Source organism: Larimichthys crocea, unplaced genomic scaffold, assembly GCF_000972845.2.
Source record: "Larimichthys crocea isolate SSNF unplaced genomic scaffold, L_crocea_2.0 scaffold288, whole genome shotgun sequence".
Taxonomy (NCBI): Eukaryota; Metazoa; Chordata; class Actinopteri; family Sciaenidae; genus Larimichthys; species Larimichthys crocea.
In genome coordinates this window covers 206,234-275,754 of record NW_020853787.1, presented here as the reverse complement: position 1 = coordinate 275,754, position 69,521 = coordinate 206,234, and the positions used below count along the sequence as shown (strand labels likewise).

The 69,521-nt window shown below is 42.0% G+C and overlaps 7 protein-coding genes and 1 long non-coding RNA gene across 11 annotated transcripts; 2 read left to right on the top strand and 6 right to left on the bottom strand.

The window, feature by feature from the left end:
* Positions 1-57: 57 nt before the first annotated feature.
* Positions 58-4,648, bottom strand: LOC104938624 (OX-2 membrane glycoprotein-like). 2 transcript variants are annotated; one of them, XM_027276091.1, is made up of 6 exons: positions 4,498-4,648; positions 3,469-3,558; positions 2,641-2,892; positions 2,226-2,555; positions 1,002-1,095; positions 58-916 (listed from the first exon to the last, which is right to left on the bottom strand). In XM_027276091.1, the coding sequence occupies exons 1-6, from the start codon at positions 4,520-4,522 to the stop codon at positions 883-885; spliced, it is 825 nt and encodes a 274-aa protein (XP_027131892.1). In that variant the 5' UTR covers positions 4,523-4,648; the 3' UTR covers positions 58-882. The 2 variants fall into 2 exon arrangements, with proteins under 2 accessions (XP_027131892.1, XP_010753340.3); XM_010755038.3 differs by lacking the exon at positions 4,498-4,648 and adding an exon at positions 3,869-4,255.
* Positions 4,649-9,225: 4,577 nt separating this feature from the next.
* Positions 9,226-20,741, bottom strand: LOC104938623 (uncharacterized). 3 transcript variants are annotated; one of them, XM_027276097.1, is made up of 6 exons: positions 20,481-20,741; positions 19,331-20,006; positions 12,729-13,040; positions 10,216-10,342; positions 9,858-9,894; positions 9,226-9,764 (listed from the first exon to the last, which is right to left on the bottom strand). In XM_027276097.1, the coding sequence occupies exons 2-6, from the start codon at positions 19,392-19,394 to the stop codon at positions 9,618-9,620; spliced, it is 687 nt and encodes a 228-aa protein (XP_027131898.1). In that variant the 5' UTR covers positions 19,395-20,006; positions 20,481-20,741; the 3' UTR covers positions 9,226-9,617. The 3 variants fall into 3 exon arrangements, with proteins under 3 accessions (XP_027131898.1, XP_027131897.1, XP_019118136.2); XM_027276096.1 differs by having other exon boundaries at positions 19,331-20,741; XM_019262591.2 differs by lacking the exons at positions 12,729-13,040; positions 19,331-20,006; positions 20,481-20,741 and adding exons at positions 10,444-10,743; positions 10,866-11,294.
* LOC104938622 (uncharacterized) lies at positions 13,395-17,961 on the bottom strand. Its single transcript, XM_019262581.2, has 5 exons — positions 16,273-17,961; positions 15,774-16,082; positions 15,538-15,631; positions 15,387-15,438; positions 13,395-14,516 (listed from the first exon to the last, which is right to left on the bottom strand). Exons 1-5 carry the CDS (start codon positions 16,334-16,336, stop codon positions 14,325-14,327), a joined length of 711 nt encoding a protein of 236 aa, XP_019118126.1. The 5' UTR covers positions 16,337-17,961; the 3' UTR covers positions 13,395-14,324.
* Positions 20,742-25,946: 5,205 nt separating the features above from the next.
* Positions 25,947-28,215, top strand: gemin8 (gem (nuclear organelle) associated protein 8). Its single transcript, XM_019262588.2, has 4 exons — positions 25,947-26,075; positions 26,284-26,345; positions 27,064-27,370; positions 27,448-28,215. The coding sequence occupies exons 2-4, from the start codon at positions 26,343-26,345 to the stop codon at positions 27,711-27,713; spliced, it is 576 nt and encodes a 191-aa protein (XP_019118133.2). The 5' UTR covers positions 25,947-26,075; positions 26,284-26,342; the 3' UTR covers positions 27,714-28,215.
* A 1,504-nt stretch (positions 28,216-29,719) lies between these two features.
* LOC113744915 (uncharacterized) lies at positions 29,720-31,441 on the bottom strand. Its single transcript, XR_003461895.1, has 2 exons — positions 30,786-31,441; positions 29,720-30,426 (listed from the first exon to the last, which is right to left on the bottom strand). It is a non-coding gene; the product is annotated as an uncharacterized LOC113744915 (long non-coding RNA).
* A 7,434-nt stretch (positions 31,442-38,875) lies between these two features.
* Positions 38,876-57,624, top strand: LOC104935061 (neuronal membrane glycoprotein M6-b). Its single transcript, XM_010750850.3, has 7 exons — positions 38,876-39,049; positions 52,393-52,579; positions 53,038-53,197; positions 53,631-53,799; positions 54,999-55,072; positions 55,172-55,237; positions 56,303-57,624. Exons 1-7 carry the CDS (start codon positions 38,980-38,982, stop codon positions 56,453-56,455), a joined length of 879 nt encoding a protein of 292 aa, XP_010749152.1. The 5' UTR covers positions 38,876-38,979; the 3' UTR covers positions 56,456-57,624.
* A 3,606-nt stretch (positions 57,625-61,230) lies between these two features.
* LOC104935060 (ras-related protein Rab-9A) lies at positions 61,231-65,891 on the bottom strand. Its single transcript, XM_010750849.3, has 2 exons — positions 65,743-65,891; positions 61,231-62,238 (listed from the first exon to the last, which is right to left on the bottom strand). The coding sequence occupies exon 2, from the start codon at positions 62,179-62,181 to the stop codon at positions 61,576-61,578; it is 606 nt and encodes a 201-aa protein (XP_010749151.3). The 5' UTR covers positions 62,182-62,238; positions 65,743-65,891; the 3' UTR covers positions 61,231-61,575.
* A 1,670-nt stretch (positions 65,892-67,561) lies between these two features.
* On the bottom strand, positions 67,562-69,284 carry tceanc (transcription elongation factor A N-terminal and central domain containing). Its single transcript, XM_010750856.3, has 2 exons — positions 69,188-69,284; positions 67,562-69,104 (listed from the first exon to the last, which is right to left on the bottom strand). Exon 2 carries the CDS (start codon positions 69,097-69,099, stop codon positions 68,176-68,178), a length of 924 nt encoding a protein of 307 aa, XP_010749158.2. The 5' UTR covers positions 69,100-69,104; positions 69,188-69,284; the 3' UTR covers positions 67,562-68,175.
* Between the last annotated feature and the right edge of the window lie 237 nt (positions 69,285-69,521).

The following is a 69,521-nucleotide window of genomic DNA, read 5'->3' as shown; positions in this document are numbered from 1 at the left end:
TACACGCGGACCAATCAGACGAAGTGTTTCGTCATCAGTTCATGAATGAAAGCGACATTTTAAAATATTCATTTTAATTTAGAGTGTCACATTTTACTGGAGTGAACAGACATCAATAAATTAATACAGGAAAATGAACAAAGAACAAAATCAACCTGAAGAGTCGATAATCAGAAACACTGAAAAACTCCACAAACATGAAACTAAACAATCAATTAATCAATCAATCAATGTGCATTTTAGTCACGTGTCCGGCTCCATGAAACAACACAAACATTAAAGTGTCACGTGGAAAGAAAAGTGCAAAAATAAAAAATAAAAATACTTTTTACTTATACATTCAGAGATCGGTATAGACTTTATACTTTACATACACAAATATATATTCTATATCTTGACGTGCAAAAAACAAACTAACCACTAGATGGCGCTGCCGGTCCATCTTAGTGCCTGCCACGGGGTATTTCCTTATTTTCATCTCCTATTACCAAAACACAGGAGCTTAAAATAAACTGCTGGAGCTGTCTGAAGCAAACCATGGTTATTGCACCGCGCTGCAGTCACTGTGACTCTGTCATTAAATAGCTACACATGTAAACCGTACACCTTTTACTTGCTTTGCCTCACATTGTTTGGAGTAATCCTAAGAAGCTCTCACGTCTTTGCATTCATACACAAAAGCTTGAAGCTCCATAAACAAAGTGCTGAGTTCTGAAAATGTTAAAAGAAATGTAAATTAGACAGGTAGTTCACATTTTGGATGTGAAAGCTGCACCTGTGTTGAATGGATGTTGAGCTTAATTCACTGATGCGTTGCTAAAGTTCATATAGATGCAAAATATATAAATATATTTCTTTATAACCAGAGGCGCCAGATGCTCTTCACACAGGGTCACTTCTGGTGTTGGTCTTAAACCTGCCAGGACAAGAGAAAAGTAAAGTTTGGTACGTTGCACCCAGATAAGAGAAGTTAATTACAAAGCTGGATTTAAAAAACTCACCTTTTTATCTTCACTGCAGCAACGACAGCAATGCAGAAAATAAACAACGCAGCACAAATCATGACGGCAAGCCCTGCTGCAGACCGTGATTCCCCTAGAGAAGGAACAGCACCGGGTCAGTGTGAACAGGAATAAGGTAAATGACATGCACCTGAAAGAGGAAGCAGGACATTTTTACTGTAACATTCTTACAATCTGATCTCCTTGGAGAGTTATGTAACCCACTCTGCTGTGCCACGGGGCTTTACTTCAACATGAAACCTAGTGAGAAGTGAAACTGAAACCACTTTCGAATGAGTCACTGCTGACGCAAACACACGGACAGTCTGGTTGCACTTTGGTCGCCCTGGGGAATACGTGTTCATCCTTCATTCATATTATTGACTACACTTCCCAGACTGCCTCACTTACTGGATTTCAGGGACTTTTTTGAGTTCCTGGTTTTGCAAACAATGTGACCCTCAGGTGTAATCGAGCTCATCACAGTGTTTCTTTGGAGTTTTGTGGCCTACAAAAGAGATTTCCTTTGAGACTTGTAAGTGTGACACAAATAAACCTCCGACGTGTGCTACGTGTGTGAAATAACAGCTTTAGTCTGGACTTTCTCTGGTGTGTATTTGTGAGAGCCGCTTCATTCAGAGGCACTGAAACTTTCTCATGAGGTGTTTTAGGTCTTGTAGTGGTGTGTCGGTCATGAACGTTTCGCCCAATGACTCTGGAGTCTCAGTGACTGTTCGTTTTCATGCAGTATGTTCCCTCACGACACGGCTGCAGCTGCATAAACTCAGTCAGGACTGGAAACATGACAGGCAGCTCAGCCACAGGACTGTGTGACCAGCAGTAAGCACAGTGGTTTGTTCATTTGTCTCGTCCAAGACTCGAACTTCCCAACACTAGTAACTAGCACGCCCAATGTACACAACCTGTTTTGACTCTGCTATTACTCTGGGGAAAAGTCATGGTGACACTCATTCCAGTCAGTCAGGATAAACTCCAAAGAGCTTCATTGTTGGCAATGCCCAGCAATGAACTTGTTGCATAATCATTACTAGGAACTTCCTTTGAAATCCGCCCACTCAATCATTAAACATCAATGAATGAATGCCTCATTTTGCTACTGTAACTTCTTTGAAAGGTCATTCTGTGTACAGTAGCTCTACACATCATTACACATACTAGTAGGTGTTACAGTAAATACGTCTCTCAGAAATGACTCATACATACCGGCCTCCTCATCTTGTTCTGTATTTTCAGCTTTTAAGGTGTAAGATATTCTTTCCACCCTTTCTCCCGTCATTCCACGGTTGAGCAGGCAGTCCACGTGTCCGCTCCAGCCTCGAGGTACTCGCAGGGTAACGTTGCGACTGCTGGTAAATGTGTGGTCGCTGTTTGTTATTGTAGTAGTATGTGGTTGGTTTAAGGCGGAGGCGTCAGGAGGGTAGGACCAGTGGATGGTTGGAGCTGGTTTACCTATCGCAGAGCAGCTAAACACGACCTCCTTCGGGTCTTCTTGACTGCTGGGTGGATGCACACTTGTATTCACCTCAGATATTCCTGGATAGAGAACAAAAACACGTCACTTTATTATATTCTGATCATTTCAATGCTTTAGTTGCAGAATTATCTACCTTATATTTACCTTGTACTGTGAGGCAGGTCTGTTTCCTTTTGGACCCATCAGGATAGACGTTGAAAGAGCAGATATAACAGCTGTCATCCTCCCACTTTACATTCTTCAGGATGATGGACGTCGAGTTGAGAGTCGCTTCTTCGAAGATGACTTTCCCTTTGTAAGGCTCGTTTACTTGGACACCAAACCTCTTGCTGTAGGTTGCCAAATTCTCAATCGATTCATCTTTGAAAAGCCTCTGCCATGTCACCTGGAGCACACCTGTTGGGCAAACATGATCCTTTAGTCAATATTTACAGTAAAGATTAATATTATTCAGATCTGTACCCGAAACTTTGAGTCATTTTCTACTTTCACCCACCTCAGAGGGAAATATTACTGCACTGCATTTATCTGACAGCTTCAGTTACTTCATACATTTATGCACACAAAACTAGAATAGGATGTTTTAATATAAACTCAATGACAAATTTAAATACAAGTACAGCTGAATATTAATTAACTCAATTAGTTGACTGACAGAACATTTATATCATCATTTCATTGAATTATTTTCAATTTTGCACTGCTGGTTGGACAAATTAAGCATTTTGATGATGCCACTATGAGCTTTTAATTAATTTTATACAAAATAAAGAAATAATAATAATCATATCAGTCATAATAATATAATATATAATAGTTATATTACCTTTTATTATACTTTTATTATATTCATGGTGATACTTGCATAGTTTTGCTTACTTTCAATGCAGTACAGTGCATTTATACAGTGCTTTATTAGTATTTTTAGTTAATTAAAGGATCTAGTAAACAAAAATAAAAACACTTCCACACCTGCCGGGTTGGCTACAGTACACCTGTAGTGTGCATCTCTGCCATATGCTGCTGTGACATTTCCATAACCGGTGATCTGAGATGTCGAGCCTGAAAGATAAACACAGCTGATTTTCAGGAAGTGCATGTGAAGTGTTTACTGTTCTGTTCAGCACGACTACATGATGAATACTTTATATAATGACACATAATAATGCAGCTTAAATTAGATTTCAGACACAGGATAGATTCTTATTTAACCTCAGAGGAGAAATTCAGTTGTTGTTGTTGCAGCATAACAACAGAAACAGTAGCAGATAAAGTATAAATAACTACAATAATTCTAAAAATATATATATAGATATATATAAGAAGTATATAAACAACATAAACACGCCTCTCTCCTGTCAGTCTCACTTACCTTTAAAGAGCAGAGAAGCTAATACGAGTATCTGCAACATCATTTTCACTGCTGTACAAGGAACACTTTCAGTTCTGTCACAGAGGGAGTGTTTATATACGAGGCTAAAGAGAAACTGAACTCTGAAGGTGGAGGAGGTGGAGGAGGGGATTGTCCAGAGGTACTCAGTTACATTGATGATCACATATTGATCTGGGAACTCGCAGCATCACTGATTTTTAAGGAAATTGCTGAATTCAAAAGGAAATGTTCTTGTGAATATACTGCAGAGATATGAAAACAAGTGCATCAATGATCCTGGACCAAGGTAAAATAAATTCAAAATGATAAAATGACTCATATTTATTATTGAGATCAATAAGCTTGTAAAGTCAGCGTACTTATTTAAACACTCGCTGACTCATTTTGCTTTTCTTGAACTGTCAGTGTTGTCACTACCAATATTACTTATATAAAGTCCAGTAAATTGTCCTGAGTGGTCAACACCAAAAAAAAAAAAAAAAAAAATCCCAGAAGCAGAAGTTCCCGTCACTGCTGACTCCTTGGTTACGGTTTTTAACATGACATATTTGTCATGTTAACTGTGTCACATTCTCACATACAGTAAGTGTGGCTGCATATAACTTTACCTGAGTGGTTTGGGAAAGTCCACATACTTCTTTTGTAACAAGGTGTCCAGGATCTCGAGTGAAGTCGCGCGTGTGTTAAAATAACACGCCACAAATACAATATTGTGTTATATCTTATATCCTCATTTCAGATTCTTATTCCGGTCAACAACGCTATTACCGTTTCCTCTGTGTCGTCACTTCAACCACTTTGGTTCCACATATTAAAAATTAGGAAACAGGAAGCAATTGTGGCTTGATAGTAACCTTTATGTAGGTGTATCTGCGGACGTACTGTACTACATGACACAACCTCAGAGCGGTTGTGACTGGTTCAGACCAGGAGGTTTCAGTCTTTCTTGTAATCAGGAATCTTGGAATTGTTGTAGTTTCCGCACTACATAATCTCAAACAAATGCAGAATCTGTAGGCAAGGGACCAAGATTTTGGCACCCATATCCAAGTAGAATGGACCAGTCGTGTTTGAGCAGGCTTTGGTTGCCAGTTCACATGAACGGGAATGCCTTGGCAGAAATTCGATCCGGTAGACTGACCTGGATATCTGCACGCTTCACCATAAGCCGGGAAACACTGATAGCTGTTTCAAGACTTCGCACGACATGACTGATAAGCCACACGTTGGTGTAACGGGTGTGAGGTTGGACCCAAGACGAGCACAGACTGAGACCAGTGTTGGAACAGTTTACTGGCCAAACAGGGTCGCAAAAATCTACAGCAGATACTCAGGAAAGAGTCTCCAACAGAACCAGCCAAAATACTCCAACTCTCCAGCAGAAACCTCCGGGGAGGGAATCCAAGAAAACAGGAGACAGACAAGGGGTGAGCAGGCAGAGGACTCAGGGATGATAAGGACTGGTCAGGGACAGGCAGGGTCGAAACCGGGGAAGCAATCCGAAGACAAACAAGAGCTTAGCATGCTGCTGAAGACAATCTGGCAGAGATACAGTGGAAGGAGTGGGTATAATTAAGGTGAGGGAGCACAGGTGAAGGTGGTTGCACTGATGAGGTGGGAGTGGCCGGAGGACTGAAAAACCAGGAGCGAATCACGACAGTTGGTCAACACGACCAGATGTTTAACCTGCTTGATATCTCGTGGGCGTCCGAGAAGCGTTAGCGAGTTCTCGGGTCGCGTCTTTGAACAGTTCACACACATCGTGATCGAGCCCTGAGCAAACACAGATTTGCCTGATCTCTGAGATTTGGTCTGCGAGCTCCAAAAAGGGTCAGGGGTTGGAATTACAAAAACCTTATTTGGATTTAGGAAAAGACTGTAAAGACTGTGCCTGTTCACTTGTATGCAATACTGTCCAGTCATATCCGGAGCATGAGTTATGTAAAACTAAAACTTCTCAGGAAACTGAGTCACATTGTTGATCACACACCAATAGAGGCCTCAGGTCGGGTTTGAACCCAAGATATTGTGGCACATGCCTCAACGATGCCTCTAATTGTTTTTTTACTGACTGTCATATGATGTCTTGTTTACAAACAAAAAAAGGGGGAAGTTACTGTTCCTCTTAAGACTCCAGGAAAGAACCTAAATTCAGTTTACGTGACTGCCAGGATACTTGAGCAGCAAGTCACAGTATCAGGAAAATTTCAAAAAAATATACAACATACAAAACTAGTTAAACTTGCACTGATAACACTGTATACAAATATAGGCGGGGGCGACAGTAGCTCAGTCCATTGGGGCTTGGCTTGTGTACCGGAGGGTGGCTGGTTCAAGTCCCGGATGGACCAAATATGGAAGGTGGACTGGTAGCTGGAGAGGTGCCAGTTCACCTCCTGGGCACTGAGCAAGGCACCGATCCCACCCATCACTCCACCATCTCTCTCTAAAAAATTGCATGTCTAGGCCTTGTACTGCATGTGTGTGTATCTGGGTTAAAATGCACGTAAATAAAAATAGAGTGTAAAAAGAATCCCCCGTTCGTGGGATTAATAAAGTATATCTTCTTCTTCTATAGAGTCAAGTTTATTTTCACTATTACATTTCCTCAGATAAATGACTCTGATTGTACACGTCTTCTAAGGAAGGGCTTGGTCCAAGGTCTGTTTGCATGAATACACAAACAACAAGTCACAACAACATGTTTTTTTTTGCTTCTGCAGCAAGCAGATAAGTCAGTGCACCAAACTATTCATTACATGCAGGAAGTACCAGTGCTACCTGGCAGCTGACACCTGTAATTTTAAACCTGAACGCGACGCTAAAAGCAGAGATACAGGCTTGTGGTTTAGCATCAATAATATTTGCCAAATTCAAACGCACGCCATGTATCTAATTTGGTCAAAATGTTTCACTTCTCTGATTTTTAAAATTATCTCTGTGCACCAGCTGCAGACTGGCACAGCCTGGCAATCATTTACAAAACTACTTATTGGTTTTATAGTTCAGTTTTGCTGATGTTAGTCTTGTTCTATCTGAAAGAAAGAACACAGGGTTTCTGTTTCCACTGTTTGATCTGTCATTAATTAAGTAAAATATACAGAATGATGGGTGAGCATTCCTTGGATCTATGTTAAATGATCTCTTGGCCTATCATGTACAGTGGCCACACTGTGAAACTGTGCATTTCTATTACAAATATAAACACGCAGGGTTGTGACCTATTTCCAGAGTTCATAACCACACAAACACACCGGACCGCCCAAAAAGTGAGTTTATGTGACAGGCAGCATGATTCTCTAATGTGTTTGCGTCAGCAGTCTCCTGTTACAAGGAACATTCTTTACCCACGCAGTAGTACAGAAGAAACTCCACCCTTAAAGTCTGTAAAATCCTAATCTGATAAGTATAAATGTAGTGGAGTAGTGAAATGAAGCGTACACAAAGTACAAAGTAGCAGAAAATAAGGAAATACCCGAGTAAAGTACAAGCACCCACAAAACTCAGAAGCAAGAACAGGGTGACGCCTTGCACCACACACAAGTCACGCACCGCCAACTATTTCACTGACTTTGCTGAAACTGGGTCACATTTCATGGAGGAAATGCAGCCAACTGTAGCTGCTGTTAGCTCAGTTTGTTAGCCAGGCCAAGCAAGTGGGCAAGAGAAAAAGTCGTATAAGTGAACATCAATGCAAATTATTGGCCCTTAATCTGTGAATAATTTGTCCCTGACATTGCTTGAAATGACCAATGAAGAGTGATACTCTAGTTATTAGACGTGTGTAGTAAACTGGAAACTGAAAATTCCAAAAGGAGAAGTCAGCTTGGCTGATTGAATCCCGGATTTCAAAATGAAGCTACGGTAAATGCCTGAGAACACGCTTGACTTCATTGTTGAACGTTGTTTTATTGCTCCTTTAGTTTAAAGCTCTTTCAGGTGACTTCTTGTTTTGACTGGCAACAGTTCTGTAGACCGTGCAGTTATTTACATTTTATTTAAATCAGTCTTTCTGTGAATTCGCTTGAAAGACATGTGACTTGCAGAACAGGTGCTGAATTTGCTTTTCCAGTCACGATCGCTGACTAATTTCCCTTAAATCTCTCTTAAAGGTGCTGAGGAAATCTGTTCTCTTGACCCTTAATAACATCCACTGCAAAGGGCCTGCCCTGAACTCGGATCTGTGACGTGTGAAGTGAAGTGAAGTGAAGTGAGGAAGAAGAGGAATTCAGTGTGCACTTAAGAGATACGACATGCCATCTAGTCAAACTTCCTCTGTAGATAAAAAGTAGAGCGGGGAACACCAGAAAAACACAATAACAAACAATAACGATTTAAAGAATGACGCGGGGAAATGAAAGGACGTTCTGTTTTTTTGTAACAAAGAAATACCTTTGTTTGAAGTCATCAAGACGGACACTGATCATAATCCAACAATGTAATGATTCATATAGAAACCACATGTTTACACTCACCGGCCACTTTCACATTGGTTTGTATAGGTGAACACAACAACTCAAATCGGACGTTTTAGTTTGAGGTATTAATTCTACTTTATGTCTATTATTGTGTATGTAAATGAAGTGGCCAAAATATTAGAAAGTAGCTGCATGACAGGACATGGACACTGTTCACAGGAAAGCGCAGATCTGTCTGTACTTCCTGGGAAGATTATACATCAATTAACTTGACAGACTGCTGAGGAAGTCTGGCTCAGTGGCGGGCTGACTCACGTCCACCAGAAGAGTGTGTTTGGTGGCAGTCCCTACAATGCTTCACCAACAGAACAAAGAACTGTTTCGTCCCCCCTGACATCAGACTGTACAACAGCTCTTAGTCATGGCAGGAGGGACAGTCGACAATGGACGGTGCCTGTCTGTCTGTCGCAAACCTCTTGCAGCCAAGTTAGATTACCTTTCTTACAGTGTCAGGTAAAACTGAACATCTTTGTACTAACAGAATTTATGGTATTGGATCACATTATGAAGTGGTCATTTAGTGCATACGTATATAATTGACCATTATTCTTTATCTATTTTTTATTTTCAAAGGATAACCCCTTGAGATGTACCATCTCATTTTCGAGGGGGTCCTTATTGTCCTTAACAGAGATATACAATGTTTACAAAGATGATACAAAGACGCAGACACCCTCCCCTATACATATACATGGACAAAATAAGAATGATACGAAACACAACTGCAGAAAAACAAAAGCAAAACTAGGGCTATTTGTATACGTATGCACACATGCACACAGAGCACTTATTATTAAGGCAGGCACTTATTCTTAAAGAGTATACTCTGAATAAGAATGCACCTTTTATTGTCGAGTTATTGTACATTTTATTTTTATTTTTTTTGGCACAGATAGCGCTTCATGTTCTTCTTTCCCTTAGACATTCCCTTATTTACCTCAGGCCTGTTCTGTGTTTGTCATACTTGTAGCTGTAACACTCAAATTTCCCTTTAGGGATCAGTAAAGTACTTTCCTGATACAACTGATGACTCAATTCTGCATGACCATTCAGGAGCTATGTCATTTGTATTAAATAATGGTCCGATTTGATGAAGTGAATATCTGACATCAAGACAAGAAGCGGCCAATGAACCGTTTATTCTCAGATAATTAATCGATACAGTCAGAGGATTACAGAAGTTGACACAAAGCATAACAGTGCCACCTTGTGGATATCAGGTGCTGCTTCATGACAGTATAACTGAAGCTCTACAAAGACTTCCCTGCATGTGTGTCCTCTCTGGTAAACATCTTTGAGTTATTGGTATTAGTGTTCGAGCAGTTAACTCTGACGGTTGAATAAAGTCCGCTCTCTCTCCGTATGAAGGTGCTGTACGGCTCGATGTCTCCCGGATCCTGCACAAAGACATGTACTCTATAAAATAAAACGTAAAGGACGTGTATATATAAAGATAGATGTGGTGAGGTATAACATTTCTCTGTACGTACCATGTTTGGAGGACTGCTCTGTGGTTGTGGTTGCTTGCTGTTGAGTCAGACAACAACGCATTAGTAATGAATCTTCCTGCTCATACACTCTGCATTGCCTACTTTCATATACAAGACAGGAAATGAAAGACCATGTCAGTGCCTCATGTGAAACTAGAAGTCAAGATTCACATAAACCATAGAGCACTTAACCAGATATATGTTTATATATTATAAGTGATATCAATAAAATAACTGCATGAAACTGATTTGATTAAACAAGAAAACAACTGTGTTCACCACATTGTTTAAGAGCTTCCAATGCTATCGAGTTATAAAGCATGCAGAAAAGTAATAATGGATCCAAAAAGTCTCTCACCTGTGACGTATTTGTCTGTAGAATAACCCCAAAATAACTCCAGCGATCATGACGACGATAGCTGCACCGATCAACACGCTTAGGATTAGAGTTTGAGTTTGTGTCGAGTTGCTGGCGTCTTCGTCCTCTAAAAAATTGTAAAGAAGAAACATCTTTGTCAGAATTAACCATGTGAAGTAGAAGTACCAGCTTCAAACAACTGAGGTGAAACGCATAAAACGTGTTTACCTTCCACAGTGATATTCAGATGGCGAACATATGTCCCACCAGAATGTGAACACTCACAGGTGTGGCTCCCACTATCCTCTGACGTTAAGTTGGTCAGGTGAAGAACAACAGTCTGATTCTGCGTCATTAGTTTGAATCTGGAGTCACAATGATCTTCAAAGCCCTTTTCAACACTATACAGCAGACTACAGTTTCTCTTTGTTCTGATCTTACAAACTATAAGCATGATTATAGAGTTTGTTGAATTGGTGCATAATGTTGTGACGTCTGGTTTGCTGCCAATGGTTTTCACAAGAGTCTCTGCAATCAAAAATCAATCATACTTTAAACTTCACGAGAATGACACAAAACCAAAAACAGGAACATTAGTGAAAAGAACATGCATGAATTTTATATTATAAGAACTAGTTTGTGTACATTACCTTCGCTGTCGAAACACAGAGTTAGTGGCAGAAGCAGAACGAAGCAGAGTTTCCATTCTGCCATGCTGGTCAAGAAGTAACTGCTGCAGTCAGTGTACGGTATCTTGTACTGAAGCGAGGACAGACAGACCCTGTCGATCTGTTCTCTGATACATAAACCTCAAACTCTCACATAGATACGAGCTGGTTTAAACTCTTATGTAAAGGAAGTGTTTCTACAGCAGCTTCTGCTTTCATATGAACACTAGACTACAAGGAAAAAGTGATCAAACATCAGGTCTACAGTTGTACAGAGTCCAACCAATGTTAAATATTGCCTGCAGTGCTTACAATTTGTATAAAAAGTGAGTTGTAAGTCATTGTGACCTGCTAAAACAGTCACATATTTAGAGGCCTGAGCTTGTGCTGTAAATAGAAAGGAGGACGGTCTTTGCAACTCATTGCAGTTTAATCAATTAGTGTCTGCTGAAGTGTCCTCTTAGGCCCCCCTGTGGCAGATACATGATAAAGTCCCCTCTTTGGTAGTTCAGTGTGTAAGAAAGTCTAATGAAAGAAAGGCTATAGCGCCCCCCACTGTGGGTGACTGTATATTACTCAAAACAAGTTACAAGTGTTAAAATGAAAATGGTCCAACAAGAGGCTTCATATATTACAAACTTTATTACATTTCTTGACTCTTCAAACTGTTTTACACAGAGCGTTAACTACCAAACACATTTCTTTCTCATATATATCGACTATAATAACAGAAATTGTACAAAACACAATCTTCCAGCTTATTTTCTGTTCACATGCAAACCTGTTTGCAATCTCAACATTTTGGACAACAAACCTTCAAAACAGTCAATGTGTTATCTTGATTCTTTGGTGTGAATGTTTTCATATATTCCACAGCTTTGATCAGCCTCTTCTCCGTGTGCGTCCTGGTTATCCAAGTGGACAGTCACTAGTTTGTTGGATCTGGGAATGCTTTGGTAGACAGCTGTCGCTGGTTGCCGAAGGCTTGTGTAGCTACAGGGGTCATCTTTGTCCTACAAAATGAATAAATGTTGATGTATTGCATCTGATTAAATATGTTGAACAAGGGTGGAAACACTGTCACACTCCACTGATCCTCAAAAATAAAGAGGATCATTGACGTTGGAAATGTATTTTAGAATATAGTTTGTCACATAAGATCATCATATATAAACATATTCATGTAAGTTTGATTACAAGTAATAATTTCGCTCCTTTCTGAGTTTAAAAGTAGAAACCTTAAGAATATATTACTCACCGGAGAGCCAGGAGTTTCACTGACAAATAATCCAGACGTTGCTGACCTCGAACAATATCTTTAAAAAAACCCAACATATATCACTTAATAGAAGACCAAATACACACAAAGCTTAAGAAAGTGAAATATACAGAACATGCACAACACCATATTTATATTCATCGATTTTATAATTCCACTCTTTTAAATTATCCAAATCCCACAAACATGAACAGTCTCTCACTCTTTAGCTTTTGTCCAGTAGATAACTCCCAGAAGAACTCCGATCACCATGATGGATACAAACACTCCAATCAAAACAATATGAAGTGGAGTTTCTGCGATCTCTTCAGACTCGCTGGCGTTTTCATCCTCTTAAATCATGTAAACAAAAAAAATACTTTGTTAGAAAAGTAGCATAAGGAGATTACACTCCCCCTTTAACTTATCACGTAATTATAAAACTCGTATGCTGTATTGTTTGTAAGTGCAGAGATACTGACGATGATATTCTTTACAATGTTACCAACCAACCCGTGCCAACAATAAGAGAAATATGATGAAGGAAATGCATAAAACACAAAGGTGAGAAAATAAATCAAGCTTACCTTCCACAGTGATATTCAGATAGAGAGTAAGAACTCCTTCAAGATGGAAACACTGACAGGTGTAGTTCCCACTATCCTCTGGTGTTAAATTGGTCAGGTGAAGAAATACAGTCTGATTCTGCGTCATTAGTTTGAATCTGGAGTCACATTTATGCTCAAAGCCCTTTACATGATCATACACCAGATGACACACTTCTCCTCCGTTTGTCTCATTTCTGATCTTACAAACTACAGATGAGATGAATGTTTCATTGGAGCAAATTGGAGTGACATCTGGTTTACTCCCAACTGTTTTGTGTAGCTGCTTAATCTCTGCAATCAAATAAAAAATAAATACAGTATGAAATAGTCGAGTTAGAACAATCTGTATTTATACACGAACATCTTTAGTTGCAGAAGAATGAGCAGAAAATATCCTGTTGCTCTCTTTACACCAAAGACAGAAAGATTAACAGTAAAGTTACAAAGTATTTCCTGTAAAGTACCTTCGCTGTCGATATAAAAAGGTATCGTCAGAAGCAGAACAGACCACAGCTTCCATCTATCCATTCTGGTCAAGACATCTGAACAATGCAACTGCTGCTGCTGTTGTTGGTGTCCGGACTATTGTAGTGAAGGGACGGCGGACTCCTTGCACTGTTCTCTTCAGCTACCTTAACCTCAAGTTCTTAGTTCTCAGAAAGTAAAAAGGAAGTGCTGCTATAGAGCTTTCAGCAACCACCCCAATGACAGGCCAGTTGGCAGTGAAATAGCTCAAGGATAAAGAAGCAAAGCAGCTTGGCTGGCAGATGTAGAACATTTGATGTATTTATGCACCTCAACCAACCAATAACGTGTTGAAATGCACAAGAACGAGTTAAAAAGTTAAAAATACAAACTATAATTGAGATGCATTGGTGCATATCTGAGTGTAGTTTTAATTCATCTTTCTGTCATAAATCAATCAACTGAAAGGGAACAAACTACACCGATTTCCCTCTGTTACCACTGATACTAATTAAGGTTCATGCTGCTGCCATAAGTGGAGGCGTCAAAATGGCTGCTGTGGAAAAGGTCTGTTGGTTACAAATGTAGGCCAGTTTGACCACAGCCAGTGAACGCTTAACAAACAGATACCATGTCACATGGTGACTACATTTAGAGTGAGTAGAAGAACATTTTTGTGGTCATACAGCAACGAAAGAAGTCTTGCATGAGTGCATTTTTGCAGAATGTATTTTATAGAATAATGATTGTACAGTTCAGTACCTGTTCCCAACAATTCAAGTATCAGGAGTCTTTAGAAAATAAGTTTATATAAGACATAATTCATAAGACACACATTGTCTCTATTTTTATTTTATTTTTTAATAATGAGGATGAAAAAAGGTCAAACATTATATGTGTTAAAGACTCCTTTTCACCCACAGAGGGCAGCAAAGTACAGCATTTCCAACTCTTTAAGTTGTTAGACTTTGTTGACCTCTGCTAGTTATTGTCATTAGTGGAACTCGTCCAAATCACAGCCACGTTGCCTCGTTTGCTCATAAAAAAGTTTCAGTTCTAACAAGCAGTGCAAAAACTGAAACTCTATTGTCTCAAAAAGCCGAAAACGTTTCAAATGTTTTCATAGATTTCCCACTCTTCATCTGTCTTTTCATCCACTTCCTGTTTTAAATCAGCTGTCTCTATATTGTCGCTGGCTGAATTTTTCTTGCCGTCATCTTCAATATGTGTTGAGAAGCTCTCGTAGACATCACTTGCAGGTTGCTCAAGACTATCATAGAGGTCATCTGGATCATCTTGGTCCTATGGAGAAGATTAAAATCTTACTGCGCGTCAAATTAAAGTCAGGGCTCTATTCATAGTTTCGTAGGCGCAGATTTTGGATTCTGGAGATGACGGTTTGATGGTTCTCAAACTGTGGTATGAGCACCACTAGTGGTACTTGGAAGAAAACATATCAAACAATATATATCAAAGACATTGCAGAAATGTTACCTAAAATAAGTTGTGCATTGCCTAAAATATCTTTTTCAGTATCAGCCTGATACAATGTCACGTTCATTCACTTACTGTGCCCATATATCCATGATGATGGAAAATGTGACATGAGATAGTCAAGTGGAGGTCAACGATTCAGACACTATACAATCGTGGCTCCAATATTAGGACGAAAAGAACAGATCAGAAGTACCACTTTTCTACCAAATGAGAGCTCTGGATTTTGATGCTCTATCAAAATATCAGTACTTGGAGAAACAAATATTTTCTAAAGTGGTACGTGGTATGAAAAGTTTGAGACGGTCTTTTTGTGATTTCAAGCTAACTGATGGCAGACAAAAGATAAATTAAAGTTTATCTGACTTTAATGTGAGTCTGAGTTAACAAGAGAAGAAAATAGACTGAACACATCGACTGTATCTGTAATGTCGACTAATGTTCACAGAGACGTTTCTCACTGAAGTCCACCTGAGAGGCGTTGTGGTTGCTTAGTGGTTTTGACACAAACTTCCCTCTCTCTCTTTATTTCCTGTTTATGACCTATTTTTTTTTCCAAACGAAATAAACAAGCCTCGAATGTAAAAATATATATATGTACTGTGCGCTTAAATACGCACATTTATACAGCTATTAACACATCTGACAAGATAGCGAGCAAAAGAATATTTGACTCACGAAAGAACCGGGGATTTCACAGGCAGAGAACTCTTCTGACCTCGTATCACCTCTGTAAATAAAAAAAAACGTTGACGAGTGTGTGAGCCTGGTGTCATTCGTTTCATTTTATATAGAAACTACATTATTTTACGAGGTTTAAAGCACTCACTTGCAGCGTTTTCTTCTCAGGATGAGTCCAAGGATAACTCCAGGCACACAGATCACAATGATGGATATCCAGGAAAGACTGCTGCTCGACTGCACTTCAGGTGATGATGGATTTGTTAACATGCAATGGAAAACAACACGAGTAAGTAAATATGAATTTACCCTCCACAGATACTGAGGTAGAATATTTGCTCACCATAAAACCTGAATATACAGGCAAAGTTAACAGACATTTACCTTCTACTGTGACACTGAGGTGGAGAACATGTCTTCCCTTAGTATGTGAACACTCACAGGTGTAGTTCCCACTATCCCCTGGTGTTAAACTGGTCAGGTGGAGAAAAACTGTCTGATTCTTGGTTGTGAGCGTGAACCTGGAGTCACATATGTTCACGACGCCCCATTCATGTTGATACCTCAGGCGACAGTTTTTCCCTCTTGTCCTCTCTGTGCTGATCTTACACAAGACTTCGAAGTTACTCAGTGCTTCTTTGGTGCATACCGGAGTGATGTCTGGTCCTCCGCCAATGGTTTTCACAAGAGTGACTGCAAACAAGAGGAAAGTGCATTCCTAACTTTGTGTTTAATTATAAATTATTAATTTCTGACAACACTAGAATAAAAAGGATAATGTCCAACAAATAGTGGGATACGTTCTTCAAAGCTCAAAGTTATTACAAGCTACATCTGACACATACTATAGTGCAACTTGTATGTAATAAAAAGCTTACAGTACCTTCAGAGTCGATGCACAAACCCAGTGGCAGAAGCAGAAGAAGCCAGAGTATCCACTGATCCATGATCGCAGAGTCTGAACAGTGCTGCCTCTCAGTACACAACTATACTTATGAGAGGAAGATCATCAGTGGTGCACGCCTTTTGCTACCTAATCCCCAAAATACACAGAATACCTTATAAGTGTATGAGCTGATCGCTACGTGTCTTAAAAAGGAAGCACAAGACATGACCTTCAAGTTAAGACTCTGTGGGTGACTTATGACTAACTCAGTCAGGGTGACATGCTTTATTTCTGCTTTATTTATTTATTTCTCTTTCAAATTAAATGAAGCATCAAATGTAACTTTGCCTGAGGAGGCTCAAAAACTAAATTTCATTTTATTTTCGACAGGACTTTTTCCCATCTCCTCCGAATTGGAAGTATCCTCAGGCAACATGGTGTTCAGTTTCACCGTTATGCTGATGACACCCAACTTTATATGTCTACCAAACCTACTGCCTTACTTCCTCCAGCTGCGATCATGACCTATCTTCATGATATCAATCTGTGGATGACAAATGACTACCTGAAAAAACTAAATAGCAAGAGGACAGAGCTCCACAAGCCACATAACACCCTTGCGGACGCATCTTTACTGGCTACCAGTTGCCCATAGAGTTCACTTTAAAATCCTGCGTATGGCATATAAGGCTCTACATGAGCATGCATGCTCCCACTACACCCCAACCTGCTCACTGTAATCCTCCTCAGCAGTATTATTATTGATTTAATTATATTATCTTAAAAATAAATGTGAATATTAATGTTTACGCATCACCTTCAGATAATTAGTTACTGGTTTCAGCGTGAGGTTTCCATAGCTGGAGAAATCTGGATATCATTTGTGCAGAGCAGCTTAGACAGATCAGAAATAACTTACCATGAGGGCTCATAAAGCCTCAATTTGGTTTGCTGGTTTAATTTTATTGTGTCATTGCGGTTTCATAAGTGTTTCAACAAGTTTTTGTTTACTGTCAATTAGTCTCGTTAAGTAAAAAAAATATCAACAGTGACAATGAGGTAATTGAGGTAACCCCAAGTAAATAGAAATAGGAGTGGATATTGAGGGTTTATTTGCTGAGGTTGGATAAATAGCTTATGCTCAGTAGTCCCTTTTCAAAAGTTTCTGTGTGCAGGACTGAGAATGAGGTGAAGAGAAGAAAAAAGCTGCACGGTCGATCTGAGTGAGGACAGGAAGTTAACGCAGGAAGTAGCCAGTCTAGATGTTAGGTGTTTTTAAATACCATAGCGGTGTAGAGTTAAGTAATGTGCGTCATGAGGATACACAGGGGAAGTCTGCTTTAAATAGAACTGACAAATGAACAAGAGAAACTTTTAAATCTGTTTTAATGACAAGAAAATAGATTCCAGTCATCACATTTATTAGACAGTATAATGCAGTGAACAAGCTCCTTTCAAATCAAACATAAAAATGATCTATAATCTATATTTACACAAAACTTATTAAATACACTTCAAGGAGCAGCAGCAAAGCGAAACAGTCACCTTAAAACAGGCCTACTTAAACTTGCTATTCAGCAGAAAAAGGTGCGTCAAAGTAGATATTGTACAATTTGATTTATGTTTACTGTGGTAAACATGTTTGAATTATCGGTATTGGTGTAACTGTGTGAATCCAGCAGGTGAATAAAGTAAAAGGTACCGGCAGCAGTAGCAGTAGTAGCAGCAGAAGCAGTAGTAGTAGTAGTACCGTGTCTGGACGACTGGCCAGTACTTCCAGTTGCCTTCTGTTGGGTAAACGGACAAATAAAAACAACAAATTATTCATGCACTCTTCCATGTGTAGTAACATAATTGAAATGTGTAGACTTGTTTTGAAGCTTCAGGAGCAGGACCACAACCTCAACCACAACTGTGCCACTTCTGGAAATATCCTCTTTAGTTCTTGTATTCTGCAACGCCCCCTGCCACCCACCACCACTTCTTTCTCTATTGTCTACCTCTTCTTCCTATTTTCTATAAACGTCTTGAAGAGGACCCATCGTGCTCGCGTGCAGATTCTGCACCAAAACTTCCCCACAATGCACCAACAAACTTTAGAAGTGCATGAATTTCTCATTTAAACGTATCTAGTTGATGGTGTGGTCTTTGCTACTGAAATTCTTTATCATATCAGTCTCTTACCGATGGTGACTTTTTCTATAGATAACTCCCAGAAGAACTCCGATCATCATGATGGATACAAACACTCCAATTAAAACAATATGAAGTGGAGTTTCTGCGACCTCTTCAGACGTGGTGGCGTATTCAGCCTCTTAAATCATGTAAACAAAAAGATACTTTGTTAGAAAAGTAGCACGAGTGTTCACTCTATACAGACACACTGGAGATTACACTCCCCCTTTAACTTCTTACATAATTATAAAACTTGTATGTTATATTGATTGTAAGTGCAGAGATACTGACAATGATATCCTTTACAATGTTACCAACCAACCTGTGCCAATAAGAGAAATATGATGATGATGATGATCACAAAGGTGAGAAAAATAAATCAAGCTTACCTTCAACAGTGATATTCAGATGAAGAGTAAATACTCCTTCAAGACGGAAACACTGACAGGTGTGGTTCCCACTATCCTCTGGTGTTAAACTGGTCAGGTGAAGAAATATAGTCTGATTCTGTGTCATTAGTTTGAATCTGGAGTCACATTTATCCTCAAAGCCCTTTACATGATCATACACCAGAACACACTCTTCTCCTCCGTTTGTCTCATTTCTGATTTTACAAACTACAGATGAGATGGCATTATGTGTTTCATTGGAGCAAATTTCCGTGACATCTGGTTTACTCCCAATTGTTTTGTGTAGCTGCTTAGCCTCTGCAATCAAATAAAAAATAAAAACAGTATGAAAGTGTCGAGTCAGCACAATCTGTATTTATACATGAACATCTTTAGTTGCAGAAGAATGAGCAGAAAATATCCTGTTGCTCTCTTTACACCAAGGACAGAAAGATTAACAGTAAAGTTACAAAGTATTTCCTGTAAAGTACCTTCGCTGTCGATATAAAAAGGTATTGTCAGAAGCAGAACAGACCACAGCTTCCATCTATCCATTCTGGTCAAGACATCTGAACAATGCAACTGCTGCTGCTGTTTTCGGTGTCCAGACTATTGTACTGAAGGGACGGCGGACTCCTTGCACTGTTCTCTTCAGCTACCTTAACCTCAAATTCTCTGTTCTCACAGAGGTGGTGGGAAGAAGGAAGTGCAGCTCTAGAGCTTCTGCTTTTGTCTTAAGACACTAAGACTGACAGACAGCAACCACCAATGACAACAGACAGCAAACACGCCAATCACAGGCCCCTAAATGATCCAGTGACATAACTCAAGGATAATGCAAAGCATAGCAGCTTTCACTATCTAAGAAAGCATTTTCTTTTTTCTGCTACTTTGCTCCACCTCTGTGACGTACACAAGTACTTTACTTTTGGTACTTTATGTATATTCTAACAATATATTTGCCAGTATTTTGGACAGTAAGACAATGATTGACAATTTGGTTTATAGGATTTCATAGATTTAATCCGTCTCTTGTCCACGTGTTTCTTGTTCTACAAGTTGAATTGCTACATTCTAGTTGCTCCGGTGATGATGCAGTTTGGACATAGGTACGTATAGATCACTTGCTGGCATGCTTGCGTCCGGTTTATCTGGATCATCATTGTCCTATAAAAACAAAATGTGCAATGAAGACATTTATAAACACAGTGGCTTTACTGCTAAACACTGGCTGCAGATTTGTCCTTTCACATATTTTTTTGCAACATTAAAAAGTGATGAAACACTACAGGAAACCTACGTCATGCTAAAACCTCAACTTTCATCTCATCTCACTGCTGAGTCAAAAACTCAGGCTCAGAAACAGACCACCTTCCTGCAATTTTAACACCATCACACATGCGGTGTGACAGTCAAAACACAAGGCGAAGACAACTTCTCAAAAGGTGTCCGAAGACAACGATGGGGAAACGAGTCTTTACGGGTAACGAGCAGGTGTAATGAGTGAAGAAGCCTGTTGTCTTTGCAAATCTCGTGCATACATTCCTTTGATGGTCCTAATGAGCTAATTTCTGAAACATGAATGCATACAGTAAATGAGCAAACTGCTAAAGGTGGAAAACAAAAGAATACAGTGCTCACCAAAGAACAGGGGGGTTCACATATAGCTAATCCTGATGTTCCTGACTCTGCATAGTCTCTGAAAATAAGTGATTCATATCAACATTATCACACACACAATTTTATTTTACCCCAAGTTTTGACTAACTTTACTTAACAGTACTTTTTAATCAACCTCAAAAGCTTTTACAAAATAATACAGCTGTTCAGTTTATGACTGAACTTGCATGAGTTTTGTAAATTAGTTATTTTGTCAACTTGAAAGAAATTGAACTTTAAGAGTTTTTCACCTGCAGTTTTTCAGAATAAAGCCAAGGACGACGACAGTTACGATGATGAGTGCAGTAACACAACCAATCACAACGATACAAATGAGCTTTTTCAGAGAACTACATTGCTCTTCATCTCCTAAAGAATTGAGAAAACAATCAATAAGTAATAAATACAGTAAGAGTACCGGCGCTATCATTTGTCTGTTAACAACACTGTGGGAGACAAAGCCGAGGAAATGAAACACTTACCTTTCACAGTGATAATCAGTTGAAGAATATCTGTTCCACCAACATGTGAACACTCACAGGTGTAGCTGCCGCTATCCTCTGGTGTTAAACTGGTCAGGTTAAGAAGTACACTCTGATTGACCGCCGTGAGTCTGAACCTGGAGTCGCATTCGTGGACAAAGTCGTGTTCGTAGTTATAAAGCAGACGACACTCTCCTCTCGTCTCTGTTCTGATCTTACAAACTATGAGCGTGATGACGGGCAGCGTAGCGGCGGGGCATATTGGAGTAACGTCTGGTTCACTCCCGATGGTTTTCACAATACCCTCTGCAATTATAGAAAGAAGTACTAAGACTAAGATTTGTAATTCAACTCAACAAAACTGCAAAAGTCACAATACCTTCGGTGTGAAAACACAATCGCAGAGGTAGAAGCAGGACAAAGCAAAGTTTCCATTTGTCCATGATGGTAGAGAGGCTGGAACAACAATGCTGTTGTCCAGTAACTGTACAAAAAGAGACACATCCAAAAAGGAAGTGCAACACATGACTACGTCTACTTCACGAAATCAGAGACACTGTGGGGATTTCTGAGGCTGGTTTCACCAAAAAACATCAATTCTCGCTTAAATTTTTTTCCCTGACACTTTGGGTGACATCATGGATACTACGTCCATGTTTTATACCGTCTGTAGTTAAAATAGATATATTACACAAGTTATTCAAGGAATTAATTGAAAATCCATTATGAACGTTAAAGATAGATTTTATTGTTTCCTCCATGTGTGTGTGCATTAAGCCGTTGTAGGCCACACTGAAAAGAAATGTGTTCAAACACAACATGACATTTTGAAATCAAAACTCTGAGCGCCAATGCCTCAGTGTTTAGTTATATAGTAGACGAACAGAATGGAGACCCACAAAGCCGTCAAGCACATTACCAGACCAACAGAAACCTTCTGGGCCCGAAGGCAACGATCCAACTTCTGCTCCAATCGACTGCTGCTGGCCGTCACCTGCCGGAGCTGAGGGCAGCAGATAAAACGTGGATCAGAAAGTTTTCAGATTAGTCTGAGTGACGTGTTTTCAAAAATGTGTCCACATGGCTAACCGTTGCACGAAGGTTAAAGCTCGTTGGTGTGTTGTAGTTGTTGGTTGTCAGTCTGAGGGCCTGACTCTTCAGCCTGAAAAGAAAATTTGTGTTTGAGCTTTGTTTGGCGGGACTAAACACACAACAAAATCACGGAAATGAAGTAAAGTGTGCCAGTTGTCATCAGTCTGACCTTTGGGGGATCTCCTTCCAGAACTGGACCAGGTCCTGGTTTCCATGAGTGGTAGTGGGTTCCATTTCCTCATGTTTTCGTATCAAAGCAGCAACAATAGGTCAATCCGTGAATTTAACGTCAGCATGGTGTCAACGGTACGTGCCTACAGTACAGACCTACCCTCAGCTGCTGTTTCCGGACCACACGCACAAATACAAGAGGCAGCTGAGACAAACAAAGGGCGAAAGAGACTTTGTAACTGGAATACAGAGAAATCAGATAAGTCTGTGTTAAGTAATTTAATCAACTGATACCACAACCATTACCCACCATACCACAACAAGTGTTTTCAGAAGCGTGTTTTCCATTTATTATAGGATTGGCATCACTACTGCATTAAAACTAAAGTGTTTTTTATCCTTATACCAGTAAACTGCAGCTGGGTTCGAGCAGAACACCTAAAAAGATAATGTAAGCGAGTTTACAGTCACATTATGGAGGGTTTGTTCCTCTGCTGGACAGGAAAGCCACGGACACGAACTGAAACAGAGACGGCCGCGCAGACAGATTGTAAATAGACGTTAGTTTACAGGATCTGGAACCAGGCAACAGCTCACTGAAGACGCAAACCGACACTGAGCTGTCACTGATGGAGATGAGGGTGGTCGCAGCTGTAGGTGTCGGCACTGTGGTCAAAACGCTGCAGTATATTCATATACAGTGAAACTAGGTCAGGCGTTGCTACACCGCAGTCACACGACAAGCAGCATAATTCATCTTTCACAGTACTTTCATAGTTTTTTACTTGTGTGGTCGGCTGGCACTGATAAATATAACTCTTTACGGGGTTATATTGATTTATTCACGACTCCACTGTGGTGTACAGTATGAAGCATTGCGTGGTGACAAGCAGAGCTAAAGATTCACAGTTTTCAGTGACTCCGTCTATCGTCTACATAAAGAATAGAAAATAAATCGTGCTAGTGTGATTTCACCGAGAAATCCACGACTCTGACTGCAGCTTCAATAAGCAGCTCTTATTTTGATCTTCGGTCTGGACTGCTGCGGTTGTCACTCGAGATTTCAATAAAAGTGTCAGATAATAAAGAGACAAATCAGATTTAATACCCACAAAATGAACCCGTGCTTCATGCTGTGACATTTAACTCTTAAAAGACGTCAAATATTTAAATATTGATCAAAGATTAGCACACATCAGACTTAACTTCTGAGTTCTTTGATGACACAGCCATCGCTGGACGTGTATCGACTTCCAGAGGAAGGTGTTCAGACTCGAACACCAACATGACTTCTTGACTTTCTTCTATAGATTTCATATCGATGAGTAATTTCTCATCCACCTTGTGCATACGAGCTGCAATTTCCCCAGTGTGGGATCATTAAAGTCTCATCTTATCTTATTAATATTGATTCATTTGCACAGCATCAGTATGATTAAAGAAATTAAAAACATAAATGCAGATGAGTGAGAGTATTTCATGCACCTGTAGCTGTAAATGAAAGGCATATTCATACAACATGAGTCAGTGTATGCCTGTAAAAATATAACATCTATAATTAAATACAACATGCTTTATCCACAATACACCACACATAATTTATTAAGTAATTTATACATGAAAAGCACAATTTTACTCTGCAACCTGGGGTTGTATTCAAGGATCTAATTAATGATATAGTTCAGATAATGCTTTAATTTTATTTTTAGACTTCTTCTATTGTGTTGGCACGTCCATTCAAACAACGCGCCGCAGGAGGCGTCGTGTTTTTGAAAAGGCACATCTGTCTTTTTGCATTTCCTCGCGAAGCTTTGAAGCCTCGAGCCGAAGCATGACCCACATATACAGTCGAACACGCCTGACGGCGCTCAGACACTAACTGTTCTGCTCTATACACTTAAAATATCACAACCCCAGCCTTCGCTCACACGACTGTGAAGTCAAAAACTAGAGACGGGCGTGCAAATATCTGTGTTTGCAGGCCTCAGGAGTGTTTGCGTTACCACAACCCAAACACACTCACTGAAGATCAGTCTTAAGGTTTTAACCCACACCTGTGAGCCGCTGATTACAGACGATTAATTGGCCGGAGCCTTTCTGTCCATGCACACACAGGAAACAATAATTCTGCAGCAGCAGCAGCAGCAACAGGCCTTTCATGTGCAGGGTGGGCGACAAAGGTTCTTTATGTTTACTTGCATGAAAACACCAAAGGTGTAAAACTGAAACAGACTGACGGAGCACAGATAAACACGAGATCTCCTACCCAGTTAGAGTCAGACATGTTGAAGACGACAGCGAGGAGCTTCAGCCAGAGACCCCACATCTGTCTTCATCCTGAACTAGACAGATAAAAACCAAGTTAAAAACTATAAAATGATCTTCATTAGAAGATACTGTGAAATTTTAAGATATTTAAAGCCTGTAACAGAAGCCAACTATGGAAATGTTTAAATGTATTAAAACTCAAAATATACAAAGTCACACACTATAATTTATAATTATACTTTATATTGACCTAACAGATTAATTTAGTCAAGTCAGAGAAACAGCAATATACATGAAATATAAAATATGAAAAAATACTAGACAAGTTTAAAAAAAGACATCTAAGAACAATAACAGTTAAACACAGTGACATCTATCAAAAATAAGATGGTTACAGTGTAAACAGTACTGTAAACAGATGGACCTTTGTAAGAGTAGTTTTTAAATTTGAATTTGTTTTAAATTTAATGGATTAATATCAAATTAAATTCCTTTTTTTTAAATATTTTGTGAGCTAACCTCACAATATAGTTTTAAAGAAATTTAAACTGGAAATACGACCGTTAATGTCAGTTTGTCACTAACTTTTACCTTTCTAACCGATTTTAACATTAAATATTTAACAGCACAAACCCTCAATGTAGCGGACACGACGCTATATTCACATTTTAGTAATAAAAACTAATTAAAAACACTAGTTTGTACAAATCTGAACGTTAATTACCGTCTGAAAATGAACGCCAAACTTCATGAATTCAAATTTCAACCGTTAAACGGTTCCCCGGAAATGAGTTAATTTAATTTCACAATAAAATACTGGTTTTTTTTAAATGATTTTAACGTTTGTATTATAGCTCATAGTAGTTTTTAACGTTAATGTATCTCTAACGATACTGAACACATTTTATTGAGGCCAAATTTGACAAAACTATAACGTTATTTAACAAAGATTTTGGCGCTTAACGGAACAATTTTACAATAAAATACTGTTTTTATGATTTTAACGTTCGTATTATAGCTCATAGTAGTTTTTAACGTTAATGTATCTCTAACGATAGTGAACACACTTTATTGAGGCCAAATTTTACAATAAAATACTGTTTTTTTAATGATTTTAACGTTTGTATTATAGCTCATAGTAGTTTTTAACGTTTATGTACCTCTAACGATAGTGAACACACTTTATTGAGGCCAAATTTTACAAAACTATAACGTTAATTAAAGATTTCGGCGGTTAACGGAACAATTTCACAATAAAATAACAATGGGAGTGAGTTTTTAAAAAAAATTCTAAATAAAGTAAAGTAAATGAAGCGTTGACGAGTTATATCGCAATTATAAAACTGTAAAATATAAATAAATCATGTACGTCGCTCATAAATACGATTCGATATAAAAACTACAACTCCCAGCTGTTTCTGTTTGGAAAAGAACTACAACAGGTGTCAGGTTACAGCTTGTCCACTGGGTGGCGCCAGAGCAGTTGCATTTATACCTGCCTCAAAGGATGCTGGGTAACTTCCTCTCAGGATCAGGCCGCTGTAACGGGTGTGACATCACGCAGGTAAACATCGTCTAATCAGGTGTAAACTCACCTTTTACGTCACTTTTTGTGCGTGTAGCGGCGTTTTGTTGTTTATTTGTGACGTCGGGACGTTTGTGCGCGCGTCTGTTTTCAGCCCTCGTGACGGAGTTAGCCTCGCTGCTAGTTTAAAGTAGCATTGGATGTAAACAGAAGCACGTGCTCATTTAGTTTTGTGTTTTTCTTCCAGGATTGACACGTGGTCAGGTGGTCGGTGGAGTTATCAGGTGGATCCGTGATCTGCGAGGCATGGTGAGCCTGTCTAACACACTGAAATGACATGATAGCACAATTATGACTCTACATGAGCTCATTGGCCACTATGTGTACCACCTGGGCAAACAGGTGTATGTAATTGTTACACTTCAGTCAGGAAGAAGGCAATAAAAGAGCACAGGTGAGCATATTTTAGTAAATATATCAGCTGTGCATGTGCTGCACTGACTTGTTTGGGTAAAAAAGTGTGTGTGCACCTAATTGAATCAATTAGGGTGAGGAGCTCAGAGTAGAACCGCTGCTCCTCGGCATCTCGTGAGGATGCCTCCTGGACGAGGTGAGATGTCCTAGGCACGTCCCCTCCGGGAGGCGGCCCCGGGGAAGATCCAGGACACACCGGAGGGGCTATGTCTCTCGGCTGGTCTGGGAACGCCTTGGGGTCCCCCTGGGAGAGCTGGACCGAGTGGCCGGGGAGAGCGAAGTCTGGGCTTCCCCTGCTGAAGCTGCTGCCCCGCGACCCGATAACGGATAAAGCGGAAGAAGACGAGACGAGTGAACAATCAGAAGTATTCAGTTTGAACTGTGTCAGTGTTATGGCAAAGCGTACTAAAGATGAGAGTGCTTGTCATTATGCCCAACAGTGTGTGGTAGTGTAAGGCCTCCAAGAAGCAGTATGGAACGGAGCCCTCAGCCATAGAGTGCAAAGTGATGTCATATGATGGATAATTGACTAACTGATCTCTGTCGTTGGCAGGAGGACGTACGCGCCGTGATGTCCTGCTTTTCCAGCCCCGTGTACACCCGCTACTGGCAGCACTACCAGCAGGCGATGGCCTGGCACCAGAGACACCGGCGTGCCTATCGAAAGGCCTGGGAGGCGGCATACGGCCCCGCGTACTGCCGGGAGCAGCAACCCAGCAGCCGGAGGCGATATGAGGACTGGCATGCTGACGAGGAGAGCAGCTCGGACAGCGAGATCGAGTGCGACGTGAGCAACATGGAGATCAGCGAGGAGCTCCGGCAGTACTTCGCCCAGACGGAGAAACACAGAGAGGAGCTGAGTATGTGAAGCAAACTATCAGGTGAAGAGTTGTCCTGCCGTGTGTCTGTAAATAATGTTTTCCGTCCTCGCTCGCAGAGAAGCAGCAGCAGATCGAGGCCGAGCAGCACGACAGCTACGTGCCGGCCGACCGGGACCTTCGCGGCGGCGGCGCCTCCTGGCGAGGCAGCGCGGCTCCTCCCTTAGAGCGACCCGGAGAGAGACGCGGTGCCGAGATGAAGAAGCTGTACGGCAAGGACGCGGCGAAAATCCTCGCCATGGAGACGGCGATGCAGCTCAATTTCGACAGGAACTGTGACCTCAAACAGCCCAAGTACTGGCCCGTTATCCCGCTGAAACTGTAACAGCTGTGGGCACTGGGCAGGAAATCCCTGTGGGAAGACGGCAGCTTTGTCACGTAACGGATGGAGGCTGTCGACAGCGTCGGCGGTTAATTTAAGCACGAAAAGTTGCAGAAAATTAGCCGAGCTTCTGTCGCCGACCTTCGTTCTTTGATTTCGATGCTGCACGTAGTGTTGAATCTTTTACATACATTATTTTTAACTCGGACATGAACGCGGGAGGCGGCAGTGTCAGCTGAGGGTCAGAGGTGGAGCAGAGCGGCCCTCGTACGCGGAGGTGATGTGAATATATATGAACAACGTGCCTGCGTGTTTCTGTTTGTTCACCCTGCAGCTCCTCTCATACCCGTCAGCTTCAGTTAAACACAGGAACACTGCCGCTCCTCGTATTCCACTTCTCATCCACAAAGACGACGCTGAACCTCGGCCTTCATGTCGTTTCTATCATTTGTTTTTTAGACTGAGATGTGTTTTGATATCAGTGTTTGTTTATAATAAAATCTTTTTATGTCTCCATAAAAGCCTTTGTCCTCTCTGTGTGTCTACATCTTAACACATTCACAATTAAAGAAACATTTCTGCACGTAATCACAAGAAAGTTTCAGTTTTAATACGGGGATTTGATGGTGTTTTGGCTTTTATCGCATGTTTTCTGCAAGTCGGTGAGGCAGGAAGGGGGCCTGGTTCTGGAGAGCTTTGAACTGGATGTGGTTAAAAATATATTGTGATCTTATTCTTTGTGATATTAACTGCTTATTTACAGTCGGCTCAGTCGGTTTTCTAACCGAGTGGTCAGGCCAGATGATTAATGACAGAGGAAGGAACAGAAATTATATTTATTTGTAAGAATTTTCTCTCAAGACTTTATTTTATTGTTTAAATGAAACCTTTTAAAGGGGGAGTAATAACTCAGACATCCTGAAACACGAGCAGCGCCAACCAGACACAGAGGTCACAAACTGAAACCGATGGAAGCTGTTCGGCTTTGTGTTTTATGAGGTCATGACACATAAAACTGACTCCCGCAGTGTCACGTTTGTGATGTTTCCATGCAGAATACGAGCTCGTCCTCCTCACGTCACCTCCTCACGTGAGAGTTGATGTTGATTGGATTAAGAGGGAGTGATCGGCTCCTTCGCTGTGGATTAAACAGGACGGACGAGGCCGAAAACTCTGGAGACGATCACTGTGTGTGTGTGAGCACACTTTAACATTGTTCAGAAGATTTATTCAATCAGGTAATCTCATTGGGATCAGCATCAGGTTGTTTTAAGGTGGAATGAACAGGATGAGAGTACAGGATGTCTCTATAATTTATGTTTACAAATGTTTTCTGGTTTAAATCTTCCGTTTTTTTGTATTTATTCAAATGATTTAAACCCCAAAAAGCTGTAAATTTAACTATATTTGAGTTTAATTTGGCTTCAGAGCAATGACATTTGAACCTTGGTGGCACCGGATAATTTGGCTTCAGAGCAATGACATTTGAACCTTGGTGGCACCGGATTAAAACTGAAAAACCCGGACTTTGATAAAAACATCTTTGAAACCAGGACAGGACAGGACATAAAAGATCATGCTCAGACATTTCTGCGTGTTTATGTGCATCACAGACAGATGTTGACATCGATAACACGAGTTTCTCATGCATGAAAAGACGAGCAGACAGATTCATCTAAAAATCAGCAAAGATGTGGATCATCGACGGACCGAACGGCACCTGGTTGCACAAACAAGCCACCTGTAACGACACCCACCTGTCAATCAAAGCGTCCACGCTCTTAATCCTGCATAACTTTAAGCCTTAATATAATGTGAACAGGTGAGTTGTATATAAATTCACCCTCAGTACAGTTGTCATGAACGGGGAAATTAGCTACAGAGACCAAAACTGTTTTTTGTACCAGGCTGTAAACATGTTTATTTCTGCTGTGAAACATGGGGACTTATGGAGACTGACTCACTTCTGGAGCCAGCCTCAAGTGGACGTTTGAGGAACTGCAATTGGGTTTTTTTTGGCACTTCTTCAAACCAAACCACAGTCTGGACTCATGCTGATCATCTTCTTGGTGAATCTTCTGGTTGAGATGATAGAAAACGTTCGTTTGGCGGGAATTTAGCGTCGGCTCTGCTTCTGTTTCACTGGAGGCTGAACTGAAACCAGTAGCAACTTTTTTTTTCCAAGCATATTACATTCGTCCCTTCCCTCTCTCTCTCTCTCTCTCTCTCTCATTCATAACATCTGTTTCCAATATCGCAGCAGGGCTGTTTATCGCCTTCAGGCCGGTGAGAAGCTGAGAACAGACAGGATGTAGCCAAGTGACATGATTTACTGCGATGGGGGGAACTGGAGCAGTTTTTTCTGCAGGAAGCCGTCGTAAACTCGTCTTTCGGCTCTTCTGCTCGCTCGCAAGATACTACTTTCCTCCCATCATCGTCAGCATCATCATCCCCTCTTTCATCTGCTCCTCTCATCATCTCCTCGCTCATTGTCTTCATCGTTATTCTTTCCATTTCACCCTCCCCGTCTTCCTCCTCCTCCTCCTCCTCCTCCTCCGTGAATTCGCTCTTTGTGCTCGCTGCAGTTCATCTCCTCTCTCTCTCTCTCTGCTCTGAATGTGGAAACTCGTATCCTCCTCTTGCATCCTCTCCTGTGGATTTGCCCGGCGCTGATCTGCAGAATGGATACTGAGCGCAGCAGACAGACTTCAAAGGGCTGCAGATTTTAAAAAGGATTGTTTAATTCTGACAGAATAAATGATCACTCAGAGAGAAAGTGGAACGATCCACTGACCTGATTAGAGTCGCAACATACCAGCACTTAAATTACAGCAATAGTGCCGTAATAATAGTCTGGGGACGGCTGAATATAAACCATAATTACTGTTTTAAATGTGTTGAGTTTGCAAGAAACAGTACTTCTGTTTCTTATAATTTACTTCTAATTGTTAGGAAAGCACACAAAAGAAACACTTAACACATCCAGGCTGTGTGTTGTTATGTAATGTTATGAAATACATGGAACCAGCCTCAAACAGCTCGTGGGGCGTCTAAATATCTGGTGCACATACTCACTGATGATTCTGATATTTACAGCAAAAGATTCAAATCCAGGCTCAGATATGAAAAAATTAAAAGTTAAAGTGTCTTCAACGGTGGCTGCGTTGCTCGTGGTGTCGTGCGTGTTCACAGGGACAAACAGGAAGTGAGGAAAAGGGGCGGGTTTATACACTGAGTGTTTGACGAGGGGATTGGCAGCAGGTGTGGAGCTCAGGTGAGGAACCCTGCAGGATGTGGAGGGAAGCGCAGAGAGTTATGAACTCACTGCTGAGCTGATTCATCAGTCTGTTCCTGCTGGCAGGTTCAGAGCGTCGTTAAAGGATATTTCCAACGTTCAATTTAAGGAATGTGATCCTCACTTTTGTGTCCCTGGCATCTGTTCTTCATTTTCCCGTAGCAGGCTTCAAACTATATCACAGAAAAACCTCCAACCTGACGTCCAAGACTCAGTTATTATGCGTTCAGCGTCCCCACGTCCCGACCTTTAGACTCCAGTCTGCTGCTCCGTCTCTCCGGCATCTTAAGACTCTCAGCGGCTCTTAACGGGGCACTGTGTGATGATGTGTCAGAGTCAGTCGTCGTTGTCATCGAGAAGGACCTGTTGCCATGGCGACGCCGCGATGCACAAAGCTTCATTCTTCGATTGCGCACACACATCCCAATCACACGAGCCCACGCAGACAAAAAAAAGAAGCCACACAACATAAATATATACGTACATACATACATGACCCACAGACAGCAGGGGATTGCCTTTCTCCCACTGGAGTCATGGTGATGATGATGAAGATGATGATGAAGATGATGATGAGCCCATCCTGCTTTGCATTCCCCCCACACGGTGACTCACGGTGCGCTCGAGTGCTGCGGCTCTTAAGCTGCTGGTGTGTGCCTGCAGTTTAATACAGTAGGTCACAGGTGCAACATCTTCCCGAGTCACGTGACTCTTGAGGAGGTCACATGACAGACAGACAGGGTGTGTGTGTGTGTGTTTGGGATTTGGGCGTGTGTGTGTGTGTGTGTGTGTGTGCAGTTGTTGGGATGACAACATAACATCATGTGGAGCAGACTGTGGACCAAATCTGGGCCAGCGGGATTAGCGGCTCGTCGGATAAATTGGATGGAGGGGGTGGTGGTGGTGGGGGGATGGGTGTGTAGACGTGTGTGTGTGTGTGTTTATGTGTGGAGGTGTGTGTGTGTGTGTGTGTGTGGAGGTTAAGCCATCCACACACAGTCCATGATCTTCAGATGACACATGGCCGTCATGAAAACATGAGAGTGAAACTTTGCAACCGCACCGGCATGCAAATCCGGCGGACACAGGTCAGGCGCAGGTGCTTCTGAGGATGACGAAGCATGATGGGATTAGTTTGCATGAATTTGCATCAAAGTGTGCCGACGTCCTGTCTCATCTCACAGAAAGAAAACTTGAAATCACGATAAAACACATTTACATGCTGATAGCTCGAGTGTGTGAATGTGTGTGTGTGTTCGAGGTGGAGTAACCTTTGTCAGCATCTGACGCTTCTGTTCAAGGATGAGAGGGAAGCGTCTCCTTGGCGACCGACGGCTGAGGGGCGGGGTGGGAGGCGAGAGCGGAGGGGGTGAAACTGGGTCATCATCAGCACCATAGATTAAGGGCCCGGATCTCGACACACACACACACACACACAAACACAGACACACTTTTGCTGTACATAAAGTGAGATTAGAGAAACTTCCCAACGACACAAGGTGCAGCGCCTCGATCTCGAACTCTGCCAAAGGTTTCCCTTTTAGAGGAAGCCAGGAGCCCATTAAAAAGGCAAGGATTAGACTGAAGTCACAGCGGGAGGCTCGCAAAGCCGTCGCTGAGACGCTCGTTTGTTTCTGTGTTTGCTCGTGTGACAGCCTGTGTGCAGCATGACCGATAAAACGCTATCAGAGGCAGATAAATCAATAACCAAACAGATAAGCAAGTCGGGGAGACTGAAAGTTTGACTCGAGGATGAGACAAACACAGCGTGCACGAAGGATAAGCTTCAGCGTGTGTTGGAGAAAATACAAAAAATGTAGAGCGATGGCGAGATGGCACGCCGTTTTAGCATTGGCATTTAATCATGGAAGCGAGCGACAGCTGACAAAATCATTTCAGCCAACTAAACCCACAGAAGCTGGCTGGAAATGAGAGCGTTTGGCTACCCTGTCAGAGCTCAGGCTTCATGAATATTCGATTACAATTACAACAATCAAGGTGCAGTGCAACAAGGATATGTTCGAGTGCAAGCTGGAGGTCTTCAGGTGGTTTTTGGTCTGGTAGGAACAGGTAGGACGTGGGGAACAACAGAAAAGTTTAGATTGCCCTGACCGTACGATTGTCATTCATTGGAGGAGCTAACATATCAGAACCGGGGACTACTTTGTTGCCAGCATTAAGGATTTGAATTTATCTTGCTGAGCAGTGGGGTAACATGAGACCTTTTGGTTTTGATTGAGGAGCACACACGGCGCCACCTTCTGGGTCATCTGAAAGGGTTTCACTGTGCAGGCTGGGAGGCCCGTCAGGAGGGCGTTGAGTCAAAGTGCAAAGCAGATAACTGAGGCAAAGGTCATCAATTATGAAGTTTCTCACTACCCTGGTTGGGGCAAGAGATAAGGAGTCGATTTAGATGTTGATGTCATGGTGTATTCGGTTTTCATACAGCCTGACTGCAACTTTAATTCTTCAAGTCCCACGACTTTGAGGCATCGCATCCTCAACGACCTAGAACCCTGTATCAGACAGAGATAGACATAAATAGCTCTCAGCAGACAGCAGCGATTTCCCAAGGCTTTGAACAACAGACACTGTAGGTCACAGTGAGGTCAACCTCTGGGATCAGAGCTCAAAGCCTGATAGTCAGTGTCAGCGTGCGACACAAGAGATTCATGATAGTCTGGAGCGACGTGTCAAGTCGACAGTTAAAAGGTCAACACGATGCCTGTGGTGAGGCTGAGCATCACAAAGGAGACAAAGGAGGAGACAACAACCAGCAGATAAACAACATCGGTGCTCTGTGATGATCCTGGACGATGCAAATTTAGTGGCAATCCATCCAATAGTTATTCAGAAATTTCACTCAAACGTAAACTTCATGATCGCTACAGGAAAGTCAGCAAATGGGTTCATCCTCAGGGGATCATGAGCGTCTTAAGAAAAGCTCATGCCAATCCATCTAAGAGTTGTTGAGGTCTGTACCAAAATGATGGATTGAGAAACCAAAAACTGGTTGACCTGATACCAAACGACAACGATTATACCAATAATTCTGGTACAAAATCCTGAAAGTTGTGCCGCACTCCCGTGGTCTCGATTGTTTGGTGTAAGGTGGACCAACAATCACGTGAACGGTGTCAACAATAGGTGCTCTCTCTCTCTCTCTAGCACCGTCAGAAAGCTGGCAGGCATCTGTGGAAGTGCAATAACTCTCAGTAGAAGAAGCCTCGGTTCTGTTGTAGAAAAGCTTAGATTGCAGTTGAGTGAGAGTTTCTCTTTCCTGTGTCTTATCATTTGCATGCAGGACAGCTGTGGCCGAAAGCTGCTTTTGTTTCTGCTCAGTTCTTCCTCTAAATAACGAGATCCACAGTCTTTGCAAAATCTTAAAATTGAGACTTGGTAGCCTGATTGGGGCTAAACATGGACTTACTTCTGCACCACCAGGCTTATTTTTAACAAACTCAAAGACGTGGTCTTGTTGCTGGTTGCTCCTAGTGGACAGCTTACTCACTTATTTATACCCCACTTTAACTGTCCACAAGCTGATTCTCTTCCTGAAGCTTTCAGTCAGCAAAGCAGAAAGCTTCAAACACGTTGGCGTCGTGTCAGCCTCTCTCGCCTTCGGCTGAGCCGATCGTGGGAGTAGAAATCATTGTACTGGTACACTGATACGATTTCTCTCAGTCAGTCCCCTCTTCACGGCTATCTTATAAATTTGGTTTCTGGCTCTCGGTGGATTCAAACTGTTACGAGACCATTCTAGGAACTGATAGCATCGCTGAAAGATCAGAGGAGCCTACCGGCAGTGTCTCTATGGCAACAGCAGAGCCGGTATCACTGCAAGATCGCTCTGATGTTGACGCCGTGACCATGAGAGCCTCAGCTTGTTGTGAAACTCAAGTTTGAAATCAATTTGACTGCCTTTAGAGGTCTTTTATTCCTCCGCTCTCCCATTAACTCCACATCCGATGACATGAGCTGTGACGTCCTCATTACTTTGGGACGACCCCATTTAGGCTTCACTTTTTCTCCTCTCTTCTCTGTCTCGCTGTAATGAGGAAAGACAGGCATTGGACGGGCGCTCACAGGCTTTCCTTTTTAATGGACGCCAAGAGTTATGGAGGCAGGGAAGAAGAGTCGCTCGCTGAGCTCGTTCTGAAGCCCGGCAATTGGTCAAACTTGCTCAACATGCTGCATTATTCAGCAAAGTCAGAGGCTGCAGGGATCAACGCTGAACACAAGGCTGCAAAATGCATGCTCACACCGAACAAACACATTGTTTGAGGTTCAAACTACAGGCGGCGTTCATGGATTTATCTCTGGTGAACTCTTTGTCTGCTCTAAACCTCCCTTTTATTGTTTCTCATATGGCCAAAGGGGATTATGTGTGAATCCTGGCTCACAGCATACGTGCTTTTGATATGATGAGCTGCACAAACCATTTTCTCCCTATCTGCTCACATATCAAACAGGAAACCACGTAGAGATGTGAGCCTGCAGCGACTGTGGGGACCTCCACGACGTTGACGTTTATAGGATCGATAGAACCGCTTCAGCTCCATCAGCTTCCTCTGTGACCATTTTCACAATGCCGATGGTCCCTCTCCTTCCGCTATGTAGCCAGAATGATGACGTAAAGCGTTTCCACCAATGCATCTTCCGGGTACTCACTCTTTATGTTCTCAAAGTAGCAAGTTCAAGTATGGAAGTACGCAAGTTGGGCTGGGGTTAACGAGAAGACAAGCCGAGGAGAAGACGGGCCGCAAATAAACAAGACAGACATGTAGATTAAGTCCATGTGTCTTTTCTCCTGAACTCCATCCAAAGCGTCGCTGCTTTAGAGATAATTTGTGGCAACCACTGTGATGTCTTCGCACACACACACATAATGTCAGTTTGCTGTGATGTGAGGCGACTGAATCCCGGGGAAACTTGGGTCGAGGAATCCTACTTAAAATCACGACTCAAAGAGACGTTTCGTTGCATTTTTCCAGGTGGGATCTAAAAGATTTCCAACTTTTTAAACGCCACATTTGTTAAAAACATTATGCGTGATGGTGGAGAGTGCCAGCGAGCACTGTATCTCATCTTCTGGACAAGTCTTTAATCTGTGTGACCCAGCGAGGGATTATGGGGGCTCTGGGAGACAAATGGGACTTGAAACTCACCCTTCAGGCTCATGACTGACAGTTCTGAGTGATTCAGTCTTGTAGTAGCAGCGGCCCAATGTCACATAAAGAAGAAGAGCATCCTCTGTATTAAATTATGTTATCATAATAAGAATAAAAACTGCCACCTAAGCTCGCAGACTCAGAACAGACTGACTGGAACTGGCAAAGTCTTTCACCACATGTTGCGGTTTCCAAATATATTTCCTGCATCTGTTTCTGTTCTTGCTTTTATATTTATCTCTCCACTGAATCTTAAACGGGAAATTTTTTTGGCTTTAAATGTGACCAGATCAACAATTTTTCAATAGGAGTGCACATAAATACACATTTATAGACTTTTATAGATCAACAACTACATTAATGACGACAATTGGGCACTAAAATACATTTTTTGACATCCTGAAATGTCTATAAATATTGAACCAACTCCATTTTGTATTACATTAACTTATTACATGACAGTATGACACGAATAGAGGCTCATTTTCCAACCAGGAATCAACTATTTTGATAGTAGATGGCGGCGGCGGCTCTTGGTGACGTCACGGATACGGCATCTATTCTTTATACTGTCTATGGTTCCAGCTTGTTTTTCTTTGTCTCATGTGATAATAAACTTAATATCTTTAGTCTTTAAGGACAAACTGATACCATAATCTTGAACTTTAGGACATTTTATTTACATTTTATGGAAAGAACATGTAGTTGGAGCCCTAATTCATATGATAACATGATAAAACTGTATCTTTTCAGATGGTAGCTGCTCCCCCGGAGCTGCATTCAACATGTTTTTAGTGTTTCGTGGAAACAGACTTTAAACCTGGTCATTCATTTATGCAGTGGGTCGGGTTTCCTCGTGGCTCAATATCAGAGAACCATTCAAACGTCAAAAAGTCAGTGTGATGGGTGACCCTCTTTGATTCTCCGGCATATGGTGGAGAGTCGGTGTTAATTTCAGCCCTCGGGGGAAAATGGATCCACGCTAAATGTCGTATATCATGTTAGCTGCTCTGCTGTCTGACGCTTTGTCGGAGGAAAACATCAGGCGCTGGTGGGGTCACCTCTGTCTGCACTAAAGGGGGGGGGGGGTCCTCCACTGCTGTCTGGGCTGAGCTTTGTCTGAAACGGGGCCACGTGGGCCCGAATTAAAACCTTACTTAAGAGGATTCAGGACAGATGGTGCTCCATTGTTTCAGGATGTGTTTATTATTAGTAAATGGGGTGAATAATGAAAACAGCACCTCCTTCTCCGGATAAACACACCCACTTTAATTTGAACCATTTCCCCGGTACACCAGGACTCACCTTGCTTGATCTCTCATTGGACTGGGGGACGTTGCGCTCAGCCAATCAGCACCCCGGGAGGCAAACAAAGAGTCCCCGTCTTAAACGAAGCCTGGCACATGGCTCTTTAGCAGTTAAGGAGCTCTGATTGGAGAGTAACAACAACAAACAGGAAGATTATGCAACACACAAGGAAACTGAGCATCCTTCAGTGTGTGTGTGTTGGCCTTGACATTGGAAATAAGCGTGTTATGACTTAAACATCATCATACAACAACCATGTTTGTCCACCGAGTGGGCCACACTTCACAGCAACATGTTTCCCCTTGTTCCTCTGCAGGTTTAATATGTACAGATGTGTTAAAATGAAAGGTTTGTGTTTAAAAAGATTCAGTTTCCTTATAAATTGGCACCAAATGTTCCTGTTTTGGGATCTAATATCCAGATAGTGTTACAATATGTTATTATGTTGGGAGGAAATATCCAGATTTTTTATTCCAACATTGTAATTTAAAGGTTTTTTGTCTGATTTTCTGATTTTGTGGCTGCACAACCTCCCTGCTAAGACACATTCTCCTTAAAATAAACATTTGTAACTCCTGCAGCACTTCATTCTCCTTAAAATAAACATTTGTAACTCCTGCAGCACTTCTCGGGCGCTGCCACAGTCAAATATATTCAGATTTGTAGCTTTAGTATTGCAAAATGTGGATATTTTGGCCGATTTTTCTCATTCTATGGCTTTAAGACCTACATTTGTAGTTCCTGCAGCACTTCTTGGAAGCCGCCGCTGTAAAATATTGTTGGGTCACGGCCTTTCTATCTGTGTGTGTGTTTGCCTTGACAGTGCTGCAACATGCCATGACTCAAACATCATCGTACACGACCACGTTTGTCCGCCAAGTTCTGATTGGAGGCTTAAAAATATCTGAAAGTGTTAAATTAACCATGTCAGGCGCCGTGTTCTTATTGCACAGCAGATCTTTTTTCTCTTATTTCCGACCCGTCCTCCCTTCCCTGACTCTCAGCTCACCAGATGGAGAGGGGGCGGTGAGTGTGTGTGTGTGTGTGTGGATGCATGTGTGTTAGTGTGTATTCATGCATGCATGGTTACCCGTGAGTTTGCATATTTACATCTCCTGCACATTTTGTCCTTACATCTTCCTCTCTCTGCTTCACAGAGAACAGAGGAAATGGAAGCAATGGCAACCAAAATGACATGTAGGTGAGGAAATAAAGTTAATTGACTCCATGAAGACGATCATGTATCATCAGGAGGTGTCTAAGGAGTGTTTTCTCCACAGTGCAGAAGACTAAAAAAAAAAAAAGGCGTTTTGTGGCATCTTTTTTGGTTTTTGGTTTTGCATCTTGAAGCTGGATTGTTAACATACATATGAGAGAGGGAGAGAGAGAGAGAGAGAGAGAGAGAGAGAGAGAGCATCAAGTCACCAGGACTGCCTCCACCATCCACAGACTGTAAGGTACAAGTGCCACAAGGAGACTATATTCCGCCAAAATAATGGATGGGACAAAGCCGGCCATGGAGTCCAACGCGGAGGAGACTCAAGACGAAGGACAGGAGAGCAAAGGTACGCTCAATGAGCCGCTGACATTTGCGCGTTTCTCTGTGTTTTTTTCCCTCCTCCTCTTTGGAGACGCTCGCGTCTGCGCCAGCCTGAGCGGTTTAACCTACTTGCAATGGCTTCTCGACACAATAGCGGTGCCTTTTTTTCCCCTCCCTCCTCTCCTCTTTGTGGCCTATTTGAGGGAGATTTTTTCATATAAAATAATAATAATAATAATAACAGATATCTCTTGTGCGGATTATCCGCACACCATGCGCAATTTGACGCCTCTCTCGGTTATTTTGCGCCTTTGAGGGGATTTGGAGGCTGATGGAGGAGAATAAGAGGGTGGGTGGGTTGATGAACGTGCACGGTGTGGTTTTATGGTGCATGTATTAATGCCAATTTGCTTCTTTCTTTCTTTCTTTATTTCTTTTTTTTTTTTTGCACATCGCTGCACCATCACGCGCTTATCTCTGCCTAATGAGCGGCGACGCTGTGCGCATTGTTCGGGTTCAGGTGTGGAGCAGCCGCTTCATGAGCCTCCACCTCCTCCCCACCCCAACACACACACACCTCCTCCACCCCTTCTTCCATCCACGGAGCCTCTCGGCGCTGCAACACATGAAGCCTGTGTTTTGTATGAATGCAGTAATGAGGTCGCTGCAAAAAAAAAAAGAGACGATGCACTTGGCGCAGATTGGACGGCGTGTGCGCCCGCATTCAATCCTGGCTCCATACATGATGACATAGTGATGGTACCCTGCATTTAAACGCCTCTACATGAGTGTTAGTGTGCACGCATGAGGAATTAAGATGCACACCAAAGCGCAGCCTCTAAATTAGATTTCATCCAAACTGTTGATTCTCTGCTGGATCTGTGTCTCCGTGCACACTGGATGTGACTGATTTGTTTTCGTTGTGGCTTGGTAGTAAAACCCGGACAACATGGCCACCCTGCCCATAGAAACGCACAGATTACACCCAGTCTGTCTTTATATTGCATGCAATCAGTGCAGAGTCAGCAGCAGTGTTGCAGCTGATCTGGCATGATGCCTCTTTGTTGCCCTGTTGGCTGTTTAAGAAGCCGGATAGTTGATACCAAGTCAGAGTGCACTGGGCCTGGAGGCGCTTTGTGCACACCTCACAGCAACATCCAGTGGTTCCACTTCTTCTTCTGCAGCGTTCTTTTACTTTCACATGTGCAGATGTGTTCAGACGAAGTGTTTGTGTTCCAAAAGTGAGTTTCAGCTTGTTACAGTTATTTTTGAAGCAAATATTCAAATTTCTAGTAACCGTGATGGGAGATGTTACGATTTTGGGATGTAAAATACAGATTTTTTAGCTTTATTGTTACTAAATGTTCCTATATTGGGAGCAAATCTTCATATTTTTTGGCTTTGGCGCTATAAATTGGCACAAAATGTTAAATTTTAGGTTGTAATATTCAGATTTTTAGCTCAAGTATTCCAAAATGTTTCAAATGTTTCACTCCAACATCACAAAGTTATATTTACTTTTTCGGATTCTGAGGCTTCAAACATCCTCCTTTCTTAAAAACATCGACATTCCCTCAGTGAAATGTTGCTGGGTCACGGTCGGTCCATGACGTAAGGTGCAGAAGAGTCGGGCGTCCCTCAGCAGTGATGTTTTATGAAGACATTACATCATCATCTCCTGAGGCGTGCTGCTACGCATACAGGCCACTGTCCAATGAGAGTCTTCATCATGCGACTTCAAGTGTGAGTGTGTGGGCGCATGTGTTTGAAGACCCTGAAGATAGTTCGGACATATTTATAGTTTGCAATTAACCCTTTGGATTTCTTAATCACCATTTTGTGTTGAAGTCATCGTGGTAGTTCCACTTCTGCAACCTGGACTGCTCTGTGCTCCAGGTGTGATGTTGCGCAACCGAGTCCACCCACACAAGCTACAGAAATAGAGCAAGGCTTGGGAGGATGGCCTATTTGTTGGCGTAATCATTTGTGTGTGTTTGCCTTTAAACATCTGGAACGTGACCACGAGCTTATAACATCTGTTAAGAAGCTGATGATTTACAGTGGGAGCAAGAAGCTGTCATGTTAGGGGCTTGTGCTGGTGTGTGCCAGCGCTGCCTCGTTTCCGATTCACAAAGCAGATGTACGGAAGTGTTGGAAGAAATATTAAAGTCAGAACTCCTGGATGTGACAATCAAACACTTTGTATAAAATCATCCAGCAGAGAATAATCTTGGATTAACTGCAACATCTGAACACAAGAATGGTTGTTTTAGCTTCATATCTAATAAAAATCTGATAATAATAATGTTCATTTCAGTTGGTTTTATTTATTGGTCAAGTTCAAAGTCACCAGCTTTATAAGCTATTGGTGTTAATCCAATATTTAATGGCGAAACATGAAAAAAAAACTTTATTTATGCAGCATTTTATGGGACTTCGTACAGAATGAAGTATTTGAAATGACAGACCTTTGGAACACTGCAGTATATCATGGCAAAAACTTTATTTTAAGGCACTCATGATATTTTCATGTCAGTTATATGACAGAACAGATGAAAAAGCATGATATTAGAATATTACGGTAAAATTCTGGTAACCACAGGTGACAGTTTTTTACCGTAAAAACATTTTTTTACAACGATATGCTACAGTACTCAGTACAGTTTAGCTACAGAGACCAAAACTGTTTTTTGTACCAGGCTGTAAACATGTTTATATCTGCTGTGAAACATGGAGACTTATGGAGACTGACTCACTTCTGGAGCCAGCCTCAAGTGGACGATTGAGGAACTGCAGCTTTTTGTGTATGGCCACTTTCACTTCACGGCCACGAAGGTTGTCAGTTAAACGTGTTAAATATCATGAAGAAATGGGACTGGACCCGTCACGTTATGCCGATTGGCTATGACTACATTAGCTACCTTAATTAGGGTCCGTGCTCTTGATTGCAGCGTCTCTGCATGACATTGAGCGGAGAGTAATTACAAACTGGGAATGAACATAGAACACAGGCAGGGTTTGTAATCCGAGGGACGGGTGGCGTCCTATAATCTCTCTTCATGTGTGTAGAGGTGATCAGGACTCGGATAACTAGCCATGAACGCTCCATGAGCTGCGATTATATCTGATTTCGTTAGTATAAAAGTTTGATTAGATGCTTTATTTTTACCTTTAAAGTGCATTTCAGGTTCCTCTCCCTGCGTCCACCTGTCCTGTTGTAAATGATTGGCCTGTTCGCACTCTCCTTCCCGCTCTCAGTGTGCACGTCTTACATAATGCATCGCTGGCTCGCCGCCTTTCATTATGATGTTCAGATCACAACCGTAAGAGATTACATCACCGTCTGGAGGGGTGCAGGTTCTGTTGAATTTTCTGCTGCAGCCTCTGAAGCACAAAGAGAGCTCCCGTTAATCTGCCTGTCAAGTTTTTTAAGACCTGCGATGTCTGACCTGAGCGGACGAGGACGTTAAGACACATCAGATGTTTTCAGATAATAAAAAAAAAAACACCTGGAAAGCTGGAAATCAAGTAAAGGCGGTCAATGCTGAAAAAAGGTCGTTTTTGTTTTGTATTGCCAGGAAGTAGATTGCGACCAGTTGCTAGGCGACCACAGGAAATTACACTTCAGTTTTTGTACAGATTAAAGAGACAAGATATGTGATATTAATTAATTAATAAGTAAGTTTTAGAGGTGCTGATACGTGGATTTTGTTGCCTTTGGACAGAGCCAGGCTAGCTGTTCCCCCTGTTTCCAGTGTTTATGCTAAGCTAAGCTAAGCTAAGCTAACTAGCTATCTTCATATTATGAATTATACATATTATATATGAAGTGTGGTATCAATCTTCTCGTCAAACTCTCAGCAAGAAAGCAGATAAGTTCATTTTAACTGCATTTTATGATCAAATCGAATATGGTCACATTTTTACACATATTGGCAGTAATTTTAAGATTTAGAGGTCGGTTGCTGTTGCTTTTTACACCATAAGACTACACAGTTTCTGTAAAATACTTCTTAGTTGTTTGAATTCATTGCTATATCTCACATACAGTCGAGGCCTTGAATCTAAAGGCCAACCCGTGTTTGATGATGGAGCTGGACTGGTGACATTTAGTTTGTGTCGCTGGTAAATATTGGACAGGTTCCCTTTCGTCGCCTTCCTGACATTACAGTAGATCAAGCATAACTTGTTTTCTGTTAAATAAAACATTTATGGATCATCACTGCTGCTAAATATTACAGCGCTGGTGACTCTTTTCTCTCACACACTCCCACATACACTTTTAATATGTAGACTCCATCTACCTACTTGACTTTGCTACACATTACCACCTCTCACTCTCCTGTTTTAGCTCCTCATGGCAGTTTTTCAATGACAATATGAAGAAAGGCTCCCACACAGTAGATTGATGCTCCCATAAAAAGATTATCGAGTGAAACAAAGCAACAAATCGGAGCCATAATCGAGCCGCCAATGGAAAGTTTAAGGACAGAGAGAGACTAAAATCGGCAAAGACGTGTGAATGAACCCTGGTTGCACAAACAAGCCATCTGTCTGTGACAGCACCTGTCATCTTAATCTTAATCCTGCATAACTTTAAGCCTTAATATAATGTGAACAGGTGAGTTGTATATAAATTCACCCTCAGTACAGTTGTCATGAACGGGGAAATTAGCTACAGAGACCAAAACTGTTTTTTGTACCAGGCTGTAAACATGTTTATTTCTGCTGTGAAACATGGGGACTTATGGAGACTGACTCACTTCTGGAGCCAGCCTCAAGTGGACGATTGAGGAACTGCAGTTTGGTAGCATACATGTTTATTGAACCTTGATGATGAGCAGTGAAAGTGAATGAAGTCAGTGAGGCTGTAAAAACCAAAACAACAAGCTGAAAGACGCTAAAAGAGTCCAGCAAAACGGTGTGCTATCACACACACATCCATGCACACACACACACACATACACACCCTCTCACCCCGGAGGTGTGTGAGGTTGTGGGAGCATGTGAAAGCCGTCACACTGGGAGAGACTCATGTGTTCCTCATTTGAAGCTGTTTGCCCAAAGCATGCTGTCAGCCTCCATCTGGATATGTGTGTTTGAGTGTTCGTGTGTGTGTGTGTGTCAGGGTCGGTGTGTGTGTGCTTTTATTTGTTTACGTGTCAATGACCAGGAGTGGTTCAGGGGAATGTCTGTCGGTGCTTTGTACTGAAGGAAAATCTCTATTTATGCAATTGTGGGCGGGTCTGTGTGGTACGCCGTGGTGTTCATACTCAGCCCTCTCAGTCCACACACTGCGGTCACTTTATATTTAAATGTGCTTACATGTTCAACAGAACAAGCAGAAGTCAAGGCGGATGTATCGTTGAGATTTTAAAATTGCTTTTGTGTCTCTTACCTTAAAAACAAACCGCCTACCGTGGCATTTGTATGTAGCATTTAGCTTTAATGAAGGTGAAATTGGACTTTAATCTGTCACTTTATACTTTGAAATCTGATTGGAGCGTCCAGACTGAGACACATCCAGAGAAATTCAATTGGCATCGCGTTTCAAACCACCTCCGATTGTGGCTTTGATTTGATTTGTAAAAAAAATGCATTTCATGGTTTTCTTTTCTTGTTTTGTTGACCAGACTTAGGCCATATTTAAAGTTTGCAACCATCAGCTAACACTGGCCATCATTACGTTTGATTCATTGAGAACAAAAGTAAATAAGAAGCAACAGATTACAACAATTTGCACGTATAAAACAGTAATATCACGGCACTGCGTCTATGTTTGAAGCCCAGTCTGCAGTGGGTATATGAATAGCAGCAAGTGGCAGGTTGGCGCAGCATGCCTTGTTCCTGAGCAATGCCAACCTCCTCTGGCCTTCCTCCATCGCCCACTGATGCCCAATCTGCTCCTCTCATCCAGAGCCCATAAAACGCCTGATGCCAATTAGCACTCGTCATCGTCAGTCATCTTAAATGACCGGGCCTGTATGATGAGCAGGTCGGTCTGTGTGTGAGTCTGCTTAAAGTTTTGATGTTTAGCTACTGGAAAGTGAATCTCCATAATCACATCAGGTGGAGGCGGGTGGAGCGGAGGGCCACCGACTCCTCTGACATCTCAGGGAAAGTGACATTAGCCAAGTTGGTTGCGTAACTGCCGACCCATTCAGTCCGGCGGCACGGCACTTTGGGGCCAGAGGGGCCGTTTTACATTTTGGTGGAACAGCACCCGAACTAATAGCGTTCACTACGCTCCACTGAGCCGACAGACGGCAGCTCAGGACAGGTGATTGTGCTCCGAAAGGGAAAAGATTAGAAGCAAGAGCGAGTTTTCACACTGTGTGTGGGCGGTCAGTGGACTATCTGCCATCTCTGTTTAAGTCAAGCCACAGCGAGGCACTTTCACACGAACCCTTTAGATATTCTAACAACAAATACAGCTCTCTTGCATCATATTGTGTGATAGCACACTGCAAATTATGAGATTGAAGAAGATAAACCAGAGTTCATAAACTGTCTTAAAGACTTGAGCACCTATTTAAATATATGGAAGGTAATTTCAACAAATAAGATAAGCCAAAACCAAAATGCTAAGTTTCTATCTCGTAATTTTGACGTGGTGTAAATTAGAGAAGAGTCATATCAGTAACACAGTCGAAGTCAAAGGTCAATGGTCAGGAAGGAAGAAAGTGTTCAGCAGCCTCTGATGTCTTATGCTGTATTATTTATTGACGCTTGGCCAAGGAGAATTAGAGACACTCTCAAAGTTCATCAGAAGTGCCTGAGTCGGTCTCACATTCTGCCCAACTCATCCTGGTGGATCGACTTTAAACCCCAAGATAACACCACAAATACTACACGCCCAGAATTAGTCACAGAGAATGTGTTTACCCATGGAGGTGTTATTGTCAGCATATTCTAGTCTGGAGACACAGATGTCTGTTTACACAGATTAGAAGCTATCTATTATGTCTATGAAGGCAGCAACAGGTCTCTTCAACCCCGGCCACCACTGTGTTGAGATATGGTGGCACCCAGTCAAAGACAAACAATTAAAACTGCCGAGGACCTCAAGGCTCACACGTGACCATGTGTGGCCTAAGGATAGAAAATTCCATAACAAACATTATCCACATATCTAAATGTTGCAAACATTATCTAACATTAGCCGCATATTGAAGCATTGCTATCTTTTTTCTGACATGCTTAAATGTAGCTTAATTTCCGTGTTTTCTTATATTATATGTCATACTTAAATTTACTGAAACATAATGATGGTTCAGATGCAAACAAGCTGACTGTAATTTGCACCACATGAATAGCTTGTGTGCGTTTCATTGACTATGTGAGTATCCACTCGCATATAAAGAGAAAGATGGAGGGAGGCAACATTCAGCAATTCAACGGGATAAAAGTATCGATCACGCAGCAGAACGGGATTTGAGGGCCGTGCAGTCCATCATGCTCAGTTACGCCTGGCCAGATGCTGACCTTGTGGTGTTCATAATGCCGCATAACCAGCCAAGGTTTTCTCACAAACAGAAGATTAGGGTCAGCTATGTTCTGTGGGGAAAAAATAAAACAGCTCTCTGGTCGGTGATGGCGGTTGGCATCATCCTCTTACCTGGTACAGAGCATATTGTGTCCTCTTGGTCACCAGGGCAAACAAGCCGATTACTGAAAACAATTGGTTTGATAAATGTGTCAGCGATCAGGTGAATGTGTGTCGAGATGAGGAAGGAGGTTTTAAAGAGATTAATTACTAGTTTTTAAAAGATTAATTCCTGTTTATAGCAACATCAGTCTTACTTTCTTTACTTTCCTATCTGTATCATAGACTGTATAAAACATGGACGTCGTATCCATGACATACCTTCAGGTTTCTACAGAGCCGTTGTGAAGCTCACAGTATTTATAACCATAAAAGCCAACAATAGCCACAACTTTTCTAACATTGGCCATCAAAACTTTGCTAACAAATGTTCCCAGATTTAAGCTCCCAAATAATAAAAACAATGAGAAAAACTACAAAAAAAACAAGACCCAAGTTGAACTGAAGTGGAAGTATTCTTTGAGGACATGCAGATTTGTTTTTAACTTGTGGTTTTGATGTTCTCTCGTGATTCTTTTAAAAGGCTTTCATAAAAGCTCAGAGGAGCATTTTATCCTTCAGCTCAAGTGGAAAGACGGAAGAGGTTATGAGTTGTTGTTGTGACTTTTGTTCTGCCATCAAACAGATGGGACTTCATCATCACAGTCATCCACCCTCCCTCCCTCCATCTCCTTCACTTTCCCACACCATACTACCCATTTTTCTCTCTTTCTCCGAGGTCCTGCTCAGCTCTTGTGGGAAATTGCCCCATAATGAATACAGCACGTCTAAATTGGAGTACAGCCGCAGGCAAAGGACCAGACCGGCCGCTGAAATATTCACCAAGCTTTATTAACACAGCGATATTCCTGGCAGATGTACTGCGCGTACGAACAGTTGGCCGTAATCATGCTGTGCCACTGGGTTGTACAGTTTGTTGAGACATACAGCGCACAAATCAGGGGGACATTGTCTAAAGATGACAGACAAAAACTGTACAAACGTCATGTATGTGAGGCGAACGCTCATCATTTCATGGCGTGGGCGTCAGGTGATTGACAGGAAGCAGAGAATAATCACAAAGCATGTGACAACTTCTGTCTCCGACCGTGTGAGCGTCCAATCAAAGAGCCTCTCCTGTTCAATTAGAAGACAAATGCAGGTTTTGTATTGACTGTGAGGATTATCTGAAGAAGACGATGAATAAACATGAGGACGCTTGGACAAAGACGTCATTTTTCTTCATATTCGTGCAGCTGCGCAGCAGTAATGTTACATAATGTCATTGCAACTGCGTCACGTCATCACGTTGGAGCTGTACCAAGTAGATTTTGGTGAAATTAAAGCCGCTAAAATCAATGTTTGAATGTGAAACAGCGATAAACCGACACTGCGGTTCCCTACAGCGCTACTAAACCATTTTAGCGTCTTTCAGCTTGTTGTTTTTGTTTGACAGCCCGCAACTTAACCGACATCAGCGTTGTTTTCAACAAAAGAACCTACTGTATGCTTTTTAGCAGCTATAGAGCCACGTATTTCCCTCATAGGGCTGGTGGAGACCAAAAACAGAGCAACTTTTTGGGTGATAACCAATAGCCACCTCACACTGAGCTTCACGAATACGGTGTCCATGTTTTATACAGTCTATGGTCGTGTATCAATGATCAATGCATCACTGCCTGTTGTATTATCAGTTCTTCTTGTTGTTCTTGTTGACCCACTTCCCCCAAACCGAACCGGCAGAATACGTTGTACGTTTTTTCTTGTTTTACACACCTTTGTCTCTATTCAGCACCAATCTGAAGGTTGTAACTCAGGTTACATCACTCCACATCAGTCAAAGCGAAGGACTCACTACGCTACAGCAGAACTGGGTCGTGGGTAACGCGTTGCTATGGCAACTGCTATTCGCCGGGCCCTGGGGCCGAGAGCTGCTTTTTTTTTTTTCCTGCTTACACTCTTTCTCCTCGGCTCTCGCTCTGCCTCTTCCTTCACCTTCGTCTTCCTCTTCTCTTTGTTTCTCTCGCTCGCTTTCTATCGATCTCTCGCTGCTCCATTCACCTCTGCTTTCCCTTTTTCCTCTCTCGTAGTAACTCCTCGGCTAATACCATATTTCCTTTCTTTCTTTGTCTTTCTTCTCTGTCTTTGTCCTGCAGGACGCTGCGGTGCTTTTGGATACGGTACAAGCTTTAACAGCAGGAGATGTTAATCCTTAATTGCAGCTCTCGTCTGTCAAATTATTTGAACAGAAATCTTTGTGTTCCCTTCATAATCGAAGAAATGTTCCCACAGCCTGATGCGGTCGTCCTTGGGCCGAGACTGTCGAGGTGATATACGATGACATTGTAGCGGCGGCGTAACATATTGTCTAAGCGATTAACTCCGGTTGGCTCGGTGTATGTACAGCGTGAGCACTCAGTCATATTTCAACAAGAAGACGAGCTGAGATTCAGCGAGGTATAAAACGAGAGCGATGGGCCGGGCCTCGGTGTGTCACCTAAATCCCACTCTAATGAATAGACCATTGATTTCCATTAGGGCCGGCTCGAGCTGACCACTCCGGCCTGTCTGTTTCCCATTAGCGCACTTTAAAAACTGAGGCTGAAAAACAGTTGTAGCCACAGGCGGAGCAGATTAGAGAGGGGGAGGCCGCTCGGTGGTTAAAAGAAACCTAGAGCTGCATGAGAAGAAGATGGAGTTAATATGAGGTTCAAAAAAGATAAAGATAAGATCGACTGATCCCACATCGAGGTGCTCCCTACGTTAGCCTGGTTAGTGCCGTTATAGCTCCTCCATCTTTTTGGGGAGTAGTCCGGTCTTAAGTCAAAGTAAAGTAAAGGGGACATATTATAAAAAAAATATGTCTTCTGCACTAATATTTTTGAATTTGGGTTGCGTACAAACATGTTAAAAACAACAACCGCCTCCATTTTGCGTGAGCTGCTGCCAACCACAGCTGTTCAACACACGGTTCAGATTTTGAGCCCCTAGTGACATCACTAACAGGCTCATTAACATATTCCAGTACCACCCTAAAAGGTTACCACAAACTAACGCTAACAGCTATTTAATGCCTCGTATCAGCTTTATTTACTCCGTGATGTACGCTGATAACGTAGTAACAGCAGTAGTTTGTCTGGACTGTAGTTTAAACATATACGGTTGTAACAGTAACATCAGTCGTTTTTCTCCCAGTGCTACTTGACTACTCAACTGTTGTTGTCATGGTAGCCTGTCGCCGGGCGGAATGAGCCAGCAGCTCATTAGCATTTAAAGGGACAGACACTTGAAAATGTGCCATCTGAGCACTGAGCGCTACAGACAGGGTACAGAGAGAGCTGCTGTGTTTGATCCGTGAGGGATTTTGACGAAAGGATTTCACAGACATGTCAGTAAGACACCTGGGAACTGTGTGAACTTGTGGAAAAGGGGTATAATATGTCCCCTTTATTAAAAGGACACTTTGAAAGGAGCTACAAAGTCCACGAATGTCGAGATAACGTCACCTGGGAACTCTTGATCTGCACCTGAAAAATCAGGATTATCACCTCAACCTGGCAGCTTTTATTCTCCTCTCTCAATGAAAAACAACAGGAGGACTAAGTGTTGAATTTGACTTTTTATAGCAGCTTTTAACAGCCTCACAAGTTGTCAGCGAGTCCATTGCAGCCCCCTCGCCCCCCTCCCGAGCCGTGGCTTGTTTCTTGGCTCAAGATTTTTCAGAGCTGTCTCTCCTTATCAGGTCCACCTCTCCATCAGCCCGCTTCCTTCATTAACATTAATAGGATTTGGATCTATTATGCAACAGGCCTCCGCGCAGTTACACAACGGCAACCCTCGCGTCGTAGATTTATGGCTCTGGTTTTTATTCACCCAGACAGAGGAGGGATTTTTTAAAAATGTGCCGCCACATGACACCGCAGTGAAGTCACAAACTCAAGCCTTTCAAGCCATTAAACACCACAAGATGTTCGCTAATAATGGTAAATCAGAAATAATATGAATAAAGTTGCAAACTTTGAGGTCGTGTAGTCACTAAAATAGCCAAATTTTGTGGAAGTTTTGTGAGTTATGTCATTTCTTTTAACTTGCTGTGCTGTGAAAAAGGTAATCCATCGTTCCACACTCAAAAACTGCAGTTCCTCTAACGTCCACTTGAGGCTGGCTCCAGAAGTGAGTCAGTCTCCATAAGTCCCCATGTTTCACAGCAGAAATAAACATGTTTACAGCCTGGTACAAAAAACAGTTTTGGTCTCTGTAGCTAATTTCCCCGTTCATGACAACTGTACTGAGGGTGAATTTATATACAACTCACCTGTTCACATTATATTAAGGCTTAAAGTTATGCAGGATTAAGAGCGTGGATGCTTTGTTTGACAGGTGGGTGTTGTCACAGATGGCTTATTTGATCAACCAGACGTCATTTTGCAGATAATGTACGTCTTTGTCTTAGCCTGGAGGCGGAAGAAGCAGTACATCCAACATGGCAATGACCAGCAAGTTGAATGTTTGTTGGCAAAATGGCATCCAAAATCATGAACGTCAACATAGCGGTGGTGCCACAGGAAAAGTCAGTGGATCACCTGAATGTCTATAGATAATATATAGACAGATGATTGGACTATGGTCAGTCGCGTGTTCAAGGCTCCACAAATGTCCGACAAACATCTGAACATGAAATAACGACGCTTTGGAGTTGCCAATTGGAGCATGTTGTCATGGAAACAAGCAAAGTGGCACACACAGACACAAGAGAGTTCATTTTTTCGCAGAGTTACTTCCTGCTTTACTGCTGCCGGAGGAGCTATTTTTAACGGTTGTTATGTAAGATACGACTCTTGTGCTCGACACAATGTGTTATTTTCCCTCCTTTTCATCCCTCTTGAGCTGTGATGGGAGCAGAAAGCAACGCACCTCCTCGCAAACTGTATGCCGTGTAGCTGCCGTGTGTGCGACTCCTTCGGGAAGCTGCCACAGTTAATGGAAGACAAATTTACTAATTCATCGTCATGATTGTGTAGAAGTATGAAAATATATGTAGGTTTAAAACCAGAGGGTTGGTACTGGACAGTTGTGGGGATGATAGATTTTCCCGTCCCACCTTTGGCTTTGGGTAGTGACCGAAGTGAATGTGGCCGAGTGAGGAGCTCGGACATCCAGAAGGAGCTTGGAGAAGAGTAGTAATAGGAACCAGCTGATTTCAGATCTTTGGAGATGTTCAGGGTGACCCTGAGGCGGACCCAGGACCTGCTGGAGGGACTTCATATCCCATCTAGCCTGGGAACGCCTCAGGATCCTCCAGGAGGAGCTGGAATCCGACCTGACCCCGGATCAGCTGAAGACATCCGTAGTATTTTCGAAGCACGGCTCAAAACAAGTCATTTATTATTTAAATTATTTATTTAGGTCATGAGTTATTCATGCAGTACGGTTCGCAGAAAGAAACAAAAAACCCACTTCTTTATGTTTCTTTAAAGACAAAGGGGAGATGTGGGCATGCAATATTCAACACTGCCAGCTGAGCTCAAAGTGAAGGCACGCCGACTGTGAAAGATGCCGTGTGATTAGGGTTCTTCTCTTGTGGACTCGCAGTGTGACAGTATGAACATCCATGCAGAATTTCTGCACGTGAGCAGTGAGCGCGAGGCCGTCGAGTGTTGCACTGAGTGTCATCATCGAGGCCGATCGAGTTCATGAGGCGTCATGTCGCAGTACTTTGCTTGTTCTTGTACAGTTTTATACCATCGGTGAATTAACCCTGCTCTCTCCGTCTCCCCCTACAGGATGCTTCGAGTGCTGCATCAAGTGTCTGGGCGGGGTGCCCTACGCATCCCTGGTGGCCACCATCCTCTGCTTCTCGGGCGTGGCTCTGTTCTGCGGATGCGGCCACGTGGCACTGACCAGCACCCTGACCATGCTGGAGAACCACTTCTCCAGGGTCAGCAGCGACCACGCCACCCTCGCCTTGGTGTAAGTCGGCTCGCCCGTTACACCGTTCGTTATCAATGAAATCGAGGGGGCAGAGCACTCAAACATGTGATGGATTAATGTTTAAGTTTTCAGGAAGACTAAAGCAGCATAATGCGCTGATAATTTCTTGAGCAGATGAATCATTGATGAGCTCTTGGCACCATTAATAGTCTCAGTAGAAAGCTTTGGAACAGCAGTGAATAAACTACCCCTGCAGTTATTAAATCTGTCGAGCAGAGCCACCCACATTATCTGCCGTGATTCAGAATACCCTAAAACTAGAAACTCGAGTGGGCACTAACACAAAGAGTTTAGATAGTCTGAAAAAAAGGGAAGTAAATCTATAATAACTCCAATCAGAGGCGTCATCTGTTAAATAAGTTTATAGATACAATTATTGTGGCTTTGTGCAGCTCTAAAACTTCGATTTTTAACATTCTTCATGTGCATGTGTTCAGGATCCAGATCTTTCAGTACATCATCTACGGCATCGCCTCCTTCTTCTTCGTCTACGCCATTATCCTGCTCGCTGAGGGCTTTTACACCACCAGCGCCATCAAGAAGGAGCTCCAGAGTGACTTCAAGACGACCGTCTGTGGACGCTGCATTACTGCCTTTGTATGTCGACACACACACAAGCAAGCAGCTGCTGCAAATCATCACACCCACTGACCCAGTTATGAATTAAAGCCTCTAAACGAGATTTTAATTACTTTGATGTGTATTTTATAATGTTCCTGCTTAAAATAGTGTTGACAGGCTTAGAAAGAAAGAACACAGGACACTCATTCATAATGCTTCACAAGCCGGGACATCATGAAAAGTGTTGTGGACACACAAAATGAAGATAGATATAGACGCATGCACTCATCCCACTCGAGCCCTTGAGGGTAGCTCTGGCACAGTTCGTCCTTTCTAGCCTCATTAGTCTAATTGCAGTAGATGTCCAGTATCATTTGCTCAAACACGGACTCTGAATGCAAATGTGCGGAGTAATATTAACCTATTTCCTTTAATGCAACTTCTTTTCACCCCTCTCTCCTCTCCTCAGTTCATGTTCCTGACCTACATCCTCGCTCTGGCCTTCCTCGCCATTTTCGGCTTCACGGGGATCCCCGTTTTCCTCTTTTTCAACATGTGGACTACCTGCGCTGCCATGAGGTCTCCTGACGCCAACATCACCTCGCCTGACTCCATCTGTGTGGACGTCAGGCAGTACGGTGAGTTGAACCACCGACAGTCATTGAGTTTGTCACATTTAGTCACAAGCAGTGTTGTCTCAGCTCATCCTCGAGCCTTCTTTTATAGCTTTGCTCCTTTGTCTTGTTTCTGCACACCTGATCTAATTAAGGCACTTTAATTGAGGCTTAATTGGATCAGGTGTGCAGGAGCAGAGAGGTAGACCTTGATATCACAGTTTTATAACTTGTCAGCTAAACACACAATCAGTCCAAAGATTTACTGTTTACTTTAAAAGCAGCTGCCAAAGCATAACCTAAAAGAACAAAAACCACATATTCATAGGCAACGTGTTGCACATCCCTCAGGTATTTTTATTTGCAGCTGAAGTAGAAAGGATCTGACTGCACGCTGTGTTATGACTTCAAAGTTTAAGAGAAGTTCCCCTGATCAAGGCAAGAGAGAGCTCAGACATGCCAACTAGACTCAGCAATAAAAACCTTTTACTTGCTAATAAAAGAACATCCTGGAGCTTCTCACACTGTTTTCACACATGCAGCCCAGGCCTTTACCTACAGGGTAGCAAAAAACAAACAGCCATCATTAGCTGTCATCAGTTATTGGGCATATCCCTCTAAAGTTAACGAACATTATCCATGAGCTACTGGCCTTATTTTGTCTAATGTTATCCAGCATTTGCATCATAAAGGATGCTTTTCCTCACAGATTTATCTGCGGTTTGCTTTAAATGTCATTTTCTATACAGGAAGAGGTAAAAAAAAAAAAAATAATACATTTAGATTATTGAAAGCCTGATTGGATCTGCCCTTATACCCTCTCCTGTGATTGCATATGTGATTATCTGTTTTATGGCCTAATGTACAGTATGTGACCCACATTTCAGGGACAGCTGGCCCGCTTTACAAAGCAGGATGAGGATCACATATGCTTCATTGGCAGTCGCACTGTACGACACTGTATGAAATATTGAGCCCAATTACTGGCACACATCAAATTATAATCAGCTGTTCAGGAGCTGCAGTCGATGTTTTGGTGACTTTCTCATTAAAAAGCTCTTTATGATGATAATATTAATAAAATAATAATAAGCTGTGAGTTTCTTTTAATCTTTATCCGAGTCTAATTCATAATGCCTTCAATCATTCAGTCCCGGGGGAGGAGAAAGCTTCTTGTCTCAGATGAGACAGTCCTGTGATGTTTTATCTCTCTGATCCCGTAGGTATTATTCCCTGGAACGCCACACCGGGAAAAGCTTGTGGAGCCACACTGGGAGACATCTGTAACACCAGCGAGGTGAGGGCACACTAACCTGACCTTTTCCTCTCTCTCTCTCGTTTATATTTCATCGTTCCTTCCCGTCACTCATCCTCTGTTTTCTTCTCCCGTCCACAGTTCTACCTGTCCTACCACCTCTACATCGTCGCGTTCGCCGGCGCCGGTGCCACCGTCATCGCATTGGTAAGGCTGCTCCAACGCTGTGATCGCACATAATGATAATGCGCTTCTGAAAATATGCACGTTGCCATGGCGTGCTCGACTGTTGCCTAGCAACCCTCCCTCTCACGTTAATCAGCGTGTGGTCCAAACCCTGCACACCTGCCTCTTGCTGCGTGGTGTGGTGTGTAGACGGGGTCAGTGTGCTTTCCTCTGCAGTGGAGGCGGTCTGTTTTGTTTCATGTCCAGGGAAATGGTCCAGATATGATGTCAGCTCACCTGGAAGTGAGTGCTCTGTACTGTGACGATCTCCAGCTAACTCTGGAGGTTGAAAGAATAAAAGAAATACTGAGCAGTGTTTAAGAAGACGAGGAGAAGGAGTCAGGGCTAAAGGTTCTGCACCGGTTTGTTATGAGACCACCTAAAACAAGACCAAGACCAGAATGTATGGACACCAAGACAAGACCAATATTTTGAGGGTTTGAGACCGAGTCAAGACCAAGATCAAGGCAGGGCAAGACAGAGTCAAGACCAAGACTTTAAGGGTTTGGGACCAAGTAAAGACCAAGATCAGGGCAAGGCAAGACAGAGTCAAGACCAAGACTTTGAGGGTTTGAGACCGAGTCAAGACCAAGATCACGGCAGGGCAACACTGAGTCAAGACCAAGACTTTAAGGGTTTGAGACCAAGACCAAGCTTAAGGTAGTTAAGTCTTCTTTGTCTGAGACCAAGACTGAGTAAAACCTGCTAAATTACTATATCATTATTGTCATTAGAAAACTGTGTACCTGCTCAATTTCAATGTCTTTTTTTCCCGCGATTGTCTCCACTGAGCTACATTTCGAGGCAGTGCTGAATTCAGGTGAATTCACTGACGACTACTAATTGTGGAATCACCTGGCAGCAGCAGGAAACGATAAACCTTAACCAAACCACGACTTTGGGCCGTCACGCCAGTTAAACTTCAACAATGAAGCCAAAAATTCAATGATTTCATCCGCAATAGGATCAAATTTTTTCCAGCTGTCTTCAATTCATCAAGCAAGTGTCCGTGCTGTTATAAAATGAAACATCTCCGTCTCTCTTCAGATCCACTACCTGATGATTCTGTCGGCCAACTGGGCCTACCTGAAGAGTGCCGTCTCCACGCACGACTACCAGGACATCAAGACCAAGGATGACCAGGATCTGGAGGCCGAGGCGCGCTCCAAGGAGGGCCAGAACTCCTCCTCCTACTCATAAGGACAAGTGATCCTTTCCTGCCACCACCCATCTCCTCTCCACACCTCAACCTCCCCAAACCCTGCGACACCCAGCACCCACCCCCTTCCCTCAGTTAAAAACAAACCACCTCGGTCATGTTTGATAGCCTCCTAACCTCCAGACTCTCCATCCTCTTCCCTTCTGCGATGTTTATTAGAGAGCCGTGGGCTCCCACCAGAGGGGAAGAGAATAGAGGATCGGGAAGCAGGGGCAGGCCTAGACGGAGGTAGATGCTTCAGAACGGGGAGAGCTCGCCCCCGCCGGGGTCGTGCTCAGGTACGATACGATCAGTTCAGAAGCGTCACCTCCATAGTGCTTTTTGGGCGACGGCTCGTGAACGTGGCCCCCGGCTGTGATGGCCTCGCGCCCTGAGCCAGCACAGCCTCTCAACACACAACTCCTAAACAGCCTAAAAAAACATTGTTCACTGTCCGCTTCAGCCACAGGGAAGCCAGGCAGCGACCAACTTCCTTGGTTTTTTGGTGTTTTATATGCATATATATATATGAATATGAATATATTGTGCGAATGTGTATGAATGTTGTTGTTTTTTTTAATACTCTCTGAAAAGTATGCCAGGTATTATTATGATCTTTCTTCTTCTTCTTCTTTATCATAAGTTTTTTCTCCTTTACTTTTTTCCTCCATCTTAAACTTTTATTGCTAATGCTCAATACGTTGTTGCACTACTACAAAAAAAATAAAAAAAAATAAGGGAGGATGAAAATCCCTTAAAAACACAAAGCACCCCAGCACCCCTTTTCTTAAAACTTAAATCATGTTGTATCTCAAGGATTATTGTGCATTTACATGATCAGAGTTTATTTATCCGCCAACGTAGTAACCGTTAATTTACAACCAGAGGTGTAGCAAACTTTTATGGAAGGAACTGCTTTGGGAAATACACTTATTCGCATTTTTGTCAAGGATTAAATGAGTTTGCATGTTCGATATGAAGCTACAGCACATCTAAAGGTCACTAAATACAATTTTATATCTTGTTTGCTTAACGTGTACGAAAACTGCAACGTAAAAACAACAATTTGTGGCTTTACGGAGAGGTTACAAGCCAGACTATTCCATGGCTAGCACGGTAACTTTCTCCGCTAACCGTAACCTCTACATAAAACCACAACTTAATTTTTACACTTTGATTTTTGTCTGAATTAAACAAACAAGGTATATCATATCGAATTAATTTATGAGCTTGGTCTGTTGATTTTGTTTATTTTTTTGTAAAAAGCCAGGCGAGCTGTTTCCTTGTTTGAAGCGAAGCTAACCCAAGCTAACGCGCTGCTTGCGTTAGCTTGATATTTAACATGTAAACATGAAAGTGGTGTCGATCTTTTCACCAAACTCTCGGAAAGAAAGCGATTATCTGAGTATATCGTATTAATTTATGAGCTTGGTCTGTTGATTTTGTTTATTCTTTTGTAAAAAGCCAGGCGAGCTGTTTCCTTGTTTGAAGCGAAGCTAACCACAGCTAACGCGCTGCTTGCGTTAGCTTGATATTTAACGTACAAACATGAAAGTGGTGTCAACCTTTTTGCCAAACTCTCGGAAAGAAAGCGATTATCTGAGTATATCGTATTGATTTTTGAGCTTGGTCTGTTGATTTTGTTTATTTTATTATAAAAAGCCAGGCTAGCTGTTAAACTAACCCAAGCTAACATGCTGCTTGCGTTAGCTTGATATTTAACGTACAAACATGAAAGTGGTGTCAATCTTTTCGCCAAACTCTCGGAAAGAAAAGCAAATATGCGTATTTTCCAAAAATTACAAGACTATTCCGTTTAATGACCTTTACAGTTTTTGCTACAGTCATCACCAGCGGCAGCAGAAATCAAAGATAAATCAAGACACACACACACACACCTCAGGTATCAACCAAATCTGATTTTATCCAGTTCTTTTCCAAAGCTTCACCATCTAAACACTCTTAACTGGATTGGTACGCTGTCCTGTGTGAATTATACAGTAAAAAATATTCTCATTTTCCGAATGACGTTCACCTGTAAATAGCTGAATCACCCTATAAAAGATCGCGATTTACATCTCCCGCCCCAAAACGGGGGAGATGAACACAGTCAGTGTTTTGCCATGCTCTTATATTATTATTATTTTTCCACAGATATATGTAAATGTACCCTTTGAGATATGTGTTTAGCACTTGAATACTAGTTCTGCATTTGATATAATAATTGTAACGTAACATCTTAAATGATATGTCGTGAGAGGGATACAGTGCAGTCATGATATGATATGATGGATTGAGGTGCCTGTGACGTATACATTTCAAAATGTGAAACAAAAAAAAAACACACAAAAAAAAAAGGAAATTTTAATGTTTTATCAGTTTTAGGCAGCTGAGTTCTTCTTGTGATTCAGTAACGATTTTATTGAACTTCTTATTTTTTTTGGACGTCCAGCCAAATCTGTTTTTTATTTAATTTAATTTTTAAACGTCATGCCTCTCATAATGAGCCACAGAGACTGTTTTGGATGTTTACACTCTGGATATAAAACAAGTCAGGAATTTTCATACATTAATTTTATAATCAGATATTCTTTAATAATCATGAACTATATTCTATATTAATCATCACTGGTTAGTTTACCCTAATAGAAAAAAATACTACAAAAAAAAAAAAACACTGAAGAAGACAAATTTTTGAACTTCGATGAGATGAAGCATGTCAGTATCGTCCATGTGTGCAGCTGTCTATTCTGTATAAAAAAGGACTATATTGCCATGTGTGTTATGTTTGATAAATATACGTGCTTTGCCGGCAGGTTGATGTAAAGGCAAACTTCAATTTCCTATAAGACGATGCGTGTCAGGGTGTTGTTGTTTCCTCGTTATTTGCATGAAGGAGACATGACTGTGTCTTTGCAGTTTTTCAGGTGATGTGTAGTCAATTGTACTGACAACTATGGTAGGCGGTGTTTGCCCCCCTCCTCCACGCCCTATCCCTCCTCTCCACCCACTCTTTTGTAAAGAAAACTCCATTGTACTTTGATGGCATTGTAGTCCCTGTAGGTGTTTCATTATGGTTTTATTTTTTAAGTTGGAAATAGTTCTATGACTCCTCTATAGTGATGATTTTTGTAACCTTCTCTAGTAAAACCGATATTTTTTATTATCGTGACACCGTTGTCTCCTGTCTCGTTCTTGTGTTTGGGTCTCTTTCAATTTTTAATTGATAAAAAGATAATAAATAATATTGCTTTATAGCTTGAACTATTTATTATTTCCAAATATTAAATTTACTATAACATGCAAAACAGATATATTTACTAGAGTTAATGGACTAATCATTAACCTACCTAATCAATATATTTAACCTGAAAAACATATTTTTCTTATCATAAACTATTGTTTTTTTGCTTTTAATTAATAAAAGCTAGAAGAATCCAACATGTTTCTAAGGTCGGCTAGTGGATAAATGCTCTGGAGAACCTTTTTAGTAAAAAAATCTTTACAGTTACAATTTTTGATGCTTTGAAGAACAGTTTTATGTTTAATAATCTTTTTTCCCCCACTTAATTTACATATATATAACTTCTTTTTTTTTTTAAAGAAATCGACCCAATGTTGCATTTAAAATTCAATATTTTAATTCAAATTATTACATATTTCACCTTGAATGAACTCAAGGAACTCAAGAAATGCTATTTACACTGAATTCTGGGAAGATCTTCATAATAAATAGTTACCAGTAGTTAAAAGTTTCCTCTATGGCAAGACAAGCAACAAGTGTAATCAAGAGGTAACGTGCAACAGGTGAAGTTAAGTGACTTATTTTCTGCCTCCTGTGTAAACACACTTTTAACAATACGTCAAGTTTCAGGATGACGTTTATGTAATTATTTTGTGGTGGATTGACATTTATAAAAAAACGAAAACAGGATGTGATGTTAAAATACTTTAACACCATACAGATCCAAAATACACCTACACAGGTGATTTTTCTTTCTACCTGTCCTGAACTGTGTGGGCAGACTGACATTTCACTCATTCACCAGTTTTGTTGCTCTTTTTTACACACATCTATGTTTATAATGAATAAGATGAACCCACATTATCCCCCCCAAAGAAAAGATGACCAACCTGGACAATAAGCGAAGACACCTGTGTGCATCTCAAACTTTTGATACATGGGCACCACCATGTGGATGAAGAGGGCACTACACCTCCAAAACAAAAACTGATTTTCATCTCAAGTAGCTTCTTTTCTTCCAAAATATTTGAAACTACTCAATTTATTTAATCAAGTAATCAACCCTATAAAACTTAAACTCAAAGTTCTGAATATCATTCATTTTCTTACCAGAGAGGCGGCGGCATTGGCTGGATTTACTTCCAACATATGATCTGATTGTCTACAAACATTTCAGGTACTTTCATTTATGATGCGTGTCAACAGTTTGAGTTACAGATGGGGAAATTATTTGTGTTTTTAAGCCTTTAATAACTGACTTAGATTTGGCTGTTTTCAAATGGAAGTTTATTAAAATTACCCGTTGTGTGCTTTTTAGGAACAATGGGCACTAAATCACAATATTGTTGTTGAGTTTATCTGAGACTTCTCTTTTCTGGGGTAAAACGTCAAACCACAGCTGACCCTTGGTAGTTTCAAACAGTTTGGGTTTAGAGAACTGTTCCTTGTTTCGGTGACTTCCCTGAAGACAATCAGCCACTTGTATCCACCTCTGATACGTCGCTGACCAAAAATAAATCCATAAAGACACGCTGTATCATAAATTTCATTTATTAACTGTCCAATAGTGCTTTGTATAAATTAACACAAATACAGTCTGGATTAGAGTTGGTGGAATGGTTGTTGGAGAGTTTTGCGTCCCTTGTGTGGTGAAAATATGAAATATTGCCACAAAATTGTGTCTTAAAAAAAATATCTATCAATATTTGCTTACAGATCCTGATCAAAGGCTTATGTGAGGGTTTGGCTTACAGTAGTTTGTAACACAACTTCCTCTTTTAGCAGAGTCATAAACCACACTCAAACCCACACGGCCTGTGGCAAATGCAGAAGTATCACATGAGCTGCAGCTGGGAGTCACACCGAGACACGTTCAGCTCAGCAGCATGCCGGATCGGGGGGAGTCTTCCTCTGCAGGTCCACCGTGTTGGTGTGGATCAGGTGATCGGCTCTGTCATCCAATGCCAGAATGCGACGTATCGCCTCCTCAAAGGCCGATGCAACATTCGTAGCATCCTTGGCGCTTGTTTCAAAGTACGGGTGGCCACCATTCTCGCGGCACCACTGCCGCGCATCCTCCCCCGACACCTGCCGCTCGGGCACATCCAGTTTGTTGCCTAGCACCACAAAGGGGAAGTTGTCCGGGTCTTTCACATCGGCGTAATAAGCAAACTCCTTCTTCCAGTTGGACAGGTTGTGGAAGCTCTGCCCGTCTTCCACGCTGAAGGTGAGCAGGCAGCAGTCGGCGCCACGGTAGAAAGGCGTGCGGAGGCTTCGGAAACGCTCCTGACCCGCGGTGTCCCAGATCTGCAGGGTGACGAGGTGGCCGTCCACCTCCAGCTCCTTGTTGAGGAACTCCACACCGATGGTGTGGAAGAGGTGCGAGTCAAACTTGTTGGTGACGTAGCGGTTCATGAGCGATGACTTGCCAACGCCGCCATCACCCAGGAGGATCACTTTCAGGAGAGTGGTCTTGGACATCATGTTTGCAGTGAAATCTGATCTTGCTAGTTTGAAGTTTGGAGGTGGAAGTGGTTTCACCTGAGAAGCAACAAAACAAACTGTATAATAGCAGAACTGTATAAAAAAAGGTCAAATGTGTTGTTTTCAGTCTTTTTTAAAGTCTGTGTTAAGGCAATTCTTTTAAAACACATTAAACATGTTGGACAATAGTTGCTGCAAACATGTGAAAAGACTTTGAACGATATGTTACTGAAAAGTGGAATTAGAGGTTCAAACTGTTTTTCACCAGTTTTCAGTCTCAGGATTTTTGTGGGCGGTCCTTAAAGGGTGGCTCGATGACACGCTGAGGCCACCCTGAGCAGAGAGATAGAGATGAATTCATCTCAGTTCAGAGTGTTTCAAAGTTAGTCGTGTCATTTTCTGATACGTTTCAGTCGCTTCAAAAAGGCCGCTCGACTGCTCCCAAAAGTGGGCGTGGCTTCAGCACCTTTAGAGGACACGCCCCCAAAGTCCTGGAGCTGAGAATTCATTTTGACACCTAATTTCATAAACATGTCGATATTTTTAATCATTTAAATTTGGCTGGATGGTTAATAACACTTTCTTCTTTGATCTGACAAACTCAGAACAAATATTTTATTCTGACTTTACACGAACTTTAAACATTTTCTTCATCAAATGTGCATCACAATGTCCCAGAATTTGAGTTGATGTCTTCAGATTGTTCGTTTTGTCCAATCCAAAACTAAAAGATATTCAGTTTACAAGCTCAAATGTTCACAATAGAAGTGTGCATTCAAGTATGAGCAATTTGCTGCAACACATGTTGACTTTACTTGACATATTCAGATTGATACAGGTCTTTATCAGACTGTATGAAAATACTGCCTGCTAACACGACAGAACAACTTGTCCCGAGTCGTTTTATCCAGGAATGACTTTATTGATATTTCACCTTTACTCTCACAGATAAAGTCGTGCTTCAGATAAGAACAAACTGCTTTGCAATCAGCTTTCAATTACGCACTTCCCTGTAAACAGCCCGTTCTGAGCGGGTTCACACGTTCACTTGAACTGATTAAAGTCAGTCGACCAGCTAATCCTATTATAAACAGCCGCAGCCCACCCATTACACTTTGCGACTAATGAACTTCCTACACTGCGTGTAATATGTTATGCATGAAATGATCCGTGCTGTACGTCACATGGACACTGATCATAGGACCGCGGAGTCGCCCACAAGTTGTTGCAGCAACAACAACAGAGAAGATTTAAGTAATTTCTCACTGTTATATCAGAACACAGATGTCATTTTGTCATTTTGAGAGAGTATTTAAGGAGGTCACCCACTCACACAGGCCCAGCTGCAAAGAAAAGCGAGCGTTTAATCACATACCACACACTTCTTGCATACTTAACATACCAGTTTAAGCTAAATGGCATCCCAACCCACGCGCCAGAACAAATCTCTCAGATGAAAGTGGGAAATCTCACCGAGAGCAGGTTTAAATGGGAGGCGAGTTAAGATGGAGCACTGACCCTGACGCTGGCTGCCTTTAAATGAATGCTCCGCCAGAATCTACCTCTTGAAATGTGTTTGTCGCTGACTCCTTCAGCAGTAAACAGCAGATTCAGTCAGTTATAACGACGGCTCATATTCAAATCTCCACCGCTGATACGTGTGTTTGTTTTCTCCACAACATGGCACGACTCCCATGTCATGATACCAGCCTACAGAGGGTGAATATAATATTCAGAAGATACATTCTTTGTGGAGTATTCATTTTTTCCCCCAAAGCAAACTCACAGTTTCATTTTTTTTTTTTAAAAGCCAAACTTAGTATGACTGATTTATTTTTAGGGGTCATAAGGAAACTTCACAAATTGTTTCCAGTCCTGCAGATGTAGTTGTAAGTAGAGTTGCAGATGATTACCATCAGAAAAATGCCAGATATAATTCATTTTTATAACTACAGCTCAAGCACATGTCTTCAAAAGTCTTGTTTTTGTTCGAACAATGACAGTGTACAGTGAAAATTTGGCATTTTTACTTGAGAAATAACAAATGTTCTGTCAATCAACAAACTTTTATGAGAAGTCTGTAAAGATTTGGACTTGGTTTGTAAATCAACTCGTCTCCCATTTGAACCTGCTCTCTGTGAGATTTGTTCTGATCTGTAGATCTGTAATAAGTCCAGTTGGCTCAGATTTACCTCCTCTCAGAGAAAGATGACCTGGACGACTGAGAACCTTCACAGACTTCTTATAAAAGTTAGAAAAAGAGGATTAGTTATTAGGAGTATTTCTTCTTTAAATTCAGACTGTTGAGTTATATAATAAAACAACTATGGAAACTGCACTTGTGGAAATCTTTAAACAAACATTACATCAGTCTGTCGAGTTTAAAATATCATTTTATTGTCTAATTCAAATTTAGTTACTTTCCTAACTTGTATTTCCAAAAGCAATAACCACAGCTACTGTCAGTGTACATGCAGTCTGCAGCCAATTAGGATCAAATTGGACAAATCCGCTGCTTGTTAGGAAAAGTTCAAACATACGAATGAAGTTCAATGCTGGGATCTGACCCGACTGTAATGAACATTTTCAGCCCAAAAACTGAACAAAACTGGGTCAGTGATGTCTTTTAAAGCACAGACTGCTCTCTTGTCATTTAATCTGGAGAAATATTTAACATTTTACCAACATATGACACGATTTAAAGCAAGTCTGAACAAAATGTCCCCTGTTGGCTTCCCGGTGCCCGGGTGGTGAATGTGTAACGACACCTAAAGTCCACAGTTGAATAGGTTCACAAGTGCACATGCACACACTCACAGGAGTCATGTGCTTCATTCGGCTGGATGGCACTCTTTAAAGACATGATTTAAAGCTTCAATATGAATATCTGCATTCAGGAGCCAACATGCTGAATGAGCTGGTTAATCATTTGAGACACGAATAACAAAGTCAATAAGCGAGATTTATGGCATGCAGCATGATAACAGCAGCAGCTGTCAGGTGTTCAGGTATATCTTTGCAAACTTTCAGCTACAAACACAGATCATGTTTATACTTTAAAAATTATAATTATGCAGAAAAAAAATCTGATTTCCTTGGTTGTTTCTACCTCATTATACCCGGGTGCGGTTGCTGTTATTGCCTGTTTTCTATCTTTACTTTAACATTTGTGTTAGTTGTTGGGTTTTTTAGCACTTTTATTTAACATAATAACATGTATTAAAGGGCATAACATGCTGTGGGATAATAGAAACCCACAGAGTTAACTGTGATTCAAGTTATTGGTGCAAAACATCGATTTCAGCTGGCTGAACTTGACTTTTAGCAACTAAAAAACTGGCATACACTTTCTTTCATTAACATGGCTGCATGAATATGCCAAGAATCAAGTGTTTGTCCGATAATGGAATCCCACCCGTAAACCAGGGCTGTCCGATAATGGAAGCTTCTCTATATGCAGCTGTCCGATAATGGGCGCGCTGAACAGTTCACGCACTCGCCACTTTACGGAGCGATAAAAGCGACACAGAGTGAGATTTTTTTTTGTTTCGGTAACTGTACCTGTCTGTGTGGCGGTTACAGCCCGGCTCCTGCGGTTAAATCCCGCTCCTCCATCCCGGTAGAGAGTCGCTGTCAGTCGGTGACATGGCGCTCCGGCGTCCCCCTCCTGCTCTCTCTGCCTTGGCCCTCAGAGCGGCTGATGACGCTCATATGACCCGGGAGTGTCACGCCTCCTCTCATCATGCGCTTTTCCTGGATGCGGTCAGTGAAACTTGCTGTCTGTGGCGCATCCACGTTTTACTACACTTCACATCTTTAGGAGAAAATAGCCTCTTTGTCTGACTTTTGCACATTTTTTAAACATGGAAAAGACCCTAACATGTGGGTTTGGAGGGGTTAACAGATGATTTATGTCCTACACATCAGTGTTAGTCCAAATTAAGCTGATTTCTATGAACTTTTCTCACTTTTTTTGGCTTTATTTTTGTAAAATATGGGATATTTTCACTATTTCAGGCTCTTTTTAGACTAAAAAAGTGTTTTAACGGGTCCCAGACAAGACAAAAATATATATTACATCATCCAATGTATGCTATAACTGCTTAAATGAGCACAGATGATCAGAATTTGATGCATTTCTGCAGGTTTGCAAAGCTCTTATGAGTCACCAAAAGAGGGGGAACTCCAACTTCAACCTCAGTGTGCAGTGTGTTTTTGTATCTGTGCATTTATAACTGGCTGCAGAGCGTTGATTTGACAGGCCACCATGACTGGAAGGTGAGATAAGATAGGGAGCATCTGAGAGGAGACACAACACAGCTCCATATCTGAGCACCGTGACAAGGAAGGTTTGGATACAGGGGGAGGTTTGTCTGTTTTAAAGCAGCTTGAGCCTGATGTGAAATGTTTTGTGCAACCAGGAAACAAATGAAGCAAGAGGAAGAACACTCAACACTCAATTTTAAGCAGCTTTGTTTGCATAAAAAGTCCAAGTTCTGTCTTCCAATGAAATGCACATTAAAGGTACTATCAAAAATAAGAGATATCCGGTCACATTAGGGACCAACGTTTGGCCACAAAAGCAGAACTCGACTTCTTACAGTGTGACTAAGTGTGTTTTTGGTTTCCTGCAGCAACAACACATGACAGAGCAGCCCTTCTTTCTCCTGAATTTCACATCATGAGCGTCGATTCAAACGGTTTTCTGAGACTCTGTGGCCTGTACGGTAAAGTCCAAGTCGACGTGACGTCGCGGTGACGTGTCAACGAGTCATTGTGCCATGTCTGCTGAGCGAAGGACCATGGGATGCCCACGCCTGAGGGCCGCTCAGGAGATTACTGACTCACGTGCTCCCCGTTTTCTCAGGTCACATGTCTCGTGGAATGAATAGGACACTGTGGAAGGCTTAAAGCACGACTTCTTCTGCTTTTTTTTAAGCATTCATGCCGCGTGTGACCGAACAAATGATTCATTAGTGTGGATAAAGGTTAGAATCAAAGTGGTTTCAGCCTTTAGAAGAAGTCAAACAAGCTCCTTTAAGTGTAGAGGCAGGAAATGATTCAACGGGAAGAAGATGACGAGAGCTACTTCTTGATAAGTTGTGGGTTCAAGGCTGCAGCTCAGAGTTCTTGTGCTTTCAAATAACAAATTCCTGGCAATTAAATACACAAAATAAATGATCCATCTTCCAAATGTCTTGTTTAAACCACAGGCATGTGCTCCGTCCTGGACGAAACGTTCTGTCCTTTGTTTGCACTCCTTCGCATTCCTCTGACCATTCCTCCGGTTTCAGCGTTAAAGACGTTAAAAAACACACATCAGCACTTCTGGGTTGCATCTTTTCACCAAGAAAAGCAACCACAAAAAGCCTCGAATGACCTCTTCACGGACAGAAAGCAGAAAAGCTACAACAATAAAGGCGGTTTCACGCATTGTGCAACCACAGCAGAGCTGCAACGATTGGTTGACTATTAGTCAGCTCCTCGCCGTGAATATTGGCTGGGTTTATTTTGAATATTTGTGTTGGAGCTACAAAAGAAGCAATATAAATACGTCAACTTGGCCACCCTGCACCATTTCTAACCATTTTTTCAATCAATAAGTCGACGATAAGAAAGATGACCCACTGCGTCTACAAACGCTCAACATCTGTAAGGGATTAAATCCTCGTTTTTTATGATCATTCCTGTGCAGGAAGGATGAAATTATACATCTGCTCTCAGTCCGAACATGTTCTGTTTACTGTCATAGAAAACTACGGAAGCCCGAAGCGGTCATGCATTCATCAGTCCGCAATCTCGAGAGTTACTGAGGTCTTTATCTTGAAATGTTATCCTGAGATAACGGATAATTTCCTTGACATTTCAAGATAATGAAGAAAACTAGCAAATATTCTCATACGAGAAGGTGGAAGAAGTAAATATTTGACTTTAACTGTTCACAGCTGATCGACTGGCATAGAAGAAACCCAATGATTAATCTGATACTTGGATTTAGAGGCAGATCCAGCCGCTGTGGTACCATTGCTGCCCACATTGGCTGCAGGTCACAAAGGTCATTGCGTCTTCGTCGGGGCCGCCCCGTCTCACCCACGCAGGTAAGAAAAGCGCCCCCCTGGACATCTGCGTCACCCTACAGTCCGATCCCCCACACTTCTTGCAGCGTATCTTCTCCGTCTGCGTCCCTTCGATCCCTTGAGGAAGCTGCCTTTCGCTCACGCCGCGGGACGAGTACTCCTCCCTCAGCTGCCGGAGCTCTGCGCTCGCCATCTCCTCCGCAGACATCCGAGCGAAGGCCCCGGGCGACAGCGAGCCGCTCAGGAGGCCCCGCCGAAGATGCGCGTTTTTAGGATTCCTCAAGTTGGCCACCTTGCTCCTCACGCAGGCTTTGTATTTGACCTGGCTGGATTTGTGGAGCTCGTGGATGTGCTGCTCGACGTCGCCGGCCAGCTCTGCAGTCGTGTCCGGAGCAGGAAGTTCAGGGCAGAGGGCGGCGAGAAGGAGCTGAGCACATTTTGATCTTACTGATGACAAACTGCAGGATGCAGAGGCGGAAACAGTCTGGAGGCCATCTTTTGCCCCTGAACACGAAGCTTCTTGTTCTGAACAGGAGTGGGAATCCCCTCCATCCCCAACCTCGTCCACCCTGCACACTGTGGACTTCACACCTCGTGCATCCTTGCTGTACTGTCTCTTCCACTTCGACAACAAGCTCTTTGTTGTCTTCTTCACATTGTCGTCGCAGCAAGTTTTCAGGAGCCTGTAGAGAACTTTGACGATATCCGTCGTCTCCAGCTGCTCTGCTGTGAGTTTCAGTTTATCAAGGTCACCGAGGAGGGTCAAGACGTCCCCGTAGCTTCTGTCTGCGTGGGATCTCTCAATCTGCAGAGCACAGTGGACTATTTCTTTTACATCCATGGTGGCTGCAGAGACAGAGAGAGAAACACTTAAATAAAGATCTGCAGCATATTAAAATACACCTTTCTGTGTGTTTGTGTTGCTTTACCTGAACTTCCTCATGCTTTGCAGCAACAAGCAGGAACACAAAGAACGTCTGCATGGCAGCAGCCATGTTGAATCTGGCCTTCAAAACAAGAAATTCCCTCAGATCACCACTAGGTGGCGGTGTCGCCTCATAAAAGTAGACACCAAACGTGCTCATGAGGGGTCTGGGTTCCTTGGCTCCAAGTTTTCTCTGAAAGAACTAAATATACTTGAAGTCTTACACACAGTGTGACATGTAATACACATATTTAGTGTTAAATTGATGTTTTTCTGCAGGTTTATGTTGTTCTTCGTTGTTCTATCGTACCACAATAATAGGGTCTTGCAGTTGCAGT

Coding starts and splice junctions, on each gene's coding strand:
- LOC104938624 (XM_010755038.3), bottom strand. CDS start 3,911: ATGATGTTGCAGATACTCGTATTAGCTTCTCTGCTCTTTAAAG. Junction 2,556..2,640: donor GACCTGCCTCACAGTACAAG/GTAAATATAAGG, acceptor TTCTCTATCCAG/GAATATCTGAGGTGAATACA. Junction 917..1,001: donor GCTGCAGTGAAGATAAAAAG/GTGAGTTTTTTA, acceptor TTGTCCTGGCAG/GTTTAAGACCAACACCAGAA.
- LOC104938622 (XM_019262581.2), bottom strand. CDS start 16,336: ATGGATCAGTGGATACTCTGGCTTCTTCTGCTTCTGCCACTGGGTTTG. Junction 16,083..16,272: donor TTTGTGCATCGACTCTGAAG/GTACTGTAAGCT, acceptor TCTTGTTTGCAG/TCACTCTTGTGAAAACCATT. Junction 14,517..15,386: donor GTGAAATCCCCGGTTCTTTC/GTGAGTCAAATA, acceptor TCTTCTCCATAG/GACCAAGATGATCCAGATGA.
- LOC104938623 (XM_027276096.1), bottom strand. CDS start 19,394: ATGGATAGATGGAAGCTGTGGTCTGTTCTGCTTCTGACAATACCTTTT. Junction 13,041..19,330: donor TTTTTATATCGACAGCGAAG/GTACTTTACAGG, acceptor ATTTGATTGCAG/AGATTAAGCAGCTACACAAA. Junction 9,765..9,857: donor AGAGCAGTCCTCCAAACATG/GTACGTACAGAG, acceptor GTCTTTGTGCAG/GATCCGGGAGACATCGAGCC.
- gemin8 (XM_019262588.2), top strand. Junction 27,371..27,447: donor GAAACACAGAGAGGAGCTGA/GTATGTGAAGCA, acceptor CCTCGCTCGCAG/AGAAGCAGCAGCAGATCGAG.
- LOC104935061 (XM_010750850.3), top strand. CDS start 38,980: ATGGATGGGACAAAGCCGGCCATGGAGTCCAACGCGGAGGAGACTCAA. Junction 55,073..55,171: donor ACATCTGTAACACCAGCGAG/GTGAGGGCACAC, acceptor TCCCGTCCACAG/TTCTACCTGTCCTACCACCT. Junction 55,238..56,302: donor GTGCCACCGTCATCGCATTG/GTAAGGCTGCTC, acceptor GTCTCTCTTCAG/ATCCACTACCTGATGATTCT.
- LOC104935060 (XM_010750849.3), bottom strand. CDS start 62,181: ATGATGTCCAAGACCACTCTCCTGAAAGTGATCCTCCTGGGTGATGGC.
- tceanc (XM_010750856.3), bottom strand. CDS start 69,099: ATGGATGTAAAAGAAATAGTCCACTGTGCTCTGCAGATTGAGAGATCC.